The 72,089-nt window shown below is 44.0% G+C and overlaps 4 protein-coding genes and 1 long non-coding RNA gene across 6 annotated transcripts in view; 4 read left to right on the top strand and 1 right to left on the bottom strand.

Moving 5' to 3' along the window:
- The first annotated feature begins 19,681 nt into the window (after window positions 1–19,681).
- On the top strand, window positions 19,682–26,275 carry LOC311110886. The gene is made up of 6 exons (XR_014610733.1): window positions 19,682–19,982; window positions 21,596–21,664; window positions 24,551–24,768; window positions 24,871–24,960; window positions 25,528–25,659; window positions 25,767–26,275. It is a non-coding gene; the product is annotated as an uncharacterized lncRNA (long non-coding RNA).
- Window positions 26,276–44,626: 18,351 nt separating this feature from the next.
- On the top strand, window positions 44,627–46,898 carry LOC311110885 (uncharacterized protein; the record flags this gene model as incomplete). 2 transcript variants are annotated; one of them, XR_014610732.1, is made up of 3 exons in its annotated part: window positions 44,627–45,689; window positions 46,014–46,082; window positions 46,251–46,876. XR_014610732.1 is itself a non-coding variant. In XM_084153500.1 (3 exons), exons 1-3 carry the CDS (start codon window positions 45,922–45,924, stop codon window positions 46,896–46,898), a joined length of 396 nt encoding a protein of 131 aa, XP_084009626.1. In that variant the 5' UTR covers window positions 44,629–45,921. The 2 variants fall into 2 exon arrangements, 1 of the variants encoding a protein (XP_084009626.1); XM_084153500.1 differs by having other exon boundaries at window positions 44,629–46,082; window positions 46,251–46,334; window positions 46,748–46,898.
- A 67-nt stretch (window positions 46,899–46,965) lies between these two features.
- Window positions 46,966–52,853, bottom strand: LOC311110884 (transmembrane protein 229B-like). Its single transcript, XM_084153499.1, has 2 exons — window positions 52,746–52,853; window positions 46,966–49,158 (listed from the first exon to the last, which is right to left on the bottom strand). Exons 1-2 carry the CDS (start codon window positions 52,795–52,797, stop codon window positions 48,683–48,685), a joined length of 528 nt encoding a protein of 175 aa, XP_084009625.1. The 5' UTR covers window positions 52,798–52,853; the 3' UTR covers window positions 46,966–48,682.
- A 12,505-nt stretch (window positions 52,854–65,358) lies between these two features.
- LOC311110660 (hydroxycarboxylic acid receptor 2-like) lies at window positions 65,359–66,366 on the top strand (the record flags this gene model as incomplete). Its single annotated transcript, XM_084153199.1, has 1 exon — window positions 65,359–66,366. The coding sequence occupies one exon, from the start codon at window positions 65,359–65,361 to the stop codon at window positions 66,364–66,366; it is 1,008 nt and encodes a 335-aa protein (XP_084009325.1).
- A 1,976-nt stretch (window positions 66,367–68,342) lies between these two features.
- The window catches only part of LOC311110779 (hydroxycarboxylic acid receptor 2-like), a 4,708-nt gene continuing 961 nt past the window's right edge, over window positions 68,343–72,089 (top strand). The window contains exons 1-2 of the mRNA XM_084153344.1: window positions 68,343–68,466; window positions 71,178–72,089. The exon at window positions 71,178–72,089 is cut by the window's right edge and continues 961 nt beyond it. Of these exons, the coding sequence (XP_084009470.1) occupies window positions 71,273–72,089 (817 nt within the window). The 5' untranslated portion in view covers window positions 68,343–68,466; window positions 71,178–71,272. The remainder of the gene's footprint in view (window positions 68,467–71,177) is intronic.

The following is a 72,089-nucleotide window of genomic DNA, read 5'->3' as shown; positions in this document are numbered from 1 at the left end:
GTAAAAATAGAAGAAACCTGATCTCACCGTTAAGTGTTATCTCCAGCATCTACTGGACCCAACATGGCTGTATGACCAGTTTCTAGAAAATACATCTGAGTTCAATGAGAAAATGGTAACTGCCAAACCCATTGGCCTCCTCCCCATAAAGATTGGACATAGCTTGTTGATGTTTATATGTATTCATGTATTTCTAAAGCGTCTCTGTTTTAGCAGTGGTAGGAAGTCGTGGTCCAGGGGGGAGAGCTAACATTGGCATCAATTTGGCAGGTACTGCCATTAGGTGCAAGAGGGCACTAGGGGGCATGTAGCAGGATTAGACTGGGCACAGTGACTGGCTCTATCATAGCCGGCCGCAACCGGGAGACCCATGGGGCGGCGCACAATTGGCCCAGCGTCGTCCAGGGTAGGGGAGGGAATGGCCGGCAGGGATGTAGCTCGGTTGGTAGAGCAGGGCGTTTGCAACACCAGGGTTGTGGGTTCGATTCCCACGGGGGGCCAGTATGAAAAAAATAAAATAATGTATGCACTCACTAACTGTAAGTCGCTCTGGATAAGAGCGTCTGCTAAATGACTAAAAATGTAAAAAATGACTGTAACTCTCCAGGGGTAGAGGAGGCTCTCATCTCCTGCTACATGAGTGCTGAGAGACTGGCAGGTGGAAGAGTGGGGGCCGGATTCCTCAGATGAATACACACACACACACACACACACAACCTACAGTAGGAACTGCCAAAGAGGGTGCAAATGGGAGGCACATAAAGCCTGAAACCTCAAGGAATAAAAGTTGATGACCTGTAGTCAGAGCTACATCATTTAGACTGAGCCACCATGGAGTCAGCTGCTGCTGCAGCCTGGTGCTCTAGACGTACACCGTGTACTTCTGGGACCGCCTTACACATGAACTAAAGAGCCAGGCATTTCCCTCGCAGACATTTCTGCGGGCGGCTATAGCTATTTAGTGGTTACACTCCAGACTCAAATGCAGTTAGAAAGAGCTGCATGGAAATCTCAGGCCCTCATTATTTAGCACAGATGATTCATCCCCTTTCATAAGGCTACACACAGACATAAAAACCGACACAGATACAGACACTGACACAGACACACACTCTCCCCTCACCCCTCTCAGCCCTTATACATCTCATACATTTCACACACAAGCCCCAGCATCTCAGCATTTCACAGTGGGATAAGATTACTGGGCAATTTGATAACGGTCAACATTGCTGTTAGCTGGCTTGTGAGAGACAAGGCCAAACCCCACAATGTACAATGTTCTCAGAATATACAACATTAATGTTCTAGATGCGTTTTATGGGAAGTTGCAAGAACATTCATTAATGTGTCCAGTTTTCTGAGGGTTAGGAGAATATTCCATCAAACGTCCTCTGTAGCTCAGCTGGTAGAGCACGGCGCTTGTAACGCCAAGGTAGTGAGTTCGATCCCCGGGACCACCCATACACAAAAATGTATGCACGCATGACTGTAAGTCGCTTTGGATAAAAGCGTCTGCTAAATGGCATATTATTATTAAACAGGTTAACATTTACAAGGCCACAGGGTGGATTACCAGGACCAGCTGGCAAGTGTCTTCACTGACATTTTCAACCTCTCCCTGACCCAGTCTGTAATACCTACATGTTTCAAGCAGACCACCATAGTCCCTGTGACCAAGAACGCCAAGGTAACCTGTCTAAATGACTATCGCCCTGTAGCACTCACATCTGTAACCATGACATACTTTGAAAGGCTGGTCATGGCTCACATCAACACCATCATTACATTTACATTTACATTTTAGTCATTTAGCAGACGCTCTTATCCAGAGCGACTTACAGTTAGTGCATCATTATTTATTTTTTCTTCATACCCCCTGTGGGAATCAAACCCACAACCCTGGCGTTGCAAACGCCATGCTCTATCAACTGAGCTACATCCCAGACACACTGAACCCACTCCAATTCGCATACCGTCCCAACAGATCCACTGATGACGCAATCTCTATTGCACTCCACACTGCCCTTTCCCACCTGGACAACAGGAACACCTATGTGAGAATGCTGTTAATTTTCTACAGCTCAGGGTTCAACACCATAGTGCCCTCCAAGCTCATCACTAAGCTAAGGACCCTGGGATTGAACACCTCCCTCTGCAACTGGACCCTGGACTTCCTGATGGGGCACCCCCAGGTGGTAAGGGCAGGCAACAACTAATCTGCCACGCTAACCCTCAACACGGGGGCCCCTCAGGGGTGCGTGCTTAGTCCCCTCCTGTACCCATGACTGCGTGGCAGCACAGGACTCCAACACCATCATTAAGTTTGTCAACGACACGACGGTGGTAGGCCTGATCACCGACGACGATGAGACAGCCTATAGGGAAGAGTTCAGAGACCTGGCAGTGTGGTGCCAGAACAAAAACCTCTCCCTCAATGTCAGCAAGACAAAGGAGCTGATCGTGAACTGCAGGAAACAGAGGGTCGAACACACCTCCATTCACATCGATGGGACTGTAGTGGCTTGGGTCGAGAGCTCCAAGTTCCTCGGTGTCCACATCACTAAGGATCTATCATAGTCCACAAACACCAACACAGTTGTGAAGAGGGCACAATAACGCCTCTTCTCCTTCAGGAGGCTGAAAAGATTTGGCATGGGCCCTCTGATCCTCAAAAGGTTATACAGCTGCACCATTGAGAGCAGCTTGAATGGCTGCATCACCGCTTGATATGGCAACTGCTTGGCATCCAACAGTAAGGCGCTACAGAGGGTAGTGTATACACCCCAGTACATCACTGTGGCCCAGCTTCCTGCCATTCAGGACCTCTATACCAGGCGGTGATAGGAAAATGTTCAAAGATTCCAGCCACCCAAGTCAGAGACTGTTCTCTCTGCTACTGCACGGCAAGCGGTACCGATGCACCAAGTCTGGAACCAACAGAACCCTAAACAGCTTCTACCCCCAAGCCATAAGACTGCTAAATAATTAGTTTAATAGTAACCAAATAGCTACCCAGACTATCTGCATTGACCCTTTTTACACTCATCACATACGCTGCTTCTACGGTTTATTATCTGTCACTTTATTCCTAGTTATATGTACATATCTACGTCAATTTATTGTTACTATACAGAAAGCACTTCAATTGTTTAAATAAGTAAATCAAATCAATTATGAGAGAATAGTCAAATTAACTGATAACTGCAACCTGGTCTCAGAGCATTTTCTATCATTCTGTACTTACATCTGAGACACTCCATTTAGTATGATACGTTACGTTTCGTATGGTTACATAAGACAGATGGTTACTTAAGGCAAAAAAAAAGAAAGTAGTGTGGTTGGTCAGGGTGGATGAGTAGGCGTATAACGCAACCCAAAGGTTGCGAGTTCGAATCTCATCATAGACAACTTTAGCATTTGAGCTTTTTAACTACTTACTACTTTTTAGCTAACCCTTCCCTTACCCTAACCTTAACCCTTTTAGCTAACCCTTCACCTAACCCTAACCTCAACCCTTTAACCTAACTCCTAAATATAACCCTAACCTTAACCCTAACCCCTAACTCTAACCCCTAGCCTAGCTAATGTTAGCGAGCTAGCTAATGTTAGTCACCTAGCTAGAATTTGTAACATATGATACATTTAGCAAATTTGTAAAATATTGTACTTTTTGCAAATTCATAATATGTACTTTGGCTAATTTGTAACATAAAATACGAATTGTAATTAGTAACATATCATACGAAATGGGTGATGGACATGAATAATGAATAATGAATACATGCCATACGAAATGTAACATACTAAATGGAGTGTCTCGGATTTACATACAGAATAATATGAAATGCTCTGAGACCAGGTTGATAACTGACACAGAAATAGTGGCATAGCAGGAAGATCTGAATGCCGTGAACCAAGAGGTTGTACATTCAACTCCCAGGTGAGGACATGTTGAATAATAATTACTGCATAAATGAACATGCACAATGTAATCATGTATGTCAAAGTGTGTCAAATATGCAAGTTGAAAACACTGTATGTTAAAAGCTGTATGTGTGGTTATCTCTAACATTTCCAACAGACAAAAAGAGCTGTGAATGGATCAGTGGTTCACCAATCAGGGATTGGCTCTGCAACAGTAACAAGATGTGATGTGTAAGGGTTTGTTTTTGTTGACACAATGTTTTTCCAATGTTCCAATGAACCGTGTCTAGAACATTAATATCTTATATTCTGAGAACATGGCAACCATGTTTTGTGTATGTTTGGTGGGACGTTGATGGAATATTCTCCTAACCCACAGAAACCTGGACACATGAATGTTTTTGCAACGTTCCCAGAGAGAGAGAGAGAGAGAGAGAGAGAGAGAGAGAGAGAGAGAGAGAGAGAGAGAGAGAGAGAGAGAGAGAGAGAGAGAGAGAGAGAGAGAGAGAGAGAGAGAGAGAGAGAGAGAGAGAGAGAGAGAGAGAGAGAGAGAGAGATACCTGGCTCTCAAGAGAAGACAGGCTATGTGCACACTGCCCACAAAATGAGGTGGAAACTGAGCTGCACTTCCTAACCTCCTGCCAAATGTATGACCATATTAGAGACCCTCAGATCACAGAGATCCACAAAGAATTCGAAAAACAAACCCAATTTTGATAATCTCCCTTATCTACAGGGTGAAAAGCCACATTGTGCCATCACAGCAGCAAGATTTGTGATCTGTTGCCACAAGAAAAGGGCAACCAGTGAAAAACAAACACACATTCAAATCAAATCAAATCAAATTGTATTGGTCACATGCGCCGAATACAACAGGTGCAGACATTACAGTGAAATGCTTACTTACAGCCCTTAACCAACAGTGCATTTATTTTAAACAAAAAAAGTAAGAATAAAACAACAACAAAAATAAAGTGTTGAGAAGAAGAGCAGAAGTAAAATAAAGTGACAGTAGGGAGGCTATATATACAGGGGGGTACCGTTGCAGAGTCAATGTGTGGGGGCACCGGCTAGTTGAGGTAGTTGAGGTAATATGTACATGTGGGTAGAGTTAAAGTGACTATGCATAAATACTTAACAGAGTAGCAGCAGCGTAAAAAGGATGGGGTGGGGGGGCAGTGCAAATAGTCCGGGTAGCCATGATTAGCTGTTCAGGAGTCTTATGGCTTGGGGGTAGAAGCTGTTGAGAAGTCTTTTGGACCTAGACTTGGCACTCCGGTACCGCTTGCCGTGCGGTAGCAGAGAGAACAGTCTATGACTAGGGTGGCTGGAGTCTTTGACAATTTTGAGGGCCTTCCTCTGACACCGCCTGGTATAGAGGTCCTGGATGGCAGGAAGCTTTGCCCCAGTGATGTACTGGGCCGTACGCACTACCCTCTGTAGTGCCTTGCGGTCGGAGGCCAAGCAGTTGCCATACCAGGCGGTGATGCAACCAGTCAGGATGCTCTCGATGGTGCAGCTGTAGAATTTTTTGAGGATCTGAGGACCCATGCCAAATCTTTTTAGTCTCCTGAGGGGGAATAGGCTTTGTCGTGCCCTCTTCACGACTGTCTTGGTGTGTTTGGACCATGATAGTTCGTTGGTGATGTGGACACCAAGGAACTTGAAGCTCTCAACCTGTTCCACTACAGCCCCTTCGATGAGAATGGGGGCGTGCTCAGTCCTCTTTTTTTTCCTGTAGTCCACAATCATCTCCTTTGTCTTGGTCACGTTGAGGGAGAGGTTGTTGTCCTGGCACCACACGGCCAGGTCTCTGACCTCCTCCCTATAGGCTGTCTCATCGTTGTCGGTGATCAGGCCTACCACTGTTGTGTCGTCGGCAAACTTAATGATGGTGTTGGAGTCGTGCCTGGCCATGCAGTCATGGGTGAACAGAGAGTACAGGAGGGGACTGAGCACGCACCCCTGAGGGGCCCCCGTGTTGAGGATCAGTGTGGCAGATGTGTTGTTACCTACCCTTACCACCTGGGGGCGGCCCGTCAGGAAGTCCAGGATCCAGTTGCAGAGGGAGGTGTTTAGTCCCAGGATCCTTAGCTTAGTGATGAGCTTAGAGGGCACTATGGTGTTGAATGCTGAGCTGTAGTCAATGAATATCATTCTCACGTAGGTGTTCCTCTTGTCCAGGTGGGAAAGGGCAGTGTGGAGTGCGATAGAGATTGCATCATCTGTGGATCTGTTGGGGCGGTATGCAAATTGGAGTGGGTCTAGGGTTTCTGGGATAATGCTGTTGATGTGAGCCATGACCAGCCTTTCAAAGCACTTCATGGCTACAGACGTCAGTGCTACCATTGTAAATACAACCCATATTTATGTTTATTTATTTTCCCATTTGTACTTTAGCTATTTGCACATTGTTACAACACTGTATAAATACATAATATGACATTTGAAATGTCTTTATTCTTTTGGAAATTCTGAGCGTAATGTTTACTGTTAATATTTATTGTTTATTTCACTATTGTTTACTATCTACTTCACTTGCTTTGGAAATGTTAACATACGTTTCCCATGCCAGTAAAGCCCTTAAATTGATTTGAATTGAATTGAGCGAGAGAGAGAGAGAGAGAGAGAGAGAGAAGAGAGAGAGAGAGAGAGAGAGAGAGAGAGAGAGAGAGAGAGAGAGAGAGAGAGAGACCCACTCAGAGAGGGGGAGAAACTTGGTGAGAATGGGGTACAGATGTAGGATCTTAATTTGAACCAGTTTGCTACAGCAGGAAAATAATCCTGCAGCAACAGGAAACGTGAATTATGAGGAGTATAATTAATTTAAAAATGTTGTAGGGGTTGATACATTTTGTGTTAGGACAAATCAAGTCTGATTGGAAATTACAAACTGTAGAAGCCTTTTTAGCCTGCATTGCAGGAATTCAAATTAAGATCATACATCTGTAGCAGAGTAGACAGTGTGGGTGTGAGAGCACTATGACCATGGTTATAAAGGTTATGACCTTTTGGCCTCCACACCAGGGGTCATGTCAGGGAGCTGCAGGTGACCACAGGTGTGAAATCACCATAAAAGTGTGTTTTACAGGTAGGTAGGGGTCAGAAGTACAGAGGAAGGAGTCAGAGATCCGGCCACTTTAGGAAAAGAGACGTGAGGGATTTTCCTTGAGTATATATGGGCATTCACTAAACTCTGTTATTAAACACGGTTCTGTAATTGATGCAGCCAAAGGAATCTTAAATAATATGCTCAGTCCCCAAAGCCACTCCCCCAAAACCCCCTCTCCTCCTTATCCCCACCCAGCCCCATTAAGTGCCAGCACCAGGAGGAAACACCCACTTCCTCCACATTCCTGAAGGATTTTCCATACAGCGTATAGTAAACAAACCCTAGCGAACAAAGACCCAAAAAATAACACGTTAATGTTATTTCCTTTGGTCTAGTAAATCAAAGTTGAGCACAGGGATTTTTCTTTTGTGAGTTCAGAGAGCTATTTACCAGCAGGAGTGGCAGGGAAACAGAAGAAGGCACTGCTAGAAGAGGAAGGCCTCCTTATCAGATTTCAGCTTGGGGAAACTCTATGTTGTTCACTGACTGAAGAGACAGAGAGACAGAGCCTGAACTTGAGAAGAGACAGAGAGACAGAGCCTGAACTTGAGAAGAGACAGAGAGACAGAGCCTGAACTTGAGAAGAGACAGAGAGACAGAGCCTGAACTTGAGAAGAGACAGAGAGACAGAGCCTGAACTTGAGAAGAGACAGAGAGACAGAGCCTGAACTTGAGAAGAGACAGAGAGACAGAGCCTGAACTTGAGAAGAGACAGAGAGACAGTCGAGCTGTTAACTGACAGCAAGTAGGAACAGGAGACAGACAGACAGACAGACAGACAGACAGACAGACAGACAGACAGACAGACAGACAGACAGACAGACAGACAGACAGACAGCAGTAGTGTAGTGATGAGAAGGAAAGGTACCCCCCTTGTCTGGGCATGGACTCTACAAGGTGTCAAAAGCGTTCATTTCATATTTACACTTTAGTCATTTAGCAGACATTTTCATACTTTGTCATTCTGGTCCCCCGTGGAAATTGAATCCACAACCCTGGAGTTGGAAGCGCCATGCTGGCCCATGTTGACTCCAATGCTTCCCACAATTGTGTCAAGTTGGCTGGATGTCCTTTGGGTGGTTGACCATACTTGATACACACGGGAAACTGTTGAGTGTGAAAAACCCAGCAGTGTTGCAGTTCTTGACACAAACCGATGTGCCTGGCACCTACTACCATACCCTGTTCAAAGGCACTTAAATCTTTTGTCTTGCCCATTCACCCTCTGAATGGCACACATACACAATCCATGTCTCAATTGTCTCAAGGCTTAAAAATCCTTCTTTAACCTGTGTCCTCCCCTTCATCTACACTGATTGAAGTGGATTTAACAAGTGGCATCAATAAGGGATCATAGCTTTCACCTGGATTCACCTGGTCAGTCTATGTCATAGAAGAGCAGGTGTTCTTAATGTTTTGTATATTCAGTGTATATTTTAACCAACTGTAAACAGTGTCACAGAGGACATAGTCACATAAACCAAGTATGAATTACTCATCTATAGCACAGTTCTGACTTAATGGCCCTTTGTGGGCCTTTTGCACAATCCCTCTGACACAGGCCAGGGAAAGCAGATCCTGCCTCAGCTTGCAGAGCAGTTGCGCTTTGTTTCGACACTGGAATGTACTATTGAGAAAGCGCTTCACCACAAACCCTCCCAGCCATTCCACCCCGTAATCATATCCAGTCTGCTAACCCCCATCCCGTCTCCAATCTCTCTCTCTCTCTCTCTCTCTCTCTCTCTCTCTCTCTCTCTCTCTCTCTCTCTCTCTGTCTCTCTCTCTCTCTCTCTCTCTCTCTCTCTCTCTCTCTCTCTCTCTCTCTCTCTCTCTCTCTCTCTCTCTCTCAAACACACACACGCACACACCACACAGACGTGCATAAACAAGCACACACACACTCTCACATAAACACATACACTCACAAACTTTATATAAGTAAATGAATATCCATACACAAATGCAATAACTCTATCAAGTAGGCCAACTAGAAGAAACTTTAAATTGTGCAGCTTTATAACTGTACAATACAGAATGACAAACACATCACACAACATCACAGAGATGAAGCTATGTGGACTTATTGGGGTAGGATATATGAGATTTCCTTGTGCTGATTAAAAGTAAATAGAGTTGGTAGTCTGTCCATGATGGGTTCATAATACACCATATTGTTTCATCTTTAAAATTACACAGCCACGCACGTGCACATGTGCACACACACACACACACACACACGCACGCACACACAGTATAGCACACAAACGTGGGACAGACAATGAGCAATCATGCAAGGCTTTCCTCCAATCTCAAGGCAACCAAATCTCTCCATCTCTTTCCATCTGACTGGGTATCATCACTTCCGTTCCATCGCTCCATCTCTCCCTCCATACTTCTAGACCTCCCTCCCTCCTGATCTCACTCTATCTCCAGGTCTAGAGAGCAGGCAGTCTGGATGGAAATATTTATTTAAGCCCCTCTCCCTCAGGAAACTGTCAGCGGGGCTGTTTTTCTAGCTTTCAATAAAGTCCTGGATCCCACCCCTTTTCAAAACCGCAGCTTCGATTACACAAGACAAGCCTCGCAATACTGAGTCACCAAAAGGTGTTTTTAATAATTATAGATATATATATCTGTCAAATCAGGAACATCTGCTGTAAATTTACAGAAAAAGCCCAAAACATTCCTAAAATAGGAGTGACTCACACACAGAGTTACACTGTTCCATTGTGGTACCGGTCTATTTGCAGGCTGTTTTTTTTAGCTGGCCACAGCTGCGGAAATGAATATTGAATGTGGTTCTGCTCTCATAAATCAAAACTGTTCAGAGTGTTCTGGGTCTCTTTCCTCCATTAAAACAGAATTCACAGGGTAGTGTGCATTACTAGGACCAGTCTTCTTAACTCTTTCCTTAGACCTCTTTTTAAAGGTGTGTATAGGTTAGGGTGAGAAGAGAATGAGTCGAATATGTTGATTATAGACAGTAAGGACTTAGCTATACATGTTGGGCCAGGAGTGAGATAAATGTACAGGTAAGGTGAGACAGGAGGGAGAGAGGGGTGTGAGATAGAGAGACGCACCACATCAGAAAATGCACAACTCAATCAATAGGTAATGTGGATAATATGAGTAAGTTGCTGCAACTGTATCTATTAATCATTTATTCATATACCTTACCTTTACAGTATTTGCGATAATAAAAAAAACTGTTGTGAGGGAGTGTGCAACGCAGTGTAACACAACATAAATCAGTAGTACTCCTCATATCATGACACATGCAGTACTCCATCCATTCCACCAACTCCCCAGAGTGGTACAGCGTGCAGGCCCTCTGTGAACACCCAGACTCCACCTCTGGCCTCTGGCTTGTACTGTAGCTCTGGGCCTGGCCTGAGGCTGAGGGGAATCATGATCAAAGAAACGTCTGTGCATAAGACCTCTCAACCATGCCAGCAATGTCCTACATAAGAGATGGACTATATCAGAATTACTTTTCTGTCCTCCTTATATGTAAGTATAACTTGACAGGTAGCTAAACACCATCTCATCATTAAGACTGGAGACAGGATATCAATTTGTCCTCAGGTTTATTGACTTGAAAAGGGTGAAACTGAGACAAGAAGACAATAATCACTCACATTGCCTTGTTCACAATAGGCTTGTTCTGGAGTAACATAAAACATACAGCATAACATATATAACAGAACGGCAGCTATATAGACTAATACAACCAAAGGAGCCAATGTATTCATACAAAGCGAGCATGGTCTGACATGAGGAAACAGGTAAGTATGTGTAGCAAACATGTAAACCAATAGAGCCAAGATAAGCTAGCATATTTAAATCACGCCATCAATCTCACCAAATAACCAAAAAACAACATCAGGTAAGAAGTTAAATGTGTTAATTACCAACAATAATATCAAGGGCATATGCTTGCATACTGATGGCGATTACGAAGGTACTGAATACAGAATCAAACATGATCTTATTCCATTAGGGAAACAAACTTCCTGTTTACTAAGGTCACATGACAGGTAAGGTCAAGGTCACAAAATACAGAATACTGCTTATTGAAAACCGCCAGCAGGGGGAGACAAACACACCCAAATGGTAAATTAAAACTAATGTAACAGAACAATCACTCAGAAGTACAGTGGGGCCAGGAGTTTTCTTGAACACGTGACCTACCAGAATAAACTTTGGGCCCTGGTTATAGCATATCCTGGCCATAGGAAAACTTTGGGCCCTGGTTATAGCATATCCTGGCCATAGAAATTAGACTTTGGCAGATTATAGAGAAAATGTAGGCTAGACCACCTGTTGAACTGAATGGAATTGTGTGATGGAGGCTGTGCAGGTGTAGGGCCATGTCGCAGGGGCCAGGGGCCAGAACTCCCGCCTGGGGACACAGCACTCCAGCCTGGCTCTCGCTCTCTGGGATTAAGTCGGATCAAACGCTGTCCAAACGTTGTCATAACCAAGCGGCGGCACCAAACCAACAGCCAACCTCTGGCCTGTAGCGGAGCACAATGGGCCTGGGCGCGTGTTGGTTTAACAGGTCTGAGGGATATGTTGGTGGGGCCCACTCTGATGCCCAGGGGGTAGAGGCAAGGATTGTGTGTGGGGGGGAGATGGGGGGTGAGAAGGGGTTTGATTCATTCCATATAAGCCAGGGTAATCTTCGCCCTGACCGCTGAGTACACAGAGGGAGAGAGAGACAGAGGGCCAAGGTCAGAGGAGGGGAGCTGAGCACAGAGGAACAGCTCTCATGCATCACTGAGTGATGTGCATGCCTCGCATGACACAGTTTGACAGTTAGTCTCCCTCCATAGCAGGACATAGCAGGATCTCCTATTTCAGCTAAACAGGCACCTACTCTATATCTCTCATCTTAACTCTCATCTTTCATGTAGAGTGCTTAAATTGAACCTTTATTCAAAACCCATGGTGGATGATTAGCTGATTTGACGACCGCAATCTGTACCAGAAGAGCAAGGCCTTGGTTCACTTAGTTATCCTGAAAGTATATCCATGACATCCTGACAGCTTAGAAAGCTTTTGGCTCTCCTTGCACGTGTGCCTGGGTACAGTGTGTGCACGTGCCTACTTGTGTCTGTGTGTGTGTGTGATTAATGAACGCATACATGCATGTTTTTCCAAGGCAGTTGGCACCAGCAGCACAGCAGCAGCAGCAGTGGCTTATTAAGACAAGCAGATTTACAGTTCATCCTCTGCCATAATTGGCAGTTCTTCTGGGAGTGATAATGCAACAGTGTCAGCCACAGGTCCCTGTGGTCTGTAATTAAAGTCTGCAGGGGTCCATGTAGGAGCCACGACGTGTGTGTTTGTGTGCGCACATGCACGTGTGTGTATGTTTGTGTGTGTGTGTGCGCATGCACGTGTGTATGTGTTTTTGTGTGTGTGTGTGTGTGTGTGTGTGTGTGTGTGTGTGTGTGTGTTTGTGACTGCCATCTGTGGGCGGCATAATGACAGAGCCCCTGTGAAGTCCCCAGAATGTTTGTATTAGCTCCAGCACCTGGGCCCAGTATGGCTGAGACAACAACCCCCACAGCAGTGGAAAGAGTGATGTCATGTCAGCCCTCTCCCTCTCCCTTCACACCCCTACTAGCCAGGGCGGATCAGATCAGACACTGGCACGCTGACAGTGGGGAGAGAGGGCTACCTTAGCAGAAACTAAAAACACTCTTCCGTCACTTTGCTCTGGGGCCTGACAGAGTTGGGCACAAGTGGACGTGCTGAATAGGCCATTCATGTAGGACTGGTGACAAAAAAATAAAAGAGCATGAATAAAACAGTAAGGGGATGAATGTGCTGCCAGTGCTGCCAATACATACTGTAGACACGTCCAGTAACAAGTGTTGTCATAATCGCTGTACGCAAGGTGTTAGATAAATAATCCTGTGAAAAGACACAAGATTTTGGATGAGCAGTGTTTTCCGTAAGTACATGCCAAATAGAAAAAGTAGCCAGCCAAGGAGTTCCAGGCTGGGGGGGTCTGGCGGTGCATACCCCCCATGGGGAAAAAATGCAGAACAAGCTCTATTTTGGTGGCCTCTGGTACATTCTAATGCATTGATTCCATCTGAAATACACAGTGAAATTATTGAATACTTGTACCTCAAAGATTGGTAAAAGTATTTGTCGTATTGAGTAGAAAGACATTACTTTATAATTAAAATTACAGAAAATGTATGAATTCAGTGTGTTGTTAGTTGTTTTGGATATCGTCTAGGCCTAGGCCTATATGATCAGGACTATTTTCTAAGTAAGAGAACCATCTTCTCTTGGAATTAAAGTCATATTTACAGTTTTACTGCAAGATATGTACCGTGCCTTGCAAAAGTATTCATCCCCCTTGCCGTGTTTCCTATTTTGTTGCATTACAACCTGTAATTTCAATGGATTTTTATTTGGATTTCATGTAATGGACATACACAAAATAGTCAAAATTGGTAAAGTGAAATTTTAAAAAAATTACTTGTTTAAAAAAATGGTGGTGCGTGCATATGTATTCACCCCCTTTACTATGAAGCCCCTAAATAAGATCTGGTGCAACCAATTACCTTCAGAAGTCACATAATTAGTTAAATAAAGTCCACCTGTGTGCAATCTAAATGTCACATGATCTGTCACATGATCTCAGTATATATACACCTGTTCTGAAAGGCCCCAGGGTCTGCAACACCACTAAGCAAGGGGCACCACCAAGCAAGCGGCACCATGAAGACCAAGGAGCTCTCCAAACAGGTCAGGGACAAAGTTGTGGAGAATTACAGATCAGGGTTGGGTTATAAAAAAATATCAGAAACGTTGAACATCCCACAGAGCACCATTAAATCCATTATAAAAAAAATGGAAAGAATATGGCACCACAACAAACCTGCCAAGAGAGGGCCGCCCACCAAAACTTACGGCCCAGGCAAGGAGGGCATTAATCAGAAAGGCAACAAAGAGACCAAAGATAACCCTGAAGGAGCTGCAAAGCTCCACAGCGGAGATTGGAGTATCTGTCCATAGGACCACTTTAAGCCTTACACGCCACAGAGCTGGGCTTTACGGAAGAGTGGCCAGAAAAAAGCCATTGCTTAAAGAAAAATATAAGCAAACACGTTTGGTGTTCGCTAAAAGGCATGTGGGAGACTCCACAAACATATGGAAGAAGGTACTCTGGTCAGATGAGACTAAAATTGAGCTTCTTGGCCATCAAGGAAAACGCTATGTCTGGCGCAAACCCAACACCTCTCATCACCCCAAGAACACCATCCCCACAGTGAAGCATGGTGGTGGCAGCATCATGCTGTGGGGATGTTTTTCATCGGCAGGGACTGGGAAACTGGTCAGAATTTAAGGAATGATGGATGGCGCTAAATACAGGAAAATTCTTGAGGGAAACCTGTTTCAGTCTTCCAGAGATTTGAGACTGGGACGGAGGTTCACCTTCCAGCAGGACATTGACCCTAAGCATACTGCTAAAGCAACACTCAAGTGGTTTAAGGGGAAACATTTAAATGTCTTGGAATGGCCTAGTCAAAGCCCAGACCTCAATCCAATTGAGAATCTGTGTTATGACTTAAAGATTGCTGTACACCAGCGGAACCCATCCAACTTGAAGGAGCTGGAGCAGTTTTGCCTTGAAGAATGGGCAAAAATCCCAGTGGCTAGATGTGCCAAGCTTATAGAGACATACCCCAAGAGACTTGCCGCTGTAATTTCTGCAAAAAGTTTGTCTACAAAGTATTGACTTTGGGGGGGTGAATAGTTATGCACTCTATGGGTTTTCTGTTATTTTGTCTTATTTCTTGTTTGTTTCACACACAAAAATATTTTGCATCTTCAAAGTGGTAGCCATGTTGTGTAAATCAAATGATACAACCCCCCCCCAAAATCAATTTTAATTCCAGTTTGTAAGGCAACAAAATAGGGAAAATGCCAAGGGGGTGAATACTTTCGCAAGCCACTGTATTGCCACATTGATGTTTGTTCTTCAAATTATGCATTTTATTGGCTATGCTGCTGTGGACACTTAAGCTTACTGTATGCTTCCCTGTCTAAACAGTTCGCGCATATATTATGACAAACCATGTTGACGTTTTTGTTCGTTTTGGTCTTTGGCAGACTCCCGAGTGGCGCAGTGGTCTAAGGCACTGCACTGCAGTACTAGCTGTGCCACTAGAGATCCTGGTTTGAGTCCAGGCTCTGTCGTAGCCGGCCGCGACCGGGATACCCATGGGCGGTGCACAATTGGTCCAGCGTTGTCCAAAAAACATGTATGCATTCACTAACTGTAAGTCGCTCTGGATAAGAGCGTCTGCTAAATGACAAAAAAAAAAATTATGCTGTTTGTGCACACAAATGTTTTTCTTGAGGCAAGTCAAAGTTCGGTAGCCAAAGTCTATGCCCCTTCGTCGGTGATTGGTCAACAGTACTATGGACGGGATTCTTCAATTAAGTGTTTGTTGTCATTCAATGAGAGATTACTAGTTTCATGCAACTTTTTTCACTTGAGAAATACTGCATCAGACATCTTAGTTAGATGTAAAATTGCATGACTAAGACCTCATCGGCAAAAGCGTCAAAATTAATTACAGATTTCTTGATATATCTTAGAATAATTTGGATTATTATGAGGAAGTGTTATGGCTATGTTGTTGCTACGGTGGCTCAAGAGGGACAAACAACAGTAATATTACTGTTACTTTATTCTCGTTTTTCAAGCAAAGTTCTTCAGGGAGTATGCGAGCACAGACGTTCGCTTAGCCTAGCCGAGTTCTGCTGTGTCATTTTGTAATTTAGGTGAACTATCCCTTTAACAGTTTGGCCTGTCAATCAATCACTGTGGGTGGGACTTTGAGGGAAGGTGGGAGATTAGTACTCTAGTCAGAAAACCTAGTCTAGTCTACTCTTCAACTAAATGTATTGTGGCAATAACTAAATATAGTATACTCTTTCCATTGTGTTTATTGTGGCAAAAACCTAAAGGTTTTGTCCTGTTAAGTAAACATGGATTTCCTGTTGAGAAACAATATTGAATTTCAGGAAAATGTCTTTGAAAAATGCAAAAAATGTCAGACCCCTCGCCAGATTGTGAATAGATCAGGTATGATTGAAGAATGATGCAGGTGTTAAACATGGGCTTTGCTACACAGAAAGCAGCTGTTGACTACTCTATTGTCAACACTTTAATCAAATCAGTAGGCCTATCATGACATTAGCTGTTATAGTCTCTCTCGCCACAACCTATTATTCCTGCTGTGAGGATTCTACATCTTCATTGAATGTTTTCATAATTTATCTGCAGATAATCGCCAAAAAGCAGCAGTAGCCTACCAGTATGTAAATTAGGGAGCCAAATGAACGGCTCTCTCACCGATGCGATTCGGTTCCATTTACCTAAAAGATGCGAACAACCCATCACTAGGCTACACAGACTAGTCACTTTCGTGGTCACTGGCAAGTCTAGACATGGGCTTCGAATCCTAAGAAAATACAAGCACTTTTCGTGATGCGATACCATGGACATATAATTACGTTGTATGATTTATGAATAGCAAAGGGATATAGGAGATTTACTTTATTCAGTCAGTTTGGCACCTTTTATAAACTAGTCAACACTTGCTGTTCGGTCGTCAATCAAAGCATAGTAACCTAAATAGCCAATGCGCCCGACTCCGTAGCTAGCTATTAGGCCTATGAAACACGCCAAAGAAAATAAATGAATGTGCTACAAAATAATAATTAAGTGGATTTAATCTCAAAGTTACCACTTACATTACGATTGCAAAAAAACACAGGTACCAAGAGGCGGGACAGACAGCAGACTGACAAAGCAGCACTGTTTCCCTGCCATCGCTCACTTTGTGTCCAATCACTAGAAGATGCATATTGTTCATTCTAGCAGGAGAAGGCTATAGGCCTACGGACTTTTCTGACTAGATAATTGAAACTTTGAAATGAAAAGAAGTCTAGTTAATTAATGAAGTGGAAAAGGTAGTCGGGTGACAATGAGTCTGTTATCGGCAGCCGGTACTCGAACAGTGTGGCACGGCAACAAAGACAACAGTATCAGCCGCAAAATTGCGAGCTCACGCTAATAACACGGAACATCACACCACGGGGGTAAAAAGACAGTTTTAGTAGGGCACAGCAGAGTTCCACTAGACCAGCCAATGGAATAACAATGTTACAGAAATGCTCTGGCTATTACAGGACGCAGTCAATTGAAAAAGCAACATCACTAAGCCACCGGCCCTGCCAACTCTGAATGAATCCCTCAGGAGGTGAGGAGGAGAGGAGGAAGGAGAGGGGAGGAGCAGATGGGTGTGCAGCACCTGTAAGTCCACTTGCCTGAGAGCCCAGAGAGCAGGGGGAATCCATGCAGGGTTTTAGCCCTCTGTTTTCCCAGGCCCAGCTCTGAATGGGAAGCGTTGTTCCTTGTGCTAGGCCGGCCCTGCTCTGCCAGGATCTTACTGGAGGATCTCTTTGAATCGGGCGGCGGTGTCAGCAGCTCCAGGCCCAGCCGCCATACCGGCCTTGAGGTGCCCATGGGGAGCAACAGCCTGGGCGCCGAAAGATCTGCCTACCTTCTACCTGTACCAATCTATCTGCTTTCTACGACCCCCCCCAACACACACACACACACACACTGGATACTGTATATTCTCCTATTCATCGCCAAGGCCATCAACCACTGTAGCCTATTCTATGAGATCATCCCAATCTGGTTCACTTCATTGTGGACACACAATGGATACATTAAGATAAATTGAGACCATATTAAAGGGATAGTGCGAGCTGTTCTGGTAGACTTCCAGTCATTGCAATAGCGCTACCTTCAACTTCCTTCAAACTTAATTGCCAAAATCTCGCACTATCCCTTTAACCATTTGAGAGATTTATGAAATACACCTGCACAAGTCCTAATGATGTTTGTCATAGTAACAAAGTTACAAACACCAAACACAAAGAGTACAGCCACAAACCCACAACTCATACTGACCAGAGGGGAGTCTGTTTATCTCACTCAGATGTTGTCAAAGCAGATGTTCAAAATCAAACTCAAGTGTGTGTGTGTGTGTGTGTGTGTGTGTGTGTGTGCATGCGCACACGCACATGTCTGTGAGTGTGTGTGTTTATAAAAGCGCATCTGGGTGTGTGTGTGGTATGAGTATACTGTATGTCTATGTGTGTGTGTATGTGTGAGGTAGCTCCAACTGTCACCCTGCCATCCGGGTATTAACACGATTTAACAGGGGCCTCGCTCAGGTGAGCTCAGGTCCGTCTAGGGGCGCTAGCACCAACACACTCCAAGAAAGTAGGAGAAAAAGGCTTGGACCTGCATCAGGACACACACATCCTCTGCCAGAGACCCTGCACGCACATAAATCACAAGCAGCTACTTCCAATGAGCAACCCATTATTCATGACATGTATCTGGATGGGCAGCGGCGGCCAGAGGATGTGGTCTGCAGTCCAGTTCAGACTCACTGGCCAGACAGCATTCCAAAACAATATGTTATTGATAAATGGCCTGGAAATGTGGGCCCCTAAAAGCCAGTAGTAAGCCTAACAACAGCACTGCCAAAGAGAGTTATGTGTGGAGCTGCAATTGGAGGGTTACGGGGAGCGAACTTGAAGTTTCGCAGCAAAATTGTAGGTATCTAGCTCAGCCTAATCACTAGAAATAGACTTCGATTTTGGACCTTTGAAAAGGTCCTGAGAACATCGATGTATGCCTTCATCGTAGCTCACAAAAAAACAAAAACAACGATTGCTACTCAGACCACTTATCCAGCGCAGTTCACAATGCTTTAGCAAGCCGTGAGAATAATTCTTGATAATAATACGCCATTTAGCAGACGCTTTTATCCAAAGCGATTTATAGTCATGCGTGCATGCCTTTTTTTGTGTGTGTATGGGTGGTCCCTGGGATCGATCCCTCTACCTTGGCGTTACAAGCGCCGTGCTCTACCAGCTGATGATGATACTTGATGGTAATAGCGTGTAATTGTTTTGTTGAAGCCCTTTCCTGCAGTCAAATGGCCAAATCGCCCTCGAGTGAACTCACGGGCGGAATGTTATTCATATTTTTCATAATTACATTATTAATAAAAATAATTATATAAATAAAACGCAGAAAATCCGGTGTTTATGTCAAACGGTTTTGTTATTTTTCAGTCTTCTGTTATATAAAGTGTAATATTGGGATGCAAACTCAAAGTTTTATACATTTCAACTCTATATCTGACATGGTACATGTGTCATCTTCCATGTTCCTCAAACTTCTAATTTCGAAGTTGTTGCAAACGTCAAATTTCTAAATGTTTCAGCCAGTTAAGTTTAGGTATTAACTCTTTATTTTCTAGGTTAGGGTTAAGTTTAGGCATTAGCTCCCAAATCTTAATGTTAGGGATTAACTCTGAATGGTTAAGGTAAGGGTTAAGGTTTGGGATAGGTTTAAAACAAAAATCTCAAAAACAACTTTCTATCGCTGGATTCGAACATGCAACCCCGCTTCCGCGCTAAACCATTTCCCATGGATTGTCAATGGTGTTTCTAAACCAACCCCGTTTTAATATAATTATGTCCACTGGTTGGTTATGTGGCGCTATTCTGATTTCCCATAGGGAACAATGTAAACAGGAAGAGGTGATATTTCTTCCCCCAGCAGCAGTCACTTTGCTAGCAAGCTGAAGTTAGCAAGTGAGTCACATAAATGTACGTTCAGCCTGTTAATTATTTCAGTCCAGTTGGACTTATTTTACTAAATAAGCATGGTTTAAGATAGTTTATTTTGTTTTTGACCTCGAAATTCTTGCTGGATAGTTTGATAGCTTACATGCTAACGTTAGCGCTGTTAGCTAGCTAGCTAACCTCCTATGTGGATGCCTCCATCTAGCTAGTAGTTCCCAAGAACAGCAGACCGGTAAGTCAACTTTGCTTTCGAACTTTGTAGTCATCTCTAAAGTTGATTTACATGCAATCATACTAGCTAGCTAGATGTTTAGTTAAAAAGCATGTTGATGTCATTGGTTGTTCCTTTGTAGCTAGCTACGCTATCACTAGCTAGCTAGGTGGTTAATGTGGTGTACAGTAGGCTACAGTACAACATTACTAAATGATAACAGTAGAGTAGGCTACAATACAGCAACAGTATCCTTCATACTGTTCTGTTATTTGTTGGGTCTGGAAATTGTTAAATTAGCCAACATTATAGAGAGACCACACATTCATGCAGCTGTGGTGGTGTCACATTGTCTTTATCCATACCATAGCTAATGTTATGGATTTGCCTTTTACTTGAGTGCTCTGCCCTCTTTGCCGGGTCTCCCTTGAAAAACTGATGTTAGAATTGTGTGGTTCAGTGGCAGATTTTCAAAAGAAAATAAACATATACACCACCTAACGTTCAAAAGTTTGGGGTCACTTAGAAATGTCCTTGTTTTTGAAAGAAAAGCATTTTTTTTGTCCAAGAAAAGCATTTTTTTTGTCTATTAAAATAACATCAAATTGATCAGAAATACAGTGTAGACATTGTTCATGTTGTAAAGGGCTATTGTAGGTGGAAATTGAATATCTACATAGGCGTACAGAGGCCCATTATCAGCAACCATCAGTCCTGTGTTCCAATGGCACGTTGTGTTTGCTAATCCAAGTTTATCATTTTAAAAGGCTAATTGATCATTAGAAAACCCTTTTGCAATTATGTTAGCACAGCTGAAAACGGTTGTGCTGGTTTAAAGAAGCAATAAAACTGGCCTTCTTGAGACTAGTTGAGTATCTGGAGCATCAGCAATTGTGGGTTCGATTACACGCTCAAAATGGCCAGAAACAAATAACTTTCTACTGAAACTCGTCAGTCTATTATTGTTCTGAGAAATGAAGGCTATTCCATGCAAGAAATTGCCAAGAAACTGAAGATCTCGTACAACGCTGTGTACTACTCCCTTCACAGAACAGCGCAAACTGGCTCTAACCAGAATAGAAAGAGGAGTGGGAGGCCCCGATGCACAATTGAGCAAGAGGACAAATACATTAGTGTCTAGTTTGAGAAACAGACGCCTCACAGGTCCTCAACTGGCAGCTTCATTAAATAGTACCCACAAAACACCAGTCTCAACGTCAACAGTGAAGAGGCGACTCCGGGATGCTGACCTTCTAGGCAGAGTTGCAAAGAAAAAGCCATATCTCAGACTGGCCAATAAAAATAAAAGATGGGCAGTCTGAGATATGGCGTTTTCTTTGCAACTCTGTACGCCTATGTAGATATTCCATTAAAAATCAACCGTTTCCAGCTATAATAGCCATTTACAACATTAACAATGTCTACACTGTATTTCTGATCAATTTGATGTTATTTTAATGGACAAAAAATTTGCTTTTCTTTCGAAAACAAGGACATTTCTAAGTGACCCCAAACTTTTGAACGGTAGTGTATATCATCAGCAATTCTCAATCAGATGAGCTACACAGCTAACCCAAATTGAATTTCATTCATAAATGTGGGCACTAATTATTGTTAATATTCAAATTCTCTAGGTACCCCATTCCCACATCTGATGCCCCCTGTCCCCAGCAGGAAAGAGCAGGAAAAAGTGTTTGCTTAAGGTACAACTTCCTATTGTAAGATAATGTAAGATAACTCAAGGTCATATTTAGAGTTACTGACATGAATAGAAGAATATACAGGCAATCAATCACATTTATTTTCTAATGCCCCTTTAACATCAGCAGTTGTCACAAAGTGCTTATACAGATACCCAGCTTAAAACCCCATAGAGCAAGCAATGCAAATGTAGAAGCACAGTGCCTAGGAAAAACTCCCTAGAAAGGCAGGAACCTAGGAAGAAACCTAGAGAGGAGCCAGGCTTCGAGGGGTGGCCAGTCCTCTTCTGGCTGTGCCGGTGGAGATTTTATAAAAGAGTACAGCCATTTAGGCCAGATCGTTCTTCAATACTTTTAAACATTCATAGATGACCAGCAGGGTCAAATAATGATCAGAGTGGTTATAGAGGGTGCAATAGTTCAGAACCTCAGGAGTAAATGCCAGTTGGCTTTTCATAGCCGAGCATTTAGAGGTTGAGACAGCAGGTCCGGTAGAGAGAGAGGGTCAAACAGCAGGTCCGGGACAAGGTAGCACGTCCGGTGAGCCCTGAGCAGGTCAGGGTTCCATAGCCACAGGCAGAAACCGCAGAGACTGGATCAGCAGCATGACCAGGTGGACAGGGGACAGGGATAGCCAGGAGTTGTCAGGCCAGGTAGTCCTGAAGCATGGTCGTAGGGCTCAGGTCCTGCATCCTTTATTCAACTTGAGTGTAGACTAATCCCAAGAGGTTTTGTAACTTCACATGATTTAGCCTACTTGACAATCCAGATCTGAATGTTTGATCCTTTTTACTGTACACTGTTGATAGTAATTGTTTCCAAAGCTAATCACTGAATGTCCTACTACAAGGATGTGCTCAGGTTGACACACTTCTGAGTCATAATAATACACAGACACACACACCACAGATTGCAAGGGCAAGTACAATGAGTAATTGGGAAAATGAAGTCTGCTGCGTGGTTGCCCGATACACACAGACACACACACTTAATTTAGGTTAGTGAGTAGTCAAGGCTTTGTCATTAAAATAATATTGTGCCTATCTTTTAGATCTGCCAACCAGGGTCGTTGGGTGACAGGTAACCGCGCCTCCACTGAGCTGATCAAATCCAATTTTATTTGTCACATGCGCCGAATACATACCTTACACGTGTATGTGACAAATAAAAACATTGATTTGAAATGCTTACCTACAAGCCCTTAACCAACAATGCAGTTCAAGAAAGAGTTCAGAAAATATTTACTAAAGAAACGAAAGTAAAAAATAAAATAAAAATAAAAAGTAACACAATAACAATTACGAGGCTATATACAGGGGGTACCGGTACTGAGTCAATGTGCGGGGTCACTGGTTAGTCGAGGTAATTTGTACATGTAAGTAGGGGTAAAGTGACTGCATAGATAATAACAGCAAGTAGCAGCAGTGTAAAAACAAAGGGAGGGGGTGGTGTCAATGTAAATAGTCCGGTTGGCCATTTTATTAATTGTTCAGCAGTCTTATGGCTTGGGGGTAGAAGCTGTTAAGGAGCCTTTTGGTTCTAGACTTGGCACTCCGGTACCGCTTGCCGTGCGGTAGCAGAGAGAACAGTCTATGACTTGGGTGACTGGAGTCTTTGACAATTTTTTGGGCCTTCCTCTGACACCGCCTAGTATATAGGTCCTGGATGGCAGGAAGCTTGGCCCCAGTGATGTACTGGGCCGTACGCACTACCCACTGTAGCACCTTACGGTCAGATGCCGAGCAGTTGCCATACCAGGCGGTGATGCAACCGGTCAGGATGCTCTCGATGGTGCAGCTGTAGAACTTTTAGAGGATCTGGGGACCCATGCCAAATCTTTTCAGTCTCCTGAAGGGGAAAAGGTGTTGTCGTGCCCTCTTCACGAGTGTCTTGGTGTGTTTGGACCATGATAGTTCGTTGGTGATGTGGACACCAATGAACTTGAAACTCTCGACCCGCTCCACTACAGACCCGTCGATGTTAATGGGGGCCTGTTCGGCCCGCCTTTTCCTGTAGTCCACGATCAGCTCCATTGTCTTGCTCACATTGAGGGAGAGGTTGTTGTCCTGGCACCACACCGCCAGGTCTCTGACGTTTTTTTATTTATTTATTTTTATTTCACCTTTATTTAACCAGGTAAGCCAGTTGAGAACAAGTTCTCATTTACAACTGCGACCTGGCCAAGATAAAGCAAAGCAGTGCGATAAAAACAACACAGAGTTACATATGGGGTAAAAAAACATAAAGTCAAAAATACAACAGAAAATATATATACAGTGTGTGCAAATGTAGCAAGTTATGGAGGTAAGGCAATAAATAGGCTATAGTGCAAAATAATTACAATAGTATTAACACTGGAATGCTAGATGTGCAAGAGATTATGTGCAAATAGAGATACTGGGGTGCAAAAGAGCAAAATAAATAACAATATAGGGATGAGGTAGTTGGGTGGGCTAATTTCAGATGGGCTGTGTACAGGTGCAGTGATCGGTAAGGTGCTCTGACAACTGATGCTTAAAGTTGCTCCTCCCTATAGGCTGTCTTATCATTGTTGGTGATCAGGCCTACCACTGTTGTGTCGTCAGCACACTTAATGATGGTGTTGGAGTCATGTTTGGCCACACAGTCGTGGGTGAACAGGGAGTACAGGAGGGGACTGAGCACGCACCCTTGAGGGGCCCCAGTGTTGAGGATCAGCGTGGCGGATGTGTTGTTGCCTACCCTTACCACCTGGGGGCGGCCCGTCAGGAAGTCCAGGATCCAGTTACAGAGGGAGGTGTTTAGTCCCAGGGTCCTTAGCTTAGTGATTAGTTTTGTGGGCACTATGGTGTTGAACGCTGAGCTGTAGTCAATGAACAGCATTCTCACAAAGGTGTTCCTTTTGTCCAGGTGGGAGAGGGCAGTGTGGAGTGCGATTGAGATTGCGTCATCTGTGGATCTGTTGGGGCGGTATGCGAATTGGAGTGGGTCTAGGTTTTCCGGGATGATGTTGTTGATGTGAGCCATGACCAGCCTTTCAAAGCACTTCATGGCTACCGACGAGGCCTGGAGGGGCATGCTGGAACTTCCAGAGTCTTGTGGACCTGAAGCAGTGTGATGTGGTCCAGGTAATTATCACACACACGTATACACAAACACTCACTCAATCACTCACTCTGTTTTGTTGTATAATTATTTTCACTTAAGAAAATTGTGCCTTTCTCTTTTAGATCTGACACCCCAATCAGCTCAACCACAGCCCTCATAGCTGCAGTTGTCTGCCCCCGCACCTGCTACACTGGCCGCGACAGGTGATACAGGTAATTATCACATACGTATATACACATGGATACTCTTCCTTCCTTGGGGCTGTATTCAATCAGGTCCGCTTTAGCCGACGTCTGCATAGCGGTTGTTTTGGTGGTGTCGGGGGTGGGACTGCATTAGAGCAGCGGCTCCTGGCATTATACCTAAAGCGGACATTGCCATTGGCTGCACGGAGTCGCATTAACAGAAATCTCATGCAGCCTTGTTTACAAGTTTGAACACTGGAATGTGAGATGTAATCTACACCTCGATTAGACTATTTTGTTTAATGATTTTGAATTTGAGCGTGATTATTTCTATATAGCCTACACTTTCTCGTTCTGAACTTCTAACGCGAGTGGGGATGGGTGTGGCTTCGTGACAATGATCAAGAGCAGCTGCTCACTGATTTCACAGCTCCAACGCAGTTACACCTCTGACACCGCCAAAACACCAGCTATTGCGGGTGTCTGCTGTTGCCGGTTAACGCTTGATCTGATTGAATCTAGGCCTTACACTCATTTAGTCTGTTTAGTTGTATGATTATTGCCAGTTAAGAAAATTGTGCCTCTCTCTTTTAGATCTTCCACCCCCAGCAGTTCAGCTGCAGTCACAGCAGTCCTCTGCTGTGGTATTTCATTTACCGGTTGCACCAGTTCCTGCTACACTGGCCGTGAAGGGAGAAACTTTTGAGGATTCCCATATGGATAGAGGTCATTCAGAATTATATTACATACACTATCTCACACCAACAGACGTGCACATGCAAACATGTTGTTGAGCTGTATACTTATTGTGACTTTATGCATCTCTCTTTCAGATCTGCCATGCACTCCACCACTGCCCCTGCAGCCTCACCCAGAAGTGCATGCACCTGGCCTATCAAGACTGACAAGGCATAGATGGGTGGCTGACAAGGAAAAATAAAACACAACATGCACACACACTCTCTCTCTCTATCTGTTTTAGGATTGGAGATATCTATGCCTACCTAATCCATTATACATGTCTACGTGATTACTCTAGTACTCTAAATATCTATCAAAGTGTGATTGATAATATTGTAATACAGTATTGCTTAATGTGTACAGTTTGAGGAAATTCTGTTTGCTTTTTTCCTGAGTTAGAAAAATGCCCCCCCCCCTCTCTCTCTCTCACACACACACTAGACCCAATGTAAATAAATTATAATAACTTGTTTATTTTATGTATGCTCCATTTTATTTGAAGATTGTGTGCAATAAAGTACATTCAAAGTTAAAGCAACGTCTTTGGTTTATTGGATATTTCTCTGATTAAAATGAGTGACCAAAAGGTTGACAGATCTGCAACCCTCTGAGTGTGTGTCGGTTTTGTCATCTGGAGCTGAAACGGGCCCAACAGCCCTCACATATGTACAGAGTTCCCAGGAGTGGCAGGCAAATATGTTTATTATCATGCAAAAGTATGTTTTATGTACCAAGGCCATTCCCTCGCTACCCAGCCACATCACTCAGGCCAAACTGCTGTTTGTTCTCCACAAAATTCAGGGTGGGTCAACAGGCAAGAAAGGCCAAGGAATAGAGAGAGAGATGACCTGGAGGGAGTTTCAGACCTCAGCTTTTTATGAAGCAGAGATGGGTGGCTGACATGGAAAAAATAAAACACAACATGCACACTCTCCTTCTCGCTCTCTCACACACACACATACATTAGTCTGTCAATATGTAAATCAATTGTAATTACTTGTTTATGTTATGAATGCTCCATTTTATTTTAGGATTGTAGATATCAAGGCCTACAACTCTAGACTAGTTTTTTTTTTTTTTTACTGAAGGTTTATGATTAATATAATTAATAACTGACACAATTATAAAATGAATACATATTAGATTAATTATTCATAATAAAGTGATCAGTAGTTACTGTGTTGTGATTGTTTAGTGTTTTAATTACTCAACAAGTAGTGCCCCAAGGTGGGATCGAACCCTGTCTCAAAGGCAGCAGAAAAGGTCAAATAAGGTCACACGAATGTTCATTAGGGCTATACACGTCTGGCTCTTCTGGTACCCACAAGAATAGTTAAACAAAACACACACACACAGGCTTGAAACATATACAGTGAGGGAAAAAAGTATTTGATCCCCTGCTGATTTTGTATGTTTGCCCACTGACAAAGAAATGATCAGTCTATCATTTTAATGGTTGGTTTATTTGAACAGTGAGAGACAGAATAACAACAAAAAAATCCAGAAAAACGCATGTCAAAAATGTTATAAATTGATTTGCATTTTAATGAGGGAAATAAGTATTTGACCCCCTCTCAATCAGAAAGATTTCTGGCTCCCAGGTGTCTTTTATACAAGTAACGAGCTGAGATTAGGAGCACACTCTTAAAGGGAGTGCTCCTAATCTCAGTTTGTAACCTGTATAAAAGACACCTGTCCACAGAAGCAATCAATCTATCAGATTCCAAACTCTCCACCATGGCCAAGACTAAAGAGCTCTCCAAGGATGTCAGGGACAAGATTGTAGACCAACACAAGGCTGGAATGGGCTACAAGACTATCGCCAAGCAGCTTGGTGAGAAGGTGACAACAGTTGGTGCAATTATTCGCAAATGGAAGAAACACAAAAGAACTGTCAATCTCCCTCGGCCTGGGGCTCCATGCAAGATCTCACCTCGTGGAGTTGCAATGATCATGAGAACGGTGAGGAATCAGCCCAGAACTACACGGTAGGATCATGTCAATGATCTCAAGGCAGCTGGGACCATAGTCACCAAGAAAACAATTGGTAACACACTACGCCGTGAAGGACTGAAATCCTGCAGCGCCCGCAATGTCCCCCTGCTCAAGAAAGCACATATACAGGCCCGTCTGAAGTTTGCCAATGAACATCTGAATGATTCAGAGGAGAACTGGGTGAAAGTGTTGTGGTCAGATGAGACCAAGATCGAGCTCTTTGGCATCAACTAAAATCGCCGTGTTTGGAGGAGGAGGAATGCTTGCCTATGACCCCAAGAACACCATCCCCACCGTTAAACATGGAGGTGGAAACATTATGCTTTGGGGGTGTTTTTCTGCTAAGGGGACAGGACAACTTCACCGCATCAAAGGGACGATGGACGGGGCCATGTACCGTCAAATCTTTGGTGAGAACCTCCTTCCCTCAGCCAGGGCATTGAAAACGGGTCGTGGATGGGTATTCCAGCATGACAATGACCCAAAACACACGGCCAAGGCAACAAAGGAGTGGCTCAAGAAGAAGCACATTAATGTCCTGGAGTGGCCTAGCCAGTCTCCAGACCTTAATCCCATATAAAATATGTGGAGGGAGCTGAAGGTTTGAGTTGCCAAACGTCAGCCTCGAAACCTTAATGACTTGGAGAAGATCTGCAAAGAGGAGTGGGACAAAATCCCTTCTGAGATGTGTGCAAACCTGGTGGCCAACTACAAGAAACGTCTGACCTCTGTGATTGCCAACAAGGGTTTTGCCACCAAGTTCTAAGTAATGTTTTGCAGAGGGGTCAAATACTTATTTCCCTCATTAAAATGCAAATCAATTTATAACATTTTTGACATGCGTTTTTCTGGATTTATTTGTTGTTATTCTGTCTCTCACTGTTCAAATAAACCTACCATTAAAATTATAGTCTGATCATGTCTTTGTCAGTGGGCAAACATACAAAATCAGCAGGGGATCAAATCCTTTTTTCCCTCACTGTAACGCTTTACTGTATTTAGGAACACATTTACAATGTACTTAGGACTTAAACGTTACCAAGGTGTTAGTGAGACACAACCCATAAAGCTCATGATGAAGTGTTATATTAAAGTATCAAGTTTCACATGCACAAGTAGAGTGAAATGCCTATCTTGCAAACTCAAAACCCAACAATGTAATAATCAATAACAATGTATTGCTAGAAAAAAGCACACGAGAAATTAGAATAAGAAATATGAAATACACAATAAAGTAAGTCTAACATAAGTAGGCTGAGGTTGAATCTACAACGGCAGCACACACCTGAGAACTTCTAACCAGTGAACCACGCAATTTCAACGAGAATGTTAACATTTCAGGAGAAAACAGAATCTCTCTCACTACAACTCACTCATCCTCCCTGTCCTCAAGTTCCACCAATGAGAGAAACACTTGTTCTGACAATCCCCACCTCTAACCTCCAGTCTGCTGTTCGTCTACCAAGAGTGACATTACATAACTTCCCCTTGGTGCTCTGACAGAATCTTCATCACCGACCTGACCGGGGTGCAAGCTCTGTGGGAAAGAAATCACAATAATTATAATGATTGTTATACCTTTACACATAATGAGTACAGCCCCACGGGCCACTGTACATGACAGCAGGGCTATGAGCTGTCACTGCTCCCAGACGCCTAGCACTCAGCGCTAACCAAAGACACGTGAATTATAGCTCATGACACATAGTTCTGTCATTAATCACGAAGGGACAGAGATCTAAAGATTTTTGGCGTACAGTTGCAGGAGGCCTTTCAAAATATGGAGTTGCGGGACTTCTCTCGACAATTAGGGGAACTGACAGACGTATTGCGAAGGGTTTTGTTTAATTTGACTGTAAAAGATGTGATAATGGTTCTGTTTTCCAGAGGGGATGTATTTCCCACATCCATTTTATACAGTTAGTTTACTGCTCTTGGAAAACATACTGTACATGGTGAAAATAGCTGTTTTGTGGGCCCAGTGTGGGCTCAGATCAAAATTAATCGTGACAACTAAACTAAACAACTACAACTAAAGGATTTCCAGCAACTTTATCTACGACTAAATCCTTATAGGATTTCCTCTTTGTGCAATGCTTCACTACATTACTACTCATTGACTGTTCAGTCATACAGCATACAGACTTCCCCATGACCAGGGCTCTAAATTAACATTTTCCTAAAGAAGTTAGGAGCACCAGAATTTATTTATTTATTGAATGAGATACAGCCTTTATTGGGCCTACATGAATTCTAGCTACTTTTGAAGCACATGTTGTGCCCTAGAAACTAATATGTAACCCTGTAAAGACATTTGTTTATTATAAAAGCTAAAATGTTGATACAAACACCTGTAATTGAAATTACAAAGTCATTTGTGGAATATTAGCTTTCTACAGTGTGTAAAAAGCAGTGTTTCCAATAGGCTGGTTGGTTGTTTAGCAACAAAACTGACGTGTGTGCAACTATGGGGCAAAACAGACAGGGTTGACTTAGATTGTTGACAACATGTAAATTATAGTTTGTTTCCAGTGTTTATTGAAAACATAAATACATTTGCACAATGAGCACGTGTTGTCTCCCAAATACATCGTTACAGTTGTTGGTTAGCTAGCTAGCGAATTTGAGCCATATTAGCATAGATGTGACATCAGTCAAACACCTCAAAACAAGACATGGCATCAAAAACAGGATAAAACTATACTGAACAAAAATATAAACGCAATATGTAGAGTGTTGGTCCCATGTTTCATGAGCTGAAATAAAATATCCCAGAAATGTTCCATACGCACAAAAGCGTGTTTCTCTCAAATGTTGTGCACAAATTTGGTTTCATCCCTGTTAGTGAGCATTTCTCCTTTGCCAAGATAATCCATCCACCTGACAGGTGTGGCATATCAAGAAGCTGAATAAACAGCATGAACATTACACAGGTGCATATTGTGCTGGGGACAATGAACCGCAGACCACGTGTAACCACTCAGCCCAGGACCTCCACATCCGGCTTCATCACCTGCGGGATGGTCTGAGACCATCCACCCAGACAGCTGATGAAATTGAGGAGTATTTCTGTCTGTAATAAAGCCCTTTTGTGGAGAAAAACTCATTCTGATTGGCTCCCAAGTGGGTGGGCCTAGCTCCCAAGTGGGTGGGCCTATGTCCTCCCAGGCCCAACCATGGCTGCGCCCCTGCCCAGTCGTGGAATCCATAGATTAGGGCCTAATTTATTTATTTCAATTGACTGATTTCCTTATATGAACTGTAACTCCGTAAAATCGTTGAAATTGTTGCATGTTGCGTTTATATTTTTGTTCAGTATAGTTGAAACGAGCCATCTACAATTCCCCGCATGGCAGCTTCTTGACATTGTTGCTAGCTATCTGGCCATCCAGAATCACAACACCACACAGACTTCTGCCCCATTGAAGCGTGTGCATCGTTTTCGTGACGTTGTCAGCTAACCCGTCTATTGAGATGCATTACAAAAATTTAAAATTGTACATGCAAATCGGTCATTCATTCATTGCTATGATCATTGATCTCCTGAAGAAGCTATCCCTTTTCCATTCTTTCTGTGCCCCAAAATGTTAGGATACTAGTAAAGTTACCAGGTTGGTAGAGACATGCTACAGAACTTTGGCGACTAGTAAGTATTTTGGGGCTGGATGTGTCAATGTGTAGTTCATACATGCATAATCTTTGAGCAGAATTACTGTCATACCTCAATTAGCCACGAAATCCCTAGTTTGAAAGCGACTGTTTTCTCTGGAAGCTGTGCTGCGCCATTTTACCTACATTTTCCCCCATGTGGGCCAGCCCCCCTAGCAATTCGAGTTTGAGCCAATGAGCTTAAGCCCCTCGCCATTTGAGTGACAGCTAGCAAGATTCACATTCAGCAGAGTGAGAGAGAGAGCAATGATGTGGTGCACATATCTGCACATATGTGACTTCGTATGCAATTTTCAGCGACCACTTTTGGCTTGTGAGCGCTCCTTTCAGAACTACTGGCAAAAAAATATATAAAAGTACCAGAGAAGCTCTTTAACTAGCTAGCTAATGAGGTAACATGACTGATCCTATAGATGTACAGCACATCAGCAATCTGTTTGCTAGCTCAGTGGTTCTCAAACTTCTTGACCTGTGACCCCCAAAAAGCAGTTGCATTTTGGCGCGCACAGGGCCAACACCCGCGCACAATTTCTACACAAATGTAGCCTTTTTCTCACACATCTACACATAGTACCCCATAATGACAAAGTGAAAATATGTTTTTAGAGATTTCTGCAAATTTATTGAAAATGAAATACATAAATATCTCATTTTCATACACTACCAGTCAAATGTTTAGACACACCTACTCATTCAAGTTGTATTTATTTTTTTCAACAATTTTTTACATTGTAGAATAATAGTGAAGACATCAAAACTATGAAATAACACATATGGAATCATGTAGTCACCAAAGAAGTGTTAAACAAATGAACATATATTTTATATTTGAGATTCTTCAAATAGCCACCCTTTGCCTTGATGACAGCTTTGCACACTCTTGGCATTGATGAGTCAGAGCAGAGAAAGTGATTTATTTTCCACTGAATGACAGTTTGGTCACCCCAGGGCAGATGAAGGAGGAGATAAATGAACAGGCCCCACCACCACGCTCAAAAACCCTTCACGTACTGTTCCCTCCCAAGTGTCACCACTATCTTACCCTTTCACAGGTATTTTTTCACCAAAATGGGTCATGGTAGAGCTTCTGTTTGACCCCCTAGATCAGGGGTGTCAAACTCATTTTAGCTCAGGGGCCACATGGAGGAAAATCTATTCCCAAGTGGGCCGGACCGGAAAAATCATGGTATATATAACTTAAAAACAACAACTTCAGATTGTTTTCTTTGTTTTAATACGATCAACATACAACATAAAGCTGGAGCCTGAGGACAGTGTGTCCAAAATAGTACAAGCACAACATCACTATTAATCATAAAACACGTCAAGTTTATTTGAAAATTCTAAAGAAAAAGAACACACAAACACACAATGCCTCAGTGATTAACAGAACTGTTTCACAGATCACAGAACTATATCAGGGTGTCATTTCTCAGGCAGAAATTTAGATAAAAATAATGAAATCCTGTTCCCCAAACAAGTGCAAGAACCACAGAGTCAAGAATAGGTTAAATATACAAATAAAATCAATTAAAAACAATAGCACCTCAACATAAAAACATATAAACATAAATCTGAAAGCGTTGCTCAAACTCCCGTAACAGTCCAGTTATTTTATCTTTGAACCGCTTCATGTCTGCCACATGTTGGGTCGCGCACACATTTTTCAGACAGGGGAAGTGAGCTGCATCACCACCGGCAAGTTGCGTCTCCCACAATGACAGCTTCAACTTGAAAGAACGTATGCTGTCATAATACTGCGTGACAACTTTGTTGCGCCCTTGCAGCTGTTTGTTCAAGTTATTCAGGTGCTCTGTAACATCCACCATAAATGCAAGGTCCGGCATCCATTCTGCGGAATGAAATTCTAACACTGGTTTGCCCTTTTCTTCCATGAACTGTTCAATTTCTTCTCGTAAATCAAAGAAACGCCTCAGCACAGCACCTCGGCTTAACCATCTTACCTCAGTGTGGTATGGCAGGCCATAGATGTGGTCTTTCTCTCTGAGAAGGCTGTCAAACTGACGGTGATTCAGGCTTCTGGATCGGATGAAATTAACAGTTTGGATGACCACCTTCATGACGTTATCTATCTTTAATGACTTGCAACACAAAACCTCCTGGTGCAAAATACAGTGAAAAGTCAAAAAATCACGTCCTCCATTTGCAGATTGCACTTTCTCTCTGAACTTTGTCACAACACCTGCTTTTTTCCCGATCATTGAGGGCGCACCATCTGTAGCCAGGCTGACAGCGCGGGACCAGTCCACTCCGACCCTGTCCAGCGCGCCGACGAGTGCGGTAAAAATATCAGCTGCTGTCGTTGTATCTGTCATCGGCACCAACTCCACGAACTCCTCGGTGACGGTCAATGTGTCATCAACTCCGCGGATGAAAAAATGGCCAGTTGTGCAACATCTGTAATGTCCGTGCTTTCATCAATTGCAACCGAAAACGCAATAAATGACTTTACTTTTTGCTTCAACTGGCTGTCCAAATCCACTGAAAGATCGGAAATCCTGTCTGCAACTGTGTTTCTTGTCAGGCTGATATTTGCAAAAGCCTGCCGCTTTTCAGGGCACACAATCTCCGCTGCCTTCATAATGCATGTTTTTACAAATTCACCCTCACTAAATGGTTTTGAAGCCACTGCGATTTCATTAGCAATGAGGTAGCTAGCTTTCACTGCAGCGTCACTGATGTCTCGGCTGTGAGTAAACACAGACTGCTGTTTCTTCAGACCCGCCAACAGTTCATTCACCTTCTCTCATCTCCGCTGTCCTTGAAAGTTGTCATATCTGTCGGCATGAAGACTCACATAGTGGCGACGAAGGTTATATTCTTTCAGCACTGCAACATGCTCTGAACACACCAAACATACAGCTTTCCCATTCAATTCCGTGATTAAATAGGATGACCATTTTTCTTGGAACACTCTGCACTCTGCGTCCACTTTTCTCTTTTTTGACAGAGACATATTGGGGCAATGAGGGTGCCAAAGCACATAATGTTAAAAGTAGAAGCCGTAATAAATATCGCGGGCAAAACAAAGTAGCTCATTGGCTGCACGTGCTTGACCTACTTGCTCTGCCCCGGTATAAACAGTTTGCTTGCTTAACACAATTGCTATTGCGCCATCCAGTGGACGCAATTGGAACAGCAGTTTATTTTATTGAAAAATTGCAGCGCATTTTTATACTTAAAAAAAAAAAAAAAAAAATCTTTTTTCTTTCCCAAAATCATCTCGCGGGCCGGATTAAACCCGTTTGCGGGCCTGATCCGGCCCGCGGGCCGTATGTTTGACACCCCTGCCCTAGATGCACCACACCTCTCCAAAGCATCATGCCTGATCAATGTGTAAATGTCTGTTTTTAAACTGTGCTTTCTGTTTGATGTTGTAAATGTGTCTTTGTATGAAACTTTATATGCTGCTATTTTGGCCAGGTCTCTCTTAAAAAATATTTTTAAAATCTCAATGAGACTAACTTGGTAAAATATAATACAATTCTATACTGATATGATAACGAACCAAACCCGTACATATGCTGCTAGGCCTACATCATGCCCCATTTAGTCCTCAGACTGAGGATGGTGATTTTGAGAGGAATTTAGCTTTGATATATGGAGACCTTGTGAAATCAATGCGACAGAACACCATCCAACAAGTACTGTTCTAACATGAGAAAACTCTGGAAAGGGAAAACTATGTGTGCCATTTCGCTGCAACACATACGTGTCACAAAAAGATGTGCTTCACTACAGTCCTGTTCATCATTTATAATAAGCCATTTAGCAAACGCTTTTATCCAAAGCAACTTACAGTCATGCGTGCATACATTTTTACAAATGGGTGGTCCCAGGGATCGAATCCACTACCCTGGCGTTACAAGCGCCATGCTCTACCAATTGAGCTACAGAGGACTACACAATCCACACAAAATATGTGAAAGAAGAAACCAGGCCTAATTTACCCAAGGGCACATTTTGAGTTGAGTGAGAAGATAAATGTGGCGTGAGGAGAGAAAAAAGAAACGTCTGAGAAAAGAAAAAAAAACATTCCTGGAAATGTTTGGATAGACAGACAAGTGCATTGTGGTGAAAAGTTGTCTATGCTGAACCGACAAGCTTTCATACAATACACTGCCTCCACAAATGTAGACAGGATATGGTGATGAGGGACTACATTGCACTGTGTGTGTGTGTGTGTGTGTGTGTGTGTGTGTGTATGTGTGTGTGTGTGTGTGTGTGTGTGTGTGTGTGTGTGTGTGTGTGTGTGTGTGTGTGTGTGTGTGTGTGTGTGCGTGCGTGCGTGCGTGCGTGCGTGCGTGCGTGCGTGCGTGTGTGTGCGTGCGTGTGTCTTAGGAGAAGGCCTACATGGGCAGAGAGCAGCAGATAGGCCTACGACTCCCAGAGTGCAGTACAATAACATGTCTTAATGGGGTTACCCTGCATTCATAACCAAGTGGGAAAGTAGTATTTACTACATATGACTTGGAGAAATCCACTTCAACACCCGCCAACTGGTAATTAGGAAACTCGTCTATCATCCCTGAGCTCTGACTTCTCCCACATGCTGACCTCTAACCTCACCTACTAAAGAAATGACCTCAATAACCAGCGGTTAAATTGGGCCGGGTCCCGCCTGGTCCGAGACCTGCCACCTATGATCCAAATGAGAGCCAGACGGAGCTGAGACCCAGTTCCTTTGGTTATGCGAATTTTGAATTATCTCATGAAAAACAGGAAGAGAAACATACATGCATTGTAGCCTACAACATTCTTAATGCAGTCGTGGGAAAACACACATTTGAAAGCAGTTTTGATGGCCACTGTTAAAAGAGGAGGATCACAGAGCTTTCTAGTGAACATTTATTTCTCAAATCCCCCAAATTTGTGAACTGCACCATTTTAGAACCTGAGTTTTTAGCAGTGGCATGGTTTATGTGCATATAGCGTGTTACTAAATGTAACACGGGCCAGGTGTAACATGGAGGCCTACATTATATTCACAGTACATGATCCTTGGCTGAGTGCCAGTGGAACGTTTTTGGGGACATTCAAGCCTTCAATATGTTGCTAACTAGCAACAAGATCATGCTTAGAGTTTGATCTAGCTAAATGCAGATGGGCAACCCTCAGCCTATTTATTTATAGCCAATATGCTGCATCAGTTGGGCTACAGCAGGTGATAATGCTTATTGTTAAATAGCACACCTGCCTGATAATATGGACCAATATGTTATTGGGCTCAATTTATTTTAATTCATTTTGGAGTAGAATGTCCTTTTAAAAAGTCACCAGAACTGACCATCTCACAGTCATTCGCCCCCCAAAAATTGTAGGTCCCTCCACCATGTGTGATGTGTGCTATTGTCAGCATATATTGTATAGGCTAATATATTAAACTCCTTGAGTCCCACTGTATCGCTGGCGCATTTTGGACTTCTAACCCCTTTTAAACATTTGAGCTACCTACTTTTGGGTTGTACCATTGAATTTGTCAATTTCTTCTGCACCCGTGGGTACCAACCATTAGTCTGTGTGATAAACCGGGGCTGAGCTAGAGGGGTTTATGTGAGACATTGGCAGTCAATTATATAGTTGCATCTAGTGTTCAAGAGTTCCAGGGAGGGCACTAAATGGACGAAGGTTAAATCCCTGGACACTGAATGTTTTTTTAAAATCAGCTGTGTTCTTTCTGTGTAAGAGTCAATTATATGAAACTTAGAGTCATTTAATTTGGGATGATGTCAAATCCTGAGTGTGTTTATTGGGGTCGGGAAGAGGAGGAGGGGAGAGGGGAGGGGAGTTGAGGGGAGTGGAGGGGAAGCCAGCTGCCAAAGCTCTCTCTGCTCAGTTTTCTCTACAGTAAAATCTCTCTCCTCTATCATGTGTTGCTCATCTTCAAAATGGATCCACCAACTCACACACACTTGTCTAAATTAATTAGGTGCTACCTACATAACAGCTTAAAGCCTATTCCTAGAGAGTTTTCTTATCAGCTTTTTTACATTCCCCTAATGTTTATTTATTCTACACGTTCTTCCCAGCAACATTTACATTTCACCATGTTCTCTATAGTGTAATGTATAGGATGTATTCAACATTTAATCAGTATAGGAGAACATTCTAACATTTAAAAGAAACTGTATCAATCAAATGTGTCTAAAGGCGTAGCCACTCACTACCAGCCGCCAAGCCTAATTGATGTACGTAACTAGAGATGGTACACCCAACTCATAGCATCGACAACAGCGCCCCCCAGTGGAACTTGTACAGGACATTACAGGCTGGCCAGAGAAGTATACTAAGTACACCATTCTAATGTAATACTGGTAAATTACCTCAACTACAGTCACTCTCACCTTGTCAAGAACAAATGCAGTTAATTATCAGACTATCCCCTCTAGTGAAGTTAAACTGCAAGTCTTAATACAGCCCAATGGATTTGTGTAGAAATGCAGTCATGCTGCCTCCTATAGATAATAAGATGGAACTACTTCAGCTCAGTTGATGAAATACTGTGCGAGTTGGAAAGAAACATACACTTCTTACATTTACAGCTAAAAACGAATAATATACTTGCACTTTATATAGGCCTTAGCAAAGTCCTCCCACCAAATCATGTCACAAAAAGAGAATAACTAGAAAATTGCTACCCCGAAAAGATCGAGATATGATTAGATAGAAGTTAGCGTATTGATATGAGGTAAAGGGCAAGGTAAGTAGGCCTACACATTGAGGTGTGCTGCAAAATAACTGGTAATGGGAGTGTGGATAATAGCTATTTTGTTGTATGACTTCATTTCGAAGCACGCATGGATGTGAATGTGATCATCAGGTACCCAAAGACCCCTGTGCACGTGCATGGATCAGCACAACATAAAACAGCAGGAATATATGTTTAATGATACCATGTAGCTAAGAAATAGTATGAGATGACAAATCTTGATATAGGCTACTCTATCTAAATTGTAATATCTGTACTAGGTTTAGGCAAAAAATATGTTAGAGAAGAAAGTCCCTACCTGATATCTTCTTTGCCTACATTGCTGAATTGTCAGTTTAGGTAGCTACTTAATGTATTCCATGTTATCACAAGTTCAACGGCTAATACCTATCACTCTCTAACAGCAGTAAAAGTTATGCTCCAGGTGAGGCTCGAACTCACAACCTCGGCATCGCTCAACAATGTACTGTCATATAAGTACCGCGCGCTAACCGATTGCGCCACTGGAGCTCCATTCCTCCGGCTCAGCAATAGAGCTTATGAACACTCTGAACCTGATGCTAGCGCCTCTTTTTTTTTATCTTCTTCTCATGATTTACTTAGCGGTAATTATATTGTCTGTTATGTGTTACAACACAATCAAAACCATAAAGCAGCATTCATAGAAACTGACCAAGACCTGACTAAGCTCTAATAAATAACTGATTTGCCGAATCAGTCGTTTGCGTTGTTTGAACATAGCTAGCTAGCTTGCTAACGTTAGCTCGCCTGAACTGCTCACTGAGGATGGATAGAGAGCTGTCTGTTGTCGAGTCTATTGTGTCTAAATTGTATTTTCCCACATTGGCCGTGTGTATTTGACAGCTAATCTGGAAAGTGATATTATACTGTGTGCTTGTAGTATGAGTATTCATTTCATAACAAGTTGCTAATGCTATCTGTGAAATCCTGGCTGCTACAGGGTCGTCACTAGTTACCACAGCCACAATGTTATGGCTAAACCCCGCCTAGTTCTACAATTTCTGTTCTTAAAATCTGATTTTAAACCTAACCGTCACCCTAACCTTAACAACACTGCAAACATTAAGCCTAACCCTAACCTTAAATCAAGACCAAAAATATTATTTTTGTTTTCATGAATTTGTATTTTCATTTTGACGTTGTGGCTGTGGTAACTAGTAACAACCCGAGCCTCGACGTTGTTAACAATTAACTTTTGCAGATGGTTTTGAAGTCTCTGCATAAACCAATATTAAACCAATATCCTCCTTGTATAAACCATCACATTCTTAATTGAATAACATCGCAGCGGGAAGTAAGGTTGCTGAGGGTGCTGCAGCACTCCCTGAAAAAGCAGAATTAAAAAATATATATTAATACAAATATGTATTTTCGAAAATAATATTTTTTCCACAAAGGTAGTGCACTGGGCCTTTACTAGTCCTGTATTAACGGACCGATATAGAAATCTGTAGCTGAGCCAACAACAAATTTTTTTTAGCATAGCTGCTTTGGCAAAAAAGGTAGTTGTATAATTAAGAACAGTATCTTGCAGGATTCAATAGTTGGAATTTTAAGAGTTGTTGCCCTGTCACTTTCTCTGTGATTGTCATTCTAATGGAATCCAGAAAGAACCAAACCCTGTCCTCAAACATTTACATAAAAAGGTGCAAAGTTATGGACAAAGACCCAAAACATCCACATCAAATTAAATGTTTTTCTTGATCAAATAACATGGAAAACAACCACTTTTTGTGCAGTATTAATTTACCGTCCTTACAAACCACTTAATGTAAATGTACATTACTGTATTGTACATAGGCTGGTTATTTAGATTTGTACCATAAAGAAAAACAATACACAATACAGTAATTGATTGAGTACATTGAGACATCATGTGGTTTGTGATGCTGTGATGTGATGATGTGGCTCAGTTGGTAGAGCATGATGGTTCCAACACTAGGGTTGTGTGTTCAATTCCCAGTAGGACCAATACAGAGAAGTATGAAATGTAAGCACTCACTACTGTAAGTTGCTTTGGATAAGACTGTCTACTAAAACAAATGAATAGTCTTCACATAGTAATACGTTGCATTTGCAAAGTATTTCAAGAAACTGGAAAACATATATCAAGTGTTTTTATATTCCATAAGTATTATCAGATTAACTGTTTTGTACAGATAATTATCAGACTCAAGTTACAAATGCTGGTAAACACTCAAATACAAATACATTTAGTTTAGTGCACTGGGCCTTTACTAGTCCTATATTAGTCCTGCAGCACCACCCCCCCCAAACTACTTCCCCCCTCTATGTTGACTAACCATGTACCTTTTCTTCTGTCTACCCTCTTTAACATGATGCATTTTTGCCTGTGTATAATAATCTATTATCGGAAAAGAACCCATTGTTTTATTGTAGCATGGTTATGTTAACATTGTAAACTGAATGAAAAACACTGCTAGTCTAGACCTGTATGATAGGGCTAGTTTATTGGAGGATCACAATTCAACATGTCAACAACCATACTTGACAACATGAATTGAGATCATTATCATCTATCCACTAACTTTATCAATCATCTGTCTTGTATCTGGATGGATTGAATGGATGGATGAATCATGGATGGATAGATGCAGGGAGAGAGGGAGGGAGGGAGGGATGGATCTTTAACATAGGTAGCAGCCATCTTTAACATATGCTTAGGAGATAAATCTGTCACATGACCTTCCTCTCCAAGGAGGCAGATTAGTAAGAACAAACCTGATTTCACAAATACATGTCTCGACTGAGCTCCCAGCAGACTGTGGCTCCTGCCAAGCTCCAGGATATCGACAGAGAGGGAATGTAGTCTGGAGAGATGGAGCTCATTAACACATTGATGGGAAAGGAAACTGTGAGAAACTGCTCTTTAGTCCACCTGAGGCTTGATTAGATACTGTACACTACTCTACCGTAAAATCTGTGAGAAACAGGACGTTTATTATTGGAGAGTGTGTGAAGATGATGATGCCATATTGCCCTGCTCTTCCTATGACAGACCCTTCTCTATGGGCCACGAGAGACTGAGGGGATGAGAAGAGAAACTGATATGTGGATATGCAGCTGGTATGTGTCTTCCCCACGCATGTATGACCCTATCAACATTTCTCAACTACTAGGGCTGTTATGCCTACTTTGCTCACATTTCTCTCTCTCTCTTTCTACCTCTCACCCTTTCCTCCTCCCTCAGGAGAGGTCTTCCTATAACTCAAGAGTCCCTCTGTCTACAGGATAGTCCGATCATAACCTGGTCACAGCCAGTGAGTGAGTTTGCTATAGAATACAGGAATTAGCTAGTGTATGAGAAAGTAAAAGAGAAATCATAAAGTATATTGTTTATTTCTTAGTTACCAGTGGAGGTGGGCTGAGGGGGTTGCCCTATTCATCTTACAGAGCCCTGGCCTCTGATGTCATCACCATGGTTGTGTGTCATCACTCTGGACCCAGACAGTAAGAGCTGATAGTAGGAAAGTATGTCCTTATGCACCTTTTAGATCTAATCAAAATCAAATACAATTTTATTTGTCACATGCTTCAAAAACAACAGGTGTAGAGTAACAGTGAAATGCTTACAATGCAGAGAGAAAAAAAGATAAATAATAACTTGAGGAATAAATACACAATGAGTAACTATAACTTGGCTATATACACAGCGTACCAGTACCTAGTCCATGTGCAGGGGTACAAGGTAATTGAGGTAGATATGTACATATGGGTAAGGGTAAAGCGACTAGGCAACAGGATAGATAATGAGGAGTAGCAGCAGCGTATGTGATGAGTCAGACGAGTTAGTACAAAAGGGGGTCAATGCAGATAGTCCGGGTGCCCTATCTGCTTAACTATTTTGCAGTCTTATGGCTTGGCGGTAGAAGCTGTTCAGGGTCCTGTTGGTTCCAGACTTGGTGCATCAGTACCGCTTGTCGTGCAGTAGCAGAGAGAACAGTCTATGGGTGGCTGGAGTCTTTGACAATTATTAGGGCCTTCCTCTGACACCGCCTGCTATAGAGGTCCTGGATGGCAGGAAGCTGGGCCCCAGTGATGTACTGGGCTGTATGCACTACCCTCTGTAGCGCCTTACGCTCGGATGCCAAGCAGTTGCCATACCAGGCGGTGATGCAGCCAGTCAAGATGCTCTCAACTGTGCAGCTGTATAACTTTTTGAGGATCTGAGGGCCCATGCCAAATCTTTTCAGCCTCCTGAGGGGGAAGAGGCGTTGTTGTGCCTTTTTCACGACTGTTTTGGTGTGTGTGGACCATGTTAATTCCTTAGTGATGTGGACACCGAGGAACTTGAAGCTCTCGACCCACTCCACTACAGCCCAGTCGATGTGGATGGGGGCTTGCTCGGCCCTCTGTTTCCTGTAGTCCACGATCAGCTCCTTTGTCCTGCTGATGTTGTGATAAGTGGTAAGTGGTAAAATAAGGGTTTTTTATGGTGATGACCTCAGCCAATAAAACAGTAGGCTATTGGTTCGAACATACAGTACATGTACAGTCAAGAAAAAATTTAATTGTACCTTTTATAATGCAGAAACTGCAGTGCTAATTTTAACATGATTCCTGCTTCCCTCCTACTCATTAACATGTGCACCCCTCGTCCCCTCATTACTTCTCTCCATCACTTTACTGACAAGTTTGTTTGGTTTTATATGACCGCCCACACTAATTTACTTATTGTGGGAATGTAAGCAACCTTTCACCGATCACACTGGACTCCTCCCCGAGTTATCCCACTTCTGTATTTTGGACTTTCAGGCTCTCTGAAACCGAAAAAACACACAGAACTATGTGATTCAATACACAAAGTGTAATTTTTTTCAGTTACAATTTTCACATCACTTTGCAATAATGAGTGAGAAACCACTTCTTGTGAACGTGGACAAATGGATTGCAGAGAATGAAAAGGCCTTTCTACCACCAGTGAGTAGCAGTCTGTGCTAATTTCATTTATAGACAGTTTCAGTTTTAGTTGCACACTCTGGTGTCGTTAGATTTGTAATAACTGTGTTATTCACTAAACGAACTATAACTTATAAAGGCTTAATATAAAGTATTCACAAGCAGAGCATAGATGCTTCACAAATCTTCTATAAGCTTCTATGAAGCATTTGTTGTTATTTTAAAATGGGACCATGTTATTATCATGTTGAGCTGTAAAAAAGTACTGTTTACCCCCTGACTATCTTTAGTAGTCAAATAGTAATGATTCACACTATGTTGGCAAAGATTGACAAAGGTAATGAATGTGAGCAAAGTGCATGCTTTCATATTTTCTTTCTCCGCTAGGCATTTTCATCAGCTGAACATCATGTTTGTTGGAGGTCCCTACTCCAGAAATGACTACAACATAGAGGAAGGGGAGGAGTTAAGATAAAATGCCACCATTCACCTATGACATTGGCCAAATACTGTGGCAAATGATTGAATGATGTTCTTGATTGTTGTGTGACCATTGGCTAAGCTACTGACTGAGTTTATGTGAGAAGGTTAGGCACATGGGTCAGGAAAGATTATATTGTGGCTGACTGATTGCTAACTAACTAGCATGGTAGTGTCCTTGCATCAGTTGCTTACTTTCAGATAGGGATATTGCATAGGAATGATATCGCAAGCACTTGCAGAAAATGGGTATTCAAATGACTAAGAGATATTATGTATGCGATATAAGACTTATAAGACTTATTTAGGCTATTTAAAGACTTTATACACTGAGTGTACTAAACATTAGGAACACCTTCCTAATATTGAGTTGCACCCCCTTTTGCTCTTAGCATAGCCTCAATTCGTCGGGGTGTCAAAAGTGTTCCACAAGGATGCTGGCTGTTGACCCCAATGCTTCCCATAGTTGTGTCAAGTTCAAGTTGGCTGGATGTCCTTTGGGTGGTGAACCATTCTTGATACACACGGGAAACTGTTGAGTGTGAAAAACCCAGCAGCGTTGCTGTACTTGACACACTCAAACCGGTGCGCCTGGCAGCTACTACCATACCCCGTTCAACAAAGGCACTTAAAATATTTTGTCTTGTCCATTCACCCTCTGTATGGCACACATACACAATCCATGTCTCAACTGTCTCAAGGCTTAAAAATCCTTCTTCAACCTGTCTCCTCCCCTTCATCTACAATGATTGAAGTGGATTTAACAGGTAATATCAATAAGGGATCAGGATTCACCTGGTCAGTCTATGTCATGGAAAATGTTTTGTGCACTCAGTGTATTTACAAAACAGAGGATTGTACTTGCATTTTCAATAACATAATCTAGCCACTGGAGGTCAGCATAAGCACATTCATATCTTAGTGAGCACTTGAATGTGATGTGAAGCTGAAGATATCCTCCATATGATGTATCTGTTTTCTCTAGTCCGTAGTCATTGCTTTTCACTGTCATGTCCTCTCCCTGTCTTGTTTTGTGCAGCTCTGCTAGGTGAAAGGGGACATGTGTCTGAAGGTGGTAGAGAATGGTAAACATAAGGATGTGCATATCCACGAGGCACTGGTGAGAGAAACTACATTTATTCCAAGCTTATCTTGCCAAGCCGACTGTTTAACATAAGTATTAGTACCATAACAAACTATGCAGATTTCTTAGGTTTGTGTTTGTGTCACACACACCCCATGTCCACCTGTGTCCATCTCTGGTCCTCAGATGTTTCTGCTACCAGCTCAGATCCCCCTCTCCCCCCAGAGACTGGATAACACTGTGGGGCTGGTGGTGGAGAGAAGGAGGCTTCATTCAGAGACAGACTGTTTAAGGTACCACCATCCACCATTTCTTCTTCTCCTTTACCTATATCTCACTCCTCTTACACACAACTCATCCATCTTCACATCTCACAGCCCCTTCTCATTGACACCCTTACAAGAGATAGCAAGGAGGGAGAGAGTGGAGAGAGAGAAAGAGAGAGTGTGTAGTAAATCATGGCTCTTCGTGGTTTCGGGTACTATATGGATGACACTACAGACATCCTTTTTGAGAGACGGTCTTACTGTGAAAACCTGAGGACCCAGCTGGTGCCAGTGATTCAAGAGTGAGACGTATATCATTGATTTTAGTCTGGCATTAAACAGAACACTTTCTTTAGTGAACATTAGTGCTCAGCAGTGAATACTCAGCTGATGCTGTGGTTCTCAGGTTTATTGCGTCGGAGAAGCACGAAACAGGCAAGCCAAACCCAGGCGACTCCCCCTCTCACAAAGTGACAATGGAAAAGGTGGGCTTCAATAGGTTTTGCACTCTACTGAATGAAAATGCATTATGTATCATATGTCCGGATCTGCCCACCTTTTATTTTTGTGTGGTTTTAAATCGGGTTTGTGGATATTTATCTGTGTGAGTGTATCCCACTACACAAGAGCCCTGTTGGCCTATGTGCTATCTTTTATGTGCTATCGTATCACACTGTGTGCTATTCCTGTCTCTGACTGTCTAGATGAGGTCTTCAGACAGCCTCCCTTCCACATAAACACCTTGCATGTGATGACCCCCTTCCACTTCAGAGACTGAGTGGAAAATCAGCGGCCCTCCCTGGCCAGCGGACACCCCATCGACATGTTCAGGGCCCAGTTTGAGACAGAGGTGACCCTGGAATATCCCAATGATGACTTAGCTATTTGTTGACCTTTTACGTTGATTGAAACCTTTCAAGCGATCAACGACCAGTCTAGACTGAGCTCCCCCTGATTCAAACTCATGACTTGCTAATATTGAAAGTTTAATATACAGTAAATTGCTCTGGATTATGTTGCTCATTAGTGTAGTAGGAGGGAAGTGAGCTATAGGTCTGTTTATCAGACTAGTGAGTGTATAGATGATGAGGATGATGATGGTGGTGGTGATAGTGATGATGATGATTGTGGTGATGGTGGTGATGATGATGTTACTCCTACTACTCTGTGACAGACCATGCTGTATGGACCCAGGCAATCAGAGGTTTGTAAACGAGAAACTGATGTCTGGATATGGCAGCAGGTACAGTATGTCTCCTATTACTAATCTATTAGAGAATTTGCATTTCTGTCACGTCATCATGCCTTCAGTATTTATTTACATTTGTGGTATTTCTCTCTTTTCCTTTCCCTCTCTCTGCTTCCTTCTGTCTATTTGCACTTTCTCTCTCAACCTCTCTTCCTCTCTCAGGAGGGATCCCCCCCATGTGACTCTGGATGGCCAAGAGTTCCCTCTGTCCACAGGAGACAGTCTACTCATTCCTGGACATAGCCAGTGAGTGGGATTATGAGTGTGGTAATAAGAAAAGGAAACAGAAGATAGAGGGGATATGTGCATGTTTGTGAATGGCCCCAATACAAAATGGCTTTAGAGAAAGAATGTTGAATTCAAGTAACACAAGAAGAAAGAGGTTAGACTGTCTGTCATTCATACAGTAGATCAGGGTTCTTCAATTCCGGTCCTGGAGGGCCAAAACACCTCTGTTTTTCATCCTCTCCTTCTAATCAGGGGCTAATTCAGACCTGGGACACCAGGTGAGTGCAATCAACTACCAGGTAGAAATAAAAAACAGAAGTGTTTCGGCCCTCCAGGACCGGAATTGAAGAACCCTGCAGTAGATGCTATTATTTTGTGTTTTGGTAGAGGAATCGGTTTAACTTTGTGTTTGTCTAATTCCTATGCTGAAGGTACCAGTGCAGGGTAGCATTTCCCTGTTTGTCACTCAAAACCCAGAGTGTAAGCGTGCGAGGACAGTACAGGTGCATCAAAGCTGGGACCGAGAAACTGAAAAACAGCTTCTATCTCAAGGCCATCAGACTGTTAAACAGCCATCACTAGCACAGAGAGGATGCTGCCTACATACAGAATTGAAAATCACTGGCCACTTTAATAAAGGGAACACTAGTCACTTTAATAATGCCACTTTAATAATGTTTACATATCTTGCATTACCCATCTCATATGTATTAACTGTATTCTATTCTATCTTAATAATGTTTACATATCTTGCATTACCCATCTCATATGTATTAACTGTATTCTATTCTATCTTAATAATGTTTACATATCTTACATTACCCGTCTCATATGTATATACTGTATTCTATACTATCTATTGCATCTCAGCCTATGCCACTTTGATAATGACATTGCTCATCCATATATTTATATATTCTTATTCCATTCCTTTACTTAAATTTGTGTGTATTAGGTTTTTGTTGTGGAACTGTTAGATATGACTTGCTAGATATTGCTGCACTGTCAGAACTAGAAGCACTTCGCAATAACATCTGCATGTTTCCAATTCATTTAATTTGAAATGGTCTAGTTACCACTTCCCAGCAGTCAGGGCGGTTTTGAGGAAGTTCACACATACTTCCTGTAATACATTTATATCATTTAGCAGACGCTCTTATCCAGAGCGACTTACAGTTAGTGAGAGCATACATTTTCATACTGGCCCCCCGTGGTAAATGAACCCACAACCCTGGCGTTGCAAGCGCCATGCTCTACCAACTGAGCTACAGGGGACTGTAATACTTCCCTTCATGTAAACACACTGGAGCATGACTTTTATCTTCCATTGATGCAACACTGCATTAGATTAATTTAACAACACCAAGTTAACCCCAGAGTTCAGAAGAACTCCTATTATTTATCTGTAGTCCAAACCTGATGTATGTAAGATAGCAGAATAAAATAGAAATCAGCAAGTCACTAAACGTTAGTCTAGATATTTGATGGACCTACAATTTTATTATATTTTTTATATGAGGCCTTTGATCCTTAGCATGTTTGAACAGTACATAGGTTGTTCAACTGAATGCTATGTGTAGGTTTGTGACATTACAGTGGCCCTACGGTAGGTTCTCTTCCCAGAATAGTGTACTGCCCACAGAGCAGATGAGTGATACATTAAGTCCCCTGTAGCTCAGTTGGTAGAGCATGGCGCTTGCAACGCCAGGGTTGTGGGTTCGTTTCCCACGGGGGGCCAGTATGAAAAAATGTATGCACTCACTAACTGTAAGTCGCTCTGGATAAGAGCGTCTGCTAAATGACGTAAATGTTCCAGCTTGCCTCATTTAACGCTTGATAGTGCAATTGTTATTTGCTGCCATGGCAATGGACTAACCGCACTCTTAAGTATCCTAGAGTACATTTCAAAGAAACCCCAATGTTGTGCAATTTTGGGACATGTGAAATTGTTTTCAAAATTGTTTCAACACCAAGACTGCTAAAACCCCCACAGATGTTGCCCTCAGTAAAAATGCTTGCCGGTATTACCATGTTGACAGTATATTAAGGGTATGTGAGGACACTGTCAATGTGACATGGTGTGTTTCTATTTATAAACTAGGTGGTTCTTGTCCTGAATGCTGATTAACTGACAGCCGTGGTATATCAGACCGTATACCACCGGTATGACAAAACATTTATTTTTACTGCTCTAATTACGTCGGTAACCAGTTTATAATAGCAATAAGGCACCTTGGGGGTTTGTGGTATATGGCCAATATACCACGGCTAAGGGCTGTGTCCAGGCAGTCCTTATTGCTTAAGTATGCTGTGTATATAATAGGATGTATGTGAGACTGTATGACTTGGTCATCCTCTACAGAGCGTCAGTTAGTCAGTCGTACTCTCAGAGTATTTCTGATGACATGTTGCTCTGCTATAAGTGAGGCCAAGGCCCAGGGCAGGGCGTACTCCAGAGTCACCAGCCCTGCCAGGTTATAGCTAAACCCAGAGTAGTCCCATGGACAGGCTCCTAGCAACCTCAGCACCACGCCCCAGCTAAACTCCCACATGTAGATGAACAGGGTGTAGACCAGCATCCGCAGCATCAGGGGGCAGTGCTGGGCCAACAGCCTGCCACGCAGGCCCTCTATGAGGAAGATGGCCAAGGCGTACATCGGGAGGGCCCAAAGGCTGGTGTGTCCTGCCAGCCTCCTGTCCTTGGTCTCCCACCAGTCCCATATAGCAGTGAAGCCCACCTCACACAGGCAGCCGTGCAGGGCGTAGACATAGAGGCGGGCCAGAGGGGACAGGGGACGATGGGTCACCCGCTCTGGTGAGGCCTCCTCGTCATCACCAGCCTCTGTCACAGAAAGAGAAGATCAACACTTGTCGCATGCCATAAAGTATTTCTCAACTGTCCAGACAGTACAGTCGATGATGAGTGATGAGTGCACAGCGTCACACATACAGTTACAGGATTATGCAACACAGAGCAGTTAATCAGTCTCACAAAATACTTGCTCCATACTGTATATCTGCATGCTCTGGCTTAATGCACATAGTCATAGACCCATGCCAGTGCATATCAGGAGACAACTCTATTAATCTCTGTCACATTTATGTTTCTTTATCCTCTGTTGTCTTCATGATTTATTATCATGTCCAAATGGGATGGTTTGAGATGGTTCACTATGCTTGTCTTCATTTTCAGTTGCAGCTCTGTGATACCTAAAGTATGATAACTATTTAGTTATGCAATATTAGAAATTTCATTTTGAGAGCAGGTTCACAAGGCAAAAAAACTCAGTTGTCAGATCGAGAAGGACAATCATTTCCACTAGTTACATCATCAACTTGTGTTTAACCCTTACACCCAGTGTGACCTTTACACCCAGTAAAGTTTGCTCTTTACTAAATGCTTGTAAGAATACACTCAATAAATATTCTACGAGTAAAATTATATACAGTGCCTTCGGAAAGTATTCAGACCCCTTGACTTTTTCTACATTTTGTTACGTTACAGCCGTATTCTAAAAAAAAAAAAAATACTCAGCAATCTACACACAATACCCCATAATGACAGTGAAAACAGGTTTTTAGAATTTTTGCAAATGTATTAAAAATAAAAAACAGAAATATCTTATTTACATAAGTATTCAGACCCTTTGCTCTAAGACTCGAAATTGAGCTCAGGTGCATCCTGTTTCCATTGATCATCCTTGAAATGTTTCTATAACTTGAATGGAGTCCACCTGTGGTAAATTCAATTGATTGGACATGATTTGGAAAGGCACACACCTGTCCATATAAGGTCCCACAATTGACAGTGACTGTCAGAGCAAAAACCAAGCCATGAGGTCGAAGGAACTGTCCGTAGAGCTCTGAGGAAGAGTACCAAAAAATGTCTGCAGCATGAAGGTCCCCAAGAACACAGTGCCTCCATCATTCTTAAATGGAAGAAGTTTGGAACCACCAAGACTCTTCCTAGAGCTGGCCGTCCGGCCAAACTGAGCAATCGGGGGAGAAGGGTCTTGGTCAGGAAAAAAAATAATACAATTGAATCAATTTTAGAATAAGGCTGTAACGTAACAAAATGTGTAAAGTCAAGTGGTCTGAATACTTTCCGAAGGCACCATAGTTATACATAATAGTTATATGCTTACTACTGTATTTGTAACCCCATCCATTACCCTGCAAACCCAGCCATGTGGCGGGCTACTGAGATAAGGGAAGCTATTTTAAATATCTTTCTCACTTGGTAGACTTCCTCATTGTACCATCAGCTAAAGAGGAAGAAAACCACCTCTGAAGATGATGAGTGTGAATGTTGAATAGAATGTTTTTTCCCTGGTTTGCATTTGCCCATTTGCAGGTTTTCCTATATCATTTATTCCATCTTAGGCAAATTTCCTCATCTGCTTGCATGCGCCTCCCCTATATCAAGATGTTTTGGTACTTCCCTTATGCACTACGCTATTCCGGGCGCTAACTATACCACAGGTCAATATAGTCTACCTATCCTGCCCTCTATCCACCATTCATAGTGACAATAGTGGTAGGTGGATCGTTTGTCCAATAGGCTAACTAGCATCATACATTTACATTTTTTACATTTTTAGTCATTTAGCAGACGCTCTTATCCAGAGCGACTTACAGTTAGTGAGTGCATACATTATTATTATTTAATTTTTTTCATACCTCTCCGTGGGAATCGAACCCACAACCCTGGCGTTGCAAATGCCATGCTCTACCAACTGAGCTACATCCCTGCCGGCCATTCCCTCCCCTACCCAGGACGATGCTGGGCCAATTGTGCGCCGCCCCATGGGTCTCCCGGTCGCGTCCGGCTACGACAGAGCCTGGATTCGAACCAGGAGACCATATGGATTCGAACCATACCACATGTAACATCATTCAAAGCTGCACCAAGGCTGTAAACAGAAGTGAAGATATCATTTGAATAATGGCGCAAAAGCCCTGTGATTTGAATATTGCATTCCATTTAGATCAGTTGTGGGTCTACTCTTGACAGCTTATAAGGTCTAGAAAGGCAGAGTAGCAGGCCAGTCTGGCTGTATTTGTACTTCTGATACTGAATGCGCTGTCTGTTGCAGATCATCATTCTCCCAAGTCGTCCTATAATAATGTGGCCACGTGCTCCCAGCAGGCCCAGTTATTCAGGAAAACTTAACGCGCTCTGCCTCCTCTCCGATCCGAGCGGCTATTCCTCGCTCACCTACAAACTTACGCTTCAATATAGCCTATATTTGTCGTTTAACTTTTTTAATGTATTACCTTTTATGTGTGGCATAAACACAAACAGTCACAATGTTTTAATCTGATTAGGCTAATTCAAAAGTCTCCTGTAGGCTACCTGCGCACGTTCGTCCAAAATATAATTCCAGCATCCAAACTGTGCAGCGGCCATTTGATTACAAAACACCAAAAAGTGTAATGACATTCAGAGATTGTCAAGCCAATCCTTTGCTACTGGGTAGGCCTACAAGGTAGGGAGGGATGTAGGCCTATGTTCTGTTTGTCGAGATTGACAATAGTCTATTTGATTGTGGTGTTGAAAACGCAAACCATGATGTTGAAGTGCACAAAGTCGGTATGCTTGGTGCATTGGTTGTGTGGTGCATTGGCACAGAAACCTGTTGGTGGAAAATGAATTACATATATTTTATATAATTATAAATATTGCATAAACATTTTGAAAATCTGATTTCTACCTAGCTGATCATTGTCTGCAGCCGACTCTGATCGTAGTGTTGATGAAACAGGCAGGGAGAGTTAGCTTGTCTGTGGTGGTCTGCGAACCCTCAACCGTCTGGCCTGTAGCCCTGCATGGCATCGACTGTGCCACAAAAGCATGCTGAAGTGGCAAAGACGATATCCACGTTTATAAACACAGGGTCACTACAGTTATTGTTGTGGTCATAAACATTGTTTTGAGTTAATTCTGTGAGGATAAAGGGGAGGGTGTGCACATTTCTTTTTTACTGTAAAAGGGGAGTGTCGTGAAAATATTTTTGACGTTGGGGAGTGGGGTGCAAGTCAATAACCTTTGTCTTCTGTTGACTCACGGGGGAAACACAGACGATTTCAATGCATGCTTTCCTATTAAAAGTCTCTATGATATTCCATGCTGTTTAAGAACTTTGCTTATACTATGTCAGCATTGTTATGGTCTATAGAGCATATTGTTCTTCATTTAACAATCAAACAATTGACTATCTGTAATTATTGTGGATCAGGCTGTTACTGTAATAGCCCCAGCTTAGGAAAATACTGAACTAGTTTTATTTCAGCATAGAAAAATATATGGCTGTAGGTCCACTGTAACACATTGATTAGCTGATAGTCATGGTTGTTATTTGAAATTAATTGTGATAACAATGCAATCCTATAAAATCAATTTACTCCCAAAATGACTCAATTACTCACCCAAAGTTTTACCGCCTAGTACCCTCCTTACATGTAGTGTTCCTGACTCCATCCCTGAGCCGTGTTTGTCTCTGTGGTGACTTTGCCTTTTATACTGCTTCCCGGTCTGCCTCTTTGTGTCTATGTGTGTGTGTGTGTTTAGACCCTAGGCTAAACATTAAGCCAGTCCATGTTATCAGAGGCACAGAGCGACATCTCTTCTACAGTCTAAGGTCAGGGTAGGGTGCGGAGGCGGTGGGGAGGAGAGCCAGCCAGGTTTACCACTCACCTGGGCCATCAGGGACAAACAGTGTGTGTGTGCGTGTGTGCGTGTGTATGTGTGTGTGTGTGTGTGTGTGTGTGTGTGTGTGTGCATGCCTGCGTGTCACTATCACCAAAGTAAACTTTACTAAGGCTGTGGGGGTCCTTTCTCTACTGTCTCAGAGCAGGCAGCGTGAGTCTTTTCAGTTGAGCAGAGGGGAAGGGAGTGAGGGACATGACCTTATGGGAGACTGATAAGGATGGGCTAGCCCTGACATTATATATAAGTCCTCTGGAGTTACAGAGAGGATCACCATTGTCTGCCTCCCAGGCTGGTATAATGTGTGGTGTGTACATGTACATGGGATGGGAGAGTTGTGGGTCTGTGTTAATGTAGGATGTTTTACATGCAAGTAGGGCCTACACTCTTAGAAAAAAAGGTGCTTTTTTCTAGAAGCTAAAAGGGTTTGTCGGCTGTCCCCGTAGGAGAACCCTTTGAAGAACCCTTTTGGGTTCCATTTAGAACCCTCTCCACAGAGGAACCAAAAAGGGTTCCACCTGGAACCAAAAAGGGTTCTCCTATGGGGATGGCTGAAGAACCCTTTTGGAACCCTTTTTTCTAAGAGTGTAGTATACTGTACCCATTTACACAGTGACCAGGATATTGAAACAAATTGATAGAAAGCTGATCTGTCTAATATCTAACAATTTACATGTGTGAATTTGAAAAGCTAATGGAAGTACGCTTTTGAGACAGTTTGCATAATATATTTCAGTTCTGTGGCAGCACAGCTCCTTTACACAAACGACATCTCTTCTCCTCAAAAGGCTCTCAAAACATTGAAATTCAACTACTTTTACAGTAATTTACAGACAGAGAGAGGGGAATGACTTAGTGGTAATTGACTCCCACACAGTGAGTGTGGCCACCCTCCTAGGCCTCCCACAGTGTTTGCTGCTGCATGTGAGTGTGTGTGTGTGTGTGTGTGTGTGTGTGTGTGTGTGTGTGTGTGTGTGTGTGTGTGTGTGTGTGTGTGTGTGTGTGTGTGTGTGTGTGTGTGTGTGTGCGTGAGCTGGACTCTGGTCTCTGATTTTCCTACTTTATTACTGTCACACCCTGGTGTTGGGACTCATTATTGTTTATCCAGGGTGTGTGCAGTCTATGTGTTTGTGTTCTATGTTGGGTGTCTAGGTTGTTGTTTTTCTAGGTTTGTTCAATGACTCCCAATCGGAGGTAACGAGTGTCAGCTGTTCGGCTCGTTATCTCTGATTGGGAGCCATATTTATTTCTGTATGTTTTCCTGTGGGGTTGTGGGTTTTTGTTTCCGTTTTCAGTCAGGTTGACTGTGGACTTCACTAGTCGTGTTTCTTGTTTTTCGTGCTTACTAAATAAAGTACCATGTTCGTTTCACACGCTGCGCGTTGGTCTGCTCCTTCACACGATGTTGACAGAAAAACCCACCATAAGAAGACCAAGCAGCGTGTCAAGCGGCAACAGGACCCAGCTCCTAAGGATTCATGGACATGGGAGGAGATTCTGGATGGTAAGGGGCCTTGGGCACAACCGGGAGAATATCGCCGTCCTCGTGAAGAGCTGGAGGCAGCTAAAGCCGAGAGGCGGCGATATGAGGAGGCAGCAAGGAGGCAAGACTGGAAGCCTGTGGGTACTACCCAAGAATTTCTTGGGGGGGGGCTAAGAGGGAGTGTGGCGAAGTCAGGTAGGAGACCTGCGCCTACTCCCTGGACTGACCGTGGAGAGCGAGAGTACGGGCAGACACCGTGTTACGCAGTTGAGCGCATGGTGTTTCCTGTACGCAGGCATAGCCCGGTTCGGTACAGTCCAGCTCCACGTATCGGCCGGGCTAGATTGAGCATTGAGCCGGATGTCATGAAGCCGGCCCCACGCATCAGTCCACCAGTGCGTCTTCTCGGGCCGGCGTACATGGCACCAGCCTTACGCATGGTGTTCCCGGTTCGCCCACATAGGCCGGTGCGGGTTATTCCACCTCCCCGTACTGGTCGGGCGACGGGGAGCATCAAGCCGGGTAAGGTTGGGCAGGCTCAGTGCTCAAGGGGGCCAGTACGCCTGCACGGTCCGGTATTTCCGGCGCCACCTCCCCGCTCCAGCCCAGTATCACCAGTACCTACACCACGCACCAGGTTTCCAGTGCGTCTTCAGAGCCCTGTGTCTCCTCCACGCACTGGCTCTATGGTGCGTGTCTCCAGCCCTTTACCACCAGTGCAGACACCACGCACCAAGCCTCCTGTGTGTCCCCCGAGTCCTGTGCGTCCTGTTGTTGCTCTCCGCACTAGCCCTGAGATGCGTGTCCTCAGCCCGGTACCTCCTGTTCCGGCACCACGCACCAGGCCTACGATGCGCCTCAGACGGCCAGAGTCTGCCGTCTGCCCAACGGGGCCTGAACTGTCCGTCTGCCCAACGGCGTCTGAACTGCCCGTCTGCCCAACGCCGTTTGAACTGCCCGTCTGCCCAACGGCGCCTGAACTGCCTGTCGGCCCAACGCCGTCTGAACTACCCGTCTGTACAGAGCCTACAAAGCCGCCCGTCTGCCATGAGCCGTCCGCCAGATCGGAGCCGCTAGAGCTCTCCGCCAGACAGGATCAGCCAGAGCCTTCCGCCAGACAGGATCAGCCAGAGCCTTCCGCCAGACAGGATAAGCCAGAGCCTTCCGCCTGCCATGAGCAGCCAGATCCGTCAGCCAGCCATGAGCAGCAGGATCCGCCAGAGCCGGCCAGCCAGGATCCGCCATTCAGTCCGGAGCTGCCCCTCAGTCCGGTGCTGCCACTTAGTCAGGTACTGTTCCTTAGCCTGGTGCTGGTCCTTATCCCGGTGCTGGCCCTTAGCCCGGTGCTGCCCCTTATCCCGGTGCTGGTCCTTAGTCCGGTACTGCCCCTTAGTCAGGTGCTGCCCCTTAAACCGGTGGGGGTCATTTGGAGGAGGCTACATAAGCGGGAAGTGACTATGGTGGGGTGGTGGTCTAGGCCGGAGCCAGAACCACCACCGTGGACAGACGCCCACCCAGACCCTCCCCGAGACTGTATGCTGGTGCGCCCGGAGTGCGCGCCTTTAGGGGGGGGTACTGTCACACCCTGGTGTTGGGACTCATTATTGTTTATCCAGGGTGTGTGCAGTCTATGTGTTTGTGTTCTATGTTGGGTGTCTAGGTTGTTGTTTTTCTAGGTTTGTTCAATGACTCCCAATCGGAGGTAACGAGTGTCAGCTGTTCGGCTCGTTATCTCTGATTGGGAGCCATATTTATTTCTGTATGTTTTCCTGTGGGGTTGTGGGTTTTTGTTTCCGTTTTCAGTCAGGTTGACTGTGGACTTCACTAGTCGTGTTTCTTGTTTTTCGTGCTTACTAAATAAAGTACCATGTTCGTTTCACACGCTGCGCCTTGGTCAATTCCTTCACACGACCGTGACAATTACACCGCACACAAAACAAACAGAGGCTGTAAAAGTGGCACCACCATAGAGTTAACATCTGCCTATCAACACAGATACACTAATTTATTGCAGAGTATTTGTGCATGCAGGAAATGTTGTTTTGTACGTGTGAAAGTCTGTGGGTGCTGTCGTGTGTCCTTATTTATATGTGTGAAAGCATTCTATGTCGCAATATATGCTTCTTTCTATGCACTGTTAAATAGAGTTAGTGAGAATGGCAACATGAAAATGACTGATGACAGAGGACTGATATTGCCAGAGGACTTGAGACATCGCTGACAGATATTGCTGTCATCTGAACATTTCTAAATCATTTCCTATGGACTTTGGTCAGAGTACTGAACTTTGTTCAGAGCAACACAATCTGTTGTCGCATACTAGGGGATTTTTACCTTGAGATGTATATTGTTATATTATGACATTAATACTAAAAACATAGCACATTATTGATACACTGTTTTTTCTTATATTTGTTTCTTTTTCTTCAAGAATCAATGGCTATATTTAATTCATTTACAAGTCTAAAAACGAATGTACCAATCCCGGAATGCCCCTTTAAGACACCCAAACCCATTCTTGAGAAATTGAAGTGTGACTGGTCTTGTATAATGTACGTATTTAGCCTGAGAGGACAATGGACAATGCCTTATTGGAAGTGATGGACAGGCGAGTGTGAATCTTCCTCACAAACAACACAGCAATGAGCAGTGAAACATGAGGAGATCATATCTATCAATACTGTGACATGTGAGATAATGAAGTGGTCCCCTGTCGCTGCTATGAGCTTAGTCACTATTCTCAGCCAGGTGCAATCCATGGACTGATTCATAGACTACAGTATAGCGGGATCCGAGGGGAATTAGGTTGAAAAGGAGCTTCTGGGTTGATACATTATATGTTGCTCATATGTCATGACTCATTGGTTATAGTGGAACTGTATGCCTCAGGAAAAAGTCTTCCCCCAGTTGTATGCCTGGTTTTTTTCTTATGAGGACAGCACACTTCATCTTCTCTTATCTTAACGTCTATATCTTGATTCACTGGTATTTTGACCAAAATCCCTTATTGCTGTGAACAAGCAGTTTCATGTAAAAAAAAACAGATAATGTGTGATGAGGTGTGAATGAAGGAGTCAGGCGCAGGAGGTAAAACACTGAAGTCCAGAGTTTATTCTGTTTACATAAATAAAACGCACCAAGCGTCAAAACGAAACTATCACAAGGGAAATATTCCACCTTGGCAATAACAAATGGAAGAGTAGCTCAACCGAGCTACTTGCTCTCACAAAGAAACAATCACTCACAAAGACAAGGGGAACAGAGGGAACACCTATACACATACTAATTAGGGGAATGAGCACCAGGTGTGTGTGATTGACAAGACAAGACATGACAAGTGGAGTGATGAGAATGGGATCGGCAGTAGCTAGTAAGCCGGTGACCACGAATGCCGAAACCTGCCTGAACAAGGAGGGGAGGCAGCCTTGGCGGAAGTCGTGACAGTACCGCCCCCCCCCCCCCCCCCCCCTTGACGCGCGGCTCCAGCAGTGCGCCGACCCCGGCCTCGGGGACGGCCAGGAGGACACGGAGCAGGGCGAATCGGATGGCGACGGTGGAAATCCCTCAACAGGGAGGGATCGAGGATATCCCTCCTTGGGACCCAGCACCGTTCCTCCGGACTGTACCCCTCCCACTCCACGAGATACTGAAGGCCCCACACCCGACGCCTCAAATCCAGTATGGAACTTACCGAGTACGCCGGGGCCCCCTCGATGTCCAGAGGAGGTGGAGGAACCTCCCGCACCTCAGACTCCTAGAGCAGACCAGCTACCACCGGCCTGAGGAGAGACACATGAAACGAGGGGTTAATACGGTAATTGGGGGGAGTAACAACCTGTATGTAACCTTGTTTATCCTCCTCAGGACTTTAAACGGCCCCACAAACCGCGGGCTCAGCTTCCGGCAGGGCAGGCGGAGGGGTAGATTCCGGGTCGAGAGCCAGACCCGATCCCCCGGTACGAAAACCAGGGCCTCCCTGTGGAGGCGGTCAGTATTTGCATTCTGATGACGCATGGCACGCTGGATGCGAACGTGAGCAGCGTCCCAAGTCTCCTCCGCGCGCCGAAACCAGTCATCCACCGCAGGAGCCTCGGTCTGGCTCTGGTGCCACGGTGCCAGGACCGGTTGGTAACCCAAAACACATTGGAAGGGTGTTAGGTTAGTGGAGGAGTGGTGGAGAGTGTTCTGAGCATAACCTGCCCATGGCAGGAACACCGACCACTCCCCCGGCCGGTCCGCAGGAACCTACCCACATCTTGATTCACCCTTTCCACCTGCCCATTACTCTCGGGGTGAAATCCAGAGGTCAGGCTGACCGAGGCCCCCAGACGTTCCATGAACGCCTTCCAGACTCTAGATGTGAACTGGGGACCTCGGTCGGACACTATATCCTCTGGTACCCCGTAGTGCCGGAAGACATGAGTAAATAGAGCCTCCGCAGTTTGTAGAGCCGTGGGGAGACCGGGCAGAGGAAGGAGGCAGCAGGACTTCAAAAAGCGATCCACAACGACCAGGATAGTGGTGTTACCTTGGGAGAGGGGAAGATCAGTAAGAAAATCAATACTAAGGTGAGACCATGGTCATTGTGGAACTGGTAAAGGTTGTAGCTTACCCGCTGGGAGGTGCCTAGGTGCCTTACTCTGAGCGCACACTGAGTAGGAGGAAACATACACCCTCACGTCCTTAGCCAAGGTAGGCCACCAGTACTTCAGGTAGCGCATTGTACGACCGATACCTGGATGACCAGAGGAGGGTGACGTGTGTGCCCAGTAGATCAGACGATCACGGATAAGCGCAGGCACATACTGCAGCCCAGCTGGACACTGCGGTGGAGATGGATCTGTGCATAATGCCTGCGCTTTATCCGCGTCCATCGCCCATACTACCGGCACCACAATGCATGAGGCTGGGAGTATGGGGGTATTGTCTCTGGGCCTCTCCTCTGTGTCATACAGCCGAGACAGTGCGTCTGCCTTCACATTCTTCATACCCGGAATGTATGAGAGTGTGAAATCAAACCGGGTGAAGAAGAGGGCCCACCTGGCCTGGCGAGGATTCAGCCTCCTCGCTGCCCGAATGTACTCCAGGTTACGGTGGTCCGTCCAGACGAGGAAAGGGTGTTTTGCCCCTTCGAGCTAATGCCTCCACATGGTAAAGGCTCGGACAACAGCCAGCAGTTCCCGATCACCAATGCCGTAGTTTTGCTCCGCCGAGCTGAGCTTCTTCGAAAAGAAGGCACAGGGGCGGAGCTTGGGTGGCGTGCCCGAGCGTTGGGATAAGCATCCACCTCCACTATGAACGGTAGTGATGGATCGGGGTGAGCCAGTACCGGGGCGGAGGTGAACAGACCCCGCAATCTACTGAAGGCCAAATCAGCCTCAGCAGACCAGCGAAGCCGGAACGGCCCACCCTTCAACAAGGAGGTAATGGGAGCTGCGACCTTGCCAAAGCCCCGAATAAACCTCCGATAGTAGTTGGCAAAGTCAAGGAAGCGCTGCACCTCCTTCACCGTGGTTGGAGTCTGCCAATTACGCACGGCTGAAATGCGATCTCCCTCCATCTCCACACCTGTGGTAGTAATGCGATATCCGAGGAAGGAGATTGACTGCTGGAATAACACACTTCTCTGCCTTGGCATAAAGATCATTTTCCAGCAGTCGGACCAGTACCTTGCGAACCAGGGACACATGCTCGGCGCGCTTAGAGGAATATACCAGGATGTCATCGATGTAGACCACCACACCGCGACCAAGCATGTCCTGAAACACCTCGTTCACAAAGGACTGGAAAATGGATGGAGCATTCATCAAACCGTAGGGCATCACCAGGTATTCATAATGCCCAGATGTTGTGCTGAATGCTGTTTTCCACTAATCCCCTTCCCGAATACGCACCAGATTGTAGGCACTCCTGAGGTCTAATTTGGTGAAAAAACGGGCCCCATGCATTGACTCAATCACTGAAGGAATGAGGGGAAGAGGATAACTAAATCGTACCGTCACCTTATTCAGTGGTCGATAATCAATGCACGAGCGTAAACCGCCATCTTTCTTCTTCACAAAGAAGAAACTTGAGGAAGCAGGTGAAGTGGAGGGACGTATATACCCCTGGTGCAGGGACTCGGTGATGTATGTTTCCATAGCTTCCGTCTCAGCCTGCGACAGGGGATATGCATGACTCCTGGGAGGTACAGAGTCTACCCGAAGGTTTATCGAGCAATCCCCATCCCGATGACGTGGTAATTTAGTAGCTTGCGTCTTGGAAAATGCGAGCGCCAGATCATGGTATTTGGGGGGATGCGCACGGTGGGGTTACCGTCTGGACTTTCCACCATGGTCGCACCAACGGAAACACCTAGACACCTACCCGGACACTCACGCGACCACCCCGTAAGAACCCGGTCGCGGCCCTCTGCGGCCATGAAGCTCCTGAGTGGCGCAGTGGTCTAAGGCACTGCATCACAGTGCTAACTGTGCCACTAGAGATCCTGGTTCGAATCCAGGCTCTGTCGCAGCCGGCCGCGACCGGGAGACTCATGGGCGGCGCACAATTGGCCTAGCGTCGTCCAGGGTAGGGGAGGGAATGGCCGGCAGGGATGTAGCTCAGTTGATGGAGCATGGCGTTTGCAACGCCAGGGTTGTGGGTTCGATTCCCACGGGGGGCCAGTATAAAAAAAAATATATTCACTAACTGTAAGTCGCTCTGGATAAGAGCATCTGCTAAATGACTAAAATGTAAATGTAATGAAAAATTTGGGTTGTGAAGGGCTAACCACGGAATACCTAAGACTACAGGATAAGCAGGAGACTCAATAATCAAAAAAATGATCTGCTCAACATGCGTCTCCTGTGTAATCATGGTGACTGGTACAGTAACCTCCTTAACCAACCTGGACCCTAATGGTCGACTTTCAAGTGCTCTGATGGGTAGTGGAATGGATAGGGGAACCAATTAAATGCCTTGACAGCATGCAAATGCCCATGAAAAGTTCCCAGCTGCGCCTAAATCGACTAGCGCTTACACTGGGAAACTACCAGGTGATCGGGAAAGGAGATAGATAAGGTACAGTGCGCTGCAAAGGGCTCTGAACAAGTTTGGGTGTTCGTTACCTGGGGTGATGCGTGAGTACACTGCCTACCTCCAGACCCAAAGGAACGTTGACTGCGATGTGAGGTGTATTGTCCCTTCGTGGCACTGTCGCTGTCCTCCTGCGCTCTCTCGACCAGCGGCTCCCCCCAGCTCCATCTGCTCGGGGTCAGAGTCGTCCGGAGTGGGAACGTGCAGACCCCTACCAGGACGTCCTCTGGCTGCTAGCAGATTGTCCAGCCGGATGGCCATATCCACCAGTTGGGAGAACGATAGCATGGCATAACGGCAGGCTAGCTCCCGTCGGATGTCCTCCCTTAGGTGGCACCAGAAATGGTCGATCAGGGCCCGCTCGTTCCATCCCACTGCCAGCGTCCGTAACTCCAGCGCGTAGTCCTGTGCGGTCCTCGTCCCCTGCCTCAGATGGACCAGTCGTTCACCCGCCTTCGGGTGATCGAAAACGGCCCGAAAGAGGCGAGCAAACTCCCCGTATTCCTCCATAGCGGCACCTCCCTCGTTCCACACCACGTTGGCCCACTCCAGGGCTCTCCAACAAAGGCAGGAAATGTGGATGGATACCTTCTCCCACTCCAGTGGCACCTGCCTGATGCTGGAGAAATACAACTCTAGTTGGAGCAGAAATCCCTTACATCGCGCTGCCGTCCCATCAAACGCCGGTGGCCGGGATATCTGGATCCCTCCATGGGCTGGGGTGTAGGTGGCTGGATCCGGTTGACCAGCTGGTCTCGATAGATCGGGTCCTCTCCTCTCCAGGCATTGTACTACCTGAAGAACCCGATCCATCGCTTCCCCCAAGCTGGCCAGCATCGAGGAATGCTCCTGGACCCTTGCCACAACTCCAGGCATGCGGTCATCTCCTGCTGACTCCATTCAGCAGGTGAGTGATTCTGTGATGAGGTGTGAATGAAGGAGTCAGGCGCAGGAGGTAAAACACAGAAGTCCAGAGTTTATTCCGTTTACATAAATAAAACGCACCAAGTGTCAAAACGAAACTATCACAAGGGAAATATTACACCTTGGCAATAACAAATGGAAGAGTAACCGAGCTACTTGCTCTCACAAAGAAACAATCACTCACAAAGACAAGGGGAACAGCGGGAACACTTATACACATACTAATTAGGGGAATGAGCACCAGGGGTGTGTGATTGACAAGACAAGACATGACAAGTGGAGTGATGAGAATGGGATCGGTAGTAGCTAGTAAGCCGGTGACGATGAACGCCGAAACCTGCCCGAACAAGGAGGGGAGGCAGCCTCGGCGGAAGTCGTGACATAATGACAATAATACCTCAGATAAAGCAAAGTCCCCCAGTCATGTGGAAGTACAGTGCCTTCAGAAAGTATTCATACCCATTGACTTATTACACATTTTGTGTTACAGCCTGAATTCAAAATTGATTAAATCGATGTTTTCCTCACCCATCTACACACAATACCCCATAATGACAAAGTGAAAACATGTTTTTTTAAATGTTTGCAAATGTATTGAAAAGGAAATACAGAAATATCATTTACATAAGTATTCACACCCCTACATTTTTTGAAAAAAGGGTTCCAAAAGGTTATTCAGCTGCACCCATAGGATAACCCTTTTTGGTTTCATGTAGAACCCTTTTTGGTTCCAGGTAGAACTCTTTTGGGTTCCATGTAGAACACTCTGTGTAAAGGGTTGTACATGAAACTCAAAACGGTTCTACCTGGAACCAAAAGGGTTCTACTTGGAACCAAAAACGGTTCTTCAAAGGGTTCTCCTATGGGGACATCCGAATAACCATTTTAGGTTCTAGATAGCACCTTTTTCTCTAAGAGTGTAATTCAATACTTTGTAGAAGCACCTTCGGTGGCGATTACAGCTTTGAGTCATCTTGGGTATGTCTGTATCAGCTTTGCACATCTGGATTTGGGGTTTTCTCCCATTTATTCTGGCAGATTTTCTCAAGCTCTGTTAAGTTAGATGGGGAGCCGTGGTGAACAGCAAACTTCAAGTCTTTCCACAGATTTTCAATTGGATTCAAGTCTGGGCTTTGGCTGGGCCACTCAAGGACTTTCACATTCTTGTTCTAAAGCCATTCCAGCGTTGCTTTGGCTGTGTGCTTGGGGTCATTGTCCTGTTGGAACGTAAATCTTCACCCCAGTCTAAGGTCATTTGCACTCTGAAGCAAGTTCTCATCAATGATTTGCCTTTATTTGGCTCCATTCATTGTTCCCACTATCCTTACCAGTATTCCAGTCCCTGCCGCTGAAAAGCATCCCCATTGCATGATGCTGCAACCACCATGCTTCATGGTAGGGATGGTATTAGACAGGTGATGAGCTGTGCCTAGTTTTCTTCAGACATAACGCTTTGCTTTCAGGCCAAAGAGTTCAATTTTTGTCTCATCAGACCACAAAATATTTTCCCTTGTGCTCTCAGTCTTTCACATGCCTTTTTGCAAACTCCAGGCATGCTGTCATGTGCCTTTTTCTCAGGAGTGGCTTCCGTCTGGCCACTCTCCCATGAAGCCCAGATTGGTGAAGTGCTGTAGAAACTGTTGTCCTTCTGGCAGGTTCTCCCATCTCAGCCAAGGAACTATGTAGTTCTGTCAGAGTGGTCATTGGGTTCTTGGTCACCTCCCTGACCAAGGTCCTTCTTGCCCGGTTGCTCAATTTGATAGGATGGCCAGCTCTAAGCAGAGTCTGGGTAGTTCCATATTTTATTAATTTCCCAATGATGGAGACCTCTGTGCTCTTGGAAACTTTAAACAAACTAGAAATTGTTTTATACCCTTCCCCAGATATATGCCTCATCACAATTCTATCTCAGAGATCTACGGACAATTCCTTGGACTTCATGGTATAGTTTCTGCTCTGACATGTACTGTCAACTGTGGGACCTTATATAGCCAGGTATGTTTCTTTCTAAATCATGTCCAAACAATTGAATTGGCCACAGGTGGACTCATCTCAAGGATGATCAAAGGAAATTGGATGCACCTGAGCTCAATTTGGAGTGTCATAGCAAAAAGGTGTGAATACTTACACTACCGGTCAAAAGTTTTAGAACACCTACTCATTCCAGGGCTTTTCTTTATTTGTACTATTTTCTACACTGTAGAATAATAGTGAAGACATAAAAACTATGAAATAACACATATGGAATCATGTAGTAACCAAAATATGTTTTATAAATTTGCAAAGATGTCTATAAACCTGTTTTTGGTTTGTCATTATGAGGTATTGTGTGTAGATTGATGAGGGGAAAAAAACAATTTAATCAATTTTAGAATAAGGCTGTAACGTAACAAAATGTGGAAAAGGTCAAGGGGTCTGAATACTTTCCGAATGCACTGTAAGACTCTCAGGAATGCATATTTGTCTTCTATTCCCTCTACAATGCCCACAAGCCGCACAGGACTCATTAGAACAGTGGACAAGACCTTAAATCAGACTGGGGGAAAATGAACATCATCAATGACACAAAATTATTGCCCGATGATCTTCTTAACTTCCCAATACCTTTCTGATGCATTTGAAGTGGACACAGCCATTTGCTGAGCTCTTACCCAAGCCCATTTTTTGTAACAAAGTGGTAGGCATATGAACAGACTATTGGTAGAAAACAGCTCTTTGTCTGTCTGTCTGTCTTGAATGTATTACCCTGGTAAATTTGACATTAATTTCTCACATTTGCATTGCTTGTGCAGATATCCCCAAGATGCTTTGAAAAGAAGTTTCCTGGAAGCAAAAACATAAATCTAATGATGGCTGAAGTAGCAACAGTAGCGTACATTAACTCTACTGGAAAACTGAACCAGTCCTTCCACTGCCTGTCCACTCAGGATCTGGTGGCCAACATACTACCTCCTGTCCTGATTATAGATCTCCTAGTGGGCCTGCCAGGCAACGGAGTGGCCCTGTGGATCTTCACCTGTCATCTGAAGACATGGAGGGCCAACACCCTGTTCCTCTTTAACCTGGTCCTGGCTGACTTCCTGCTGCTCATCTGCCTGCCTTTCCGCATCGACAACCAGTTCCGTGGGGAACACTGGGTGTTTGGTCAAGCTTGGTGCCGGATCAACCTCTTCATGCTCGCTGTCAACCGCTCTGCCAGCATCGCCTTCATGATCACCGTTGCCTTTGACCGCTACTTCAAGGTGGTCCACCCACACCACCGCATCAACCACATGACATCTACCCAGGCAGGATGGGTGGCGGGGGTCATCTGGGCGGTGGTGATCTCCCTGCGGCTTCCCCTGCTGGCCACCGACCTCCTCAAGCAGGAAGGCAGCATGTGCCTGTGTCGCAGCTTCAGCTCCAACACTGTGACTCCCCCGGCAATCCAGTTACACTACATGGTGTTCATCGGGGAATTCTTCCTGCCCCTGCTGCTCTTGCTCTTCTGCTCAGCCAAGATAGCCTACATCCTGCGCCAACGGCAGCTGGACAAGGAGCAGAAGGTGCGGCGGGCTATCCGGGTGGTGGGGCTGATCGTGACTGTGTTTGTGCTGTGTTTCTTTCCCGGCATCGCCACAAGGATGGTTTGGCTCTATATCACGAAGTTCAGACCCAGGGACGGTGTGTCTTACAACATGGCTGGGCAGCTCTTCAGTCTGTCTATTGGCTTTACCTACCTTAACAGTACCCTGGACCCGGTCATCTACTGTTTATCCAGCTCCATGTTCCGAAACTCCCTCAAGAGCTCCCTCAATAAGCAGGGCCTGGTGGAGATGAGGCTGAGCCGACGGGGAGGCATGACCAGCGATGGGTGAAGAGAGTGGAACCCACCTTCTAGAAGGCTCTAATAAGGAGAACAGGAGCAGATTTCATGGCTGTGAATCGAATGGAGACTAGACATTGGAATTTTACAGCTGTAATTAACAAGCCATATGTTGTGTTAAGAAACGTTCCGTAGCTACAGTATGTGGGATGCATATTTGAAATGACTGAATATCCATTAGTGCAAAACAAAGGTAGGAAAAAGAATGCCTTCATTCTACTGAATGGTTATTTTTATAACCGAATGATGTTGTAGAGTGCCACTATGTTTTTGTCTTGATTTACTGATGTCTGTCAAATATACCATCATTTCTTACCAGAAACAGTGTTTAGGGATGGTTAGAAATGTACAGAACGGGGACCTGGAGGAAAATGTGGGAGAGACATGCTTTTTCAATTTCTGTCAGGGGGAGGATTTATTATTTTCTAAATCAAGTCCAGGGGAGGGTCATGTAATTTTTTATTGATGACATTTCAGTATTTATCAGTGTTTTAGAATTAGTTGCTTAAAATGCCTTCAGTAGAATTCACACCCCTTGACTTTTTACAAATGTTGTTGTGTTACAGTCTTATTTTAAAATGAATTAAATTGTGAATATTTTTCTCAATGGCTTACAATTAATACCCCATAATGTCAAAGTGGAATTATGTTTTTCTAGATTTTTACAATCGAAATAAAAATGCAAAGCTGAAATGTCTTGAGTCAATAAGTATTAAACCCCTTTGTTATGGCAAGCCTAAATAAGTTCAGGAGTAAAATGTTGCTTAAAACCTCTTAAGGACCGGACCCTTTTTTTCTATTTTCGCCTAAAATGACATACCCAAATCTAACTGCCTGTAGTTCAGGACCTGAAGCAAGGATATGCATATTCTAGATATCATTTGAAAGGAAACACTTTGAAGTTTGTGGCAATGTGAAATTAATGTAGGAGAATATAACACATTAGATCTGGTAAAAGATAATACAAACAAAAAAACATGCGTTTTCTATTATTTTGAAATGCAAGAGACTATGAAATAACACATATGGAATCATGTAGTAACCAAAATATGTTTTATATTTGAGATTCTTCAAATTCCACCCTTTTCTTTGATGACAGTGTTGCACAATACAGCATAATGGCAAAGCTGTCCATTTTGAGCATAGAAAATACATTGTTTTATTCCCAGCTGTGTGTCTCTGAATGCTGTGCAGTGCAGCTGTAAGCATGGAAAGTGAGGCTGGAAAATACACAGAAGTGAATGGGTGTGTAATCTGTGAATTAAAACTGTGAACATCATTTAATTTGAAAAATGGGAAGTCGCAATTTAGAGTGAAAACACTGTTTCTCTCATTTCAGCAACAAACATGCTTGAGAAGTTGAGAAACTGTAATCTTGCAAATGCATTACGCCACTTACTTCACAGAGCAGGTATTGGTTCTCAACTACTATTCAGCGTTTCCCAAACTATGTGGGGTCGCCAGATTTGAAAATGGGGTCATGAGAGAAACAAATAAATGAAACATAAACAATTGTCAGTAATCGCAATGCAGTTGTAAGAAACAGAGTGGTTTCTGTTTTCTCCCTACAAATGTGACTATCATTTGAACCGTTTAAGCAACAAAATATTATTACCCCCATCACTGAAAGATACATTGTAGAATAATAGTGAAGACATCAAAACCATGAAATAACACATATGGAATCATATAGAAACCAAAAAATTGTTAAACAAATCAAAATATGTTTTATATTTGAGATTCTTCAAATTCCACCCTTTGCCTTGATGACAGTGTTGCACAATACAGCATAGTGGCAAAGCTGAGCCAGAGGACATTGAAATTAGGGTTTGGTTGTGATTGCAATCTCCCTGAATTGGCTCATAGATCACACTGTTAGTGATGTCACGCTGGCTCTGGCCAGCCCTCAAAGGAAGTCAGTCTTAAAGTGACTGTCTAAAGACGCTCCTCTCAAAACCAACAGAAAAGCCTGAACATTGGAAACACACAGGAGAGGAGATAAAATCGGTTGAGGACATTCAAAGTCACCAATGGGAGCATAGACTGCTCTTCAACCCCAAATGCAGTCAAACTGACCCCAAACGCTCAACTGGTGAGTAGTGGATATGTGAAAAATTATCATATATACAAATATGAGAAACAACATATTTCAAAACAACATATTTCAAAACAACATATATGTTGTTTTGAAATATGTTGTTTCGAAATATGTTGTTTCTCATATTTGTTTCATGTTTCTCATCAATTGTGTTTCTCATCAGAAAGGCTATTTCAGCAGCTGTTTCATGAAAAATGCAGTGTTTACAAGCAAACATAGCAAGTATTTTCATTGAAAATGCACTGAGGGAGGAGTCCATTTTGAGCATAGAAAATACATTGTTTTGCTGTGCAGTGAAGCTGTAAGCATGGCAAGTGAGGCTGGAAAATACAAAGAAGTGAATGGGTGTGTAATCTGTGAATTAAAACTGTGAACATAATTTAATTTGAAAAATGGGTAGTCGCAATTTAGTGTGTAAACACTGTTTCTCTCATTTCAGCAACAAACATGCTTGAGAAGTTGAGAAACTGTAATCTTGCAAATGCATTACGCCACTTACTTCACAGAGCAGATATTGGTTCTCAACTACTATTCAGCGTTTCCCAAACTATGTGGGGTCGCCAGATTTGAAAATGGGGTCATGAGAGAAACAAATAAATAAAACATAAACAATTGTCAGTAACCGCAATGCGGTTGTAATAAACAGAGTGGTTTCTGTTTTCTTCCTACAAATGTGACTCTATCATTTGAACCGTTTAAGCAACAAAATATTATTACCCCCATCACTGAAAGATACAGTGTATTCGGAAAGTATTCAGTCCCCTTCCCTTTTTCCACATTTTCTTACGTTACAGCGTTATTCTAAAATGGATAAAAAATAAATTTTCCTCATCAATCTACACAAAATACCCTATAATTACAAAGCGAAAACAGGTTTTTTGAAATTTTTGCAAATGTATTAAAAATGAAAAACAGAAATACCTTATTCACATAAATATTCAGACCCTTTTCTATGAGACTCGAAATTGAGGTCATTTGCATCCTGTTTCCATTGATCATCCTTGAAATGTTTCTGCAACTTGATTGGAGTCCACCTGTGGTTAATTCAATTGATTGGACATGATTTGGAAAGGCACACACCTGTCTATATAAGGTCGGACAGTTGACAGTGCATGTCAGAGAAAAAAAAAAGCCATGAGGTCGAAGGAATTGTCCGTAAAGCTCAGAGTCAGGATTGTGTCGAGGCACAGGTCTGGAAAAGGGTACCAAAATAATTATGCAGCATTGAAGGTCCCTAAGAACACCATGGCATCGATCATTCTTAAATTGAAGAAGTTTGGAACCACCAAGACTCTTCCTAGAGCTGGCCGCCAGGCCAAACTGAGCAATCGGGGGAGAAGGGCCTTGGTCAGGGAGGTGACCAAGAACCTGATGGTCACTCTGACAGAACTCCAGAGTTCCTCTGTGGAGATGGGAGAACCTTTCAGAAGGACAACCATCTCTACAGCACTCCAACAATCAGGCCTTTATGGTAGAGTGGCCAGACGGAAGCCACTCCTCAGTAAAAGGCACATGACAGCCCACTTGGAGTTTGCCAAAAGGCACCTAAAGGACTCTCAGACCATGAGAAACAAGATTCTCTGGTCTGATGAAACCAATATTGAACTCTTTGGCCTGAATGCCAAGCATCACGTCTGGAGGAAACCTGGCACCATCCCTACGGTGAAGCATGCTAGTGGCAGCATCATGCTGTGGGGATGTTTTTCAGCGGCAGGGACTGGAAGACTAGTCAGGATCGAGGGAAAGATGAACGGAGCAAAGTACAGAGAGATCCTTGATGAAAACCTGCTCCAGAGCGCTCAGGACCTCAGACTGGGGCGAAGGTTCACCTTCCTACAGGACAATGACCATAAGCACACAGCCAAGACAATGCAGGAGTGGCTTCGGGACATGTCTCTGAATGTCCTTGAGTGGCCCAGCCAGAGCCCAGACTTGAACCCGATCGAACATCTCTGGAGAGACCTGAAAATAGCTGTGCAGCTACGCTCCCCATGCAACCTGACAGAGCTTGAGAGGATCTGCAGAGAAGAATGGGAGAAACTCCCCAAATACAGGTGTGCCTAGCTTATAGCATCATATCCAAGAAGACTTGAGGCGGTAATCGCTGCCAAAGGCGCTTCAACAAAGTACTGAGTAAAGTGTCTGAATACTTACGTAAATGTGATATTTCCGTTTTTTATGTTTCATAAATTTGCAAAGATGTCTACCAACCTGTTTTTGGTTTGTCATTTTGAGATATTGTGTGTAGATTGATGAGGGGAAAATACCAATTTAATCAATTTTAGAATAAGGCTGTAACGTAAAAAAATTGGAAAAGGTCAAGGGGTCTGAATACTTTCCGAATGCACTGTAATACTCTCAGGAATGCATATTTGTCTTCTATTCCCTCTACAATGCCCACAAGCCGCACAGGACTCATTAGAACAGTGGACAAGACCTTATATCAGACTGGGAGAAAATGAACATCATCAATGACACAAAATTATTCCCCGATGATCTTCTTAACTTCCCAATACCTTTCTGATGCATTTGAAGTGGACACAGCCATTTGCTGAGCTCTTACCCAAGCCCATTTTTTTGTAACAAAGTGGTAGGCATATGAACAGACTATTGGTAGAAAACAGCTCTTTGTCTGTCTGTCTGTCTTGAATGTATTACCCTGGTAAATTTGACATTAATTTCTCACATTTGCATTGCTTGTGCAGATATCCCCGAGATGCTTTGAAAAGAGGAAGAGGCAGACTGTGTGAAACACACCCATATCTGAGGTTTCCTGGAAGCAAAAAGAATACTCAATCTAATGATGGCTGAAGTAGCAACAGTAGCGTACATGAACTCTACTGGAAAACTGAACCAGTCCTTCCACTGCCTGTCCACTCAGGATCTGGTGGCCAACATACTGCCTCCTGTCCTGATTATAGAGCTCCTAGTGGGCCTGCCAGGCAACGGAGTGGCCCTGTGGATCTTCACCTGTCGTCTGAAGACTTGGAGGGCCAACACCCTGTTCCTCTTTAACCTGGTCCTGGCTGACTTCCTGCTGCTCATCTGCCTGCCTTTCCGCATCGACAACCTGTTCCGTGGGGAACACTGGGTGTTTGGTCAAGCTTGGTGCCGGATCAACCTCTTCATGCTCGCTGTCAACCGCTCTGCCAGCATCGCCTTCATGACTACCGTGGCCTTCGACCGCTACTTCAAGGTGGTCCACCCGCACCACCGCATCAACCACATGACATCTACCCAGGCAGGATGGGTGGCGGGGGTCATCTGGGCGGTGGTGATCTCCCTGCGGCTTCCCCTGCTGGCCACCGACCTCCTCAAGCAGAAAGGCAGCATGTGCCTGTGTCGCAGCTTCAGCTCCTACACTGTGATTCCCCCGGCAATCCAGTTACACTACATGGTGTTCATCTGGGAATTCTTCCTGCCCCTGCTGCTCTTGCTCTTCTGCTCAGCCAGGATTGCCTGCATCCTGCGCCAACGGCAGCTGGACAAGGAGCAGAAGGTGCGGCGGGCCATCCGGGTGGTGGGGCTGATTGTTGCTGTGTTTGTGCTGTGTTTCTTTCCCGGCATCGCCACAGGGATGGTTTCGCTCTATATCAAGAAGTTCAGACCCAGGGACT

The sequence above is a fragment of the Coregonus lavaretus genome (genome assembly GCF_964263955.1).
Source record: "Coregonus lavaretus genome assembly, chromosome: 36".
NCBI classification, from domain to species: Eukaryota; Metazoa; Chordata; class Actinopteri; order Salmoniformes; family Salmonidae; genus Coregonus; species Coregonus lavaretus.
This window is presented reverse-complemented; position numbering and strand designations above follow the sequence as displayed.

Excerpts from the sequence above, each read along its gene's own strand:
- LOC311110884 (XM_084153499.1), bottom strand. The coding sequence starts at position 52,797 with ATGGAGTCAGGAACACTACATGTAAGGAGGGTACTAGGCGGTAAAACT. Across the intron at positions 49,159-52,745 it reads ACTAGGCGGTAAAACTTTGG|AGGCTGGTGATGACGAGGAG; the intron begins GTGAGTAATTGA and ends TTTCTGTGACAG.